Source organism: Vicugna pacos, chromosome 8 (genome assembly GCF_048564905.1).
Source record: "Vicugna pacos chromosome 8, VicPac4, whole genome shotgun sequence".
NCBI classification, from domain to species: Eukaryota; Metazoa; Chordata; class Mammalia; order Artiodactyla; family Camelidae; genus Vicugna; species Vicugna pacos.
In genome coordinates, this window is record NC_132994.1 from 26,918,114 (window position 1) to 26,989,270 (window position 71,157).

The 71,157-nt window shown below is 44.1% G+C and overlaps 1 protein-coding gene and 1 pseudogene across 3 annotated transcripts; one reads left to right on the plus strand and one right to left on the minus strand.

Annotated features, from left to right (window-relative positions):
• Window positions 1-1,493: 1,493 nt before the first annotated feature.
• On the minus strand, window positions 1,494-59,860 carry FAXC (failed axon connections homolog, metaxin like GST domain containing). 3 transcript variants are annotated; one of them, XM_072965646.1, is made up of 7 exons: window positions 59,680-59,860; window positions 59,059-59,180; window positions 53,677-53,812; window positions 44,530-44,726; window positions 35,353-35,576; window positions 15,631-15,747; window positions 1,494-7,690 (listed from the first exon to the last, which is right to left on the minus strand). In XM_072965646.1, the coding sequence occupies exons 2-7, from the start codon at window positions 59,163-59,165 to the stop codon at window positions 7,401-7,403; spliced, it is 1,071 nt and encodes a 356-aa protein (XP_072821747.1). In that variant the 5' UTR covers window positions 59,166-59,180; window positions 59,680-59,860; the 3' UTR covers window positions 1,494-7,400. The 3 variants fall into 3 exon arrangements, with proteins under 3 accessions (XP_072821747.1, XP_072821746.1, XP_006200324.1); XM_072965645.1 differs by lacking the exon at window positions 59,059-59,180; XM_006200262.4 differs by lacking the exon at window positions 59,680-59,860 and having other exon boundaries at window positions 59,059-59,671.
• On the plus strand, window positions 19,473-23,828 carry LOC102545781 (small ribosomal subunit protein eS12-like; annotated as a pseudogene).
• Window positions 59,861-71,157: the final 11,297 nt, after the last annotated feature.

Consider the following 71,157-nt stretch of genomic DNA (forward strand, 5'->3'; position numbering starts at 1 on the left):
TGGATGAGTGAATAAATGAATAACCTTGGCCTAGAATCATGCATCTGTGCCTATCATACACCCACTTCCCCACCAGTGTTACATACACATTCCTTAAGCAGCTGCAGCTTTCTAGGTGCTCCCCTAAAGTCTTTCTTACCCCACTCCCTAAACTCTATTGAGTAGAGAAGAATGTTCTTTGTAAATGTCTATGTTTGTTATGGTTTTAATGTACATAGTATATCAGTAGAACAGGGTGTATGAGTTTATAAATAAATATGCTGAGGGGCATGCTCAGAAAGCTTTACTAATGAGGTCAAAGAGCACAAAGGTTTGGAGACCACTGCCTAAGTACGGATGATCTGGGGTGTCTCCAAACATGTAAAGGACTTTTATTTTTAAAAAAACACAAATATACTCTGTACATTTGATACTATAAAATGGAAATGATATTCCACAAACACTTTCAAGAGACGAGAAGGAAGTTACAGAACCAAAGGAGTGAACACACTGGGGCCACACCCTCAGTTCCCAGGCCCAGCCTCAGGTGGCACAACCCTGGAGAATAAGCCAGAAGCGAGGACAAAGGTCAACATGACTTCAGTGCCTCCTGCACCAGCCACTAGGATGTCCACAGACCATCTTACCCCACAGATTTCATTTGTTCTGGGTTCAAACCTGCAGCCCTTTGGATTGTTTTAGTAAGGTGCCACCACCCAGAAAACTTGCAGTGTGCTTGACGCATCTCTAACACAGCCATCCCACATGGCTGCCCGAAGCGCCAGCGTCTGTTCATCTTTCCTTCTCTCCTCCCACTCAGTGAAATTCAAATGCCTCCAGATGAAGGGCTCGGATCCTCATCTTTTCAGCCACCACCACCAAGGAACCATCACCCTCATCAAAGGTGGAGGTGTCAGACACTCAACACGACGCAGATCCCTGGGAAAAACATCCGTGTACAGTGAGCACGACCCCGCGAGACGCATTACTTGAGGTAAAACCATTCTGTGACAGAAGTAACGCAACATGCTGCCCCTACAAAGCAGAGATCCCTTGAAAATTTGAGCATTAGCTTTAGTCTTATTGCTGCAAAAAATCTCAGATATAATTCATTAAAGATAAAAATACAATCATTTGGACATAGTCCATGTTGTAATAAGCCAAACGTGCTCCCCTGTGGGAGGACAGAAGCCAATATGAGAGAACACTTCCAGTTCTGAGCAACTGTTAAAAAGAAAAGTCCACAGATTATTTTTTTGAAAGAGGAGGGAGGTAGCAGACATCCAAAGCATTGCTCTTTTCTAGCCCTCCAATTATATTACATTCCCTCTGCTGTCTGTTTAGCCACTGCTGATTTACTTGGCAATTCAGGAGCTGAATCCTATTGTTTTTAAAGCTATGGGGTAACTTTTTTAATACTAAAGAAGGAAAAAGGTTTAAATTTTACTGATTAATCCAAGTTACTCTATTCTAGAGCCAAAGGTCGGGGGCGGGGGGGAGATGCTTGTCAATGGGGGGGTTAATTAGTCACATTTAGTAATACTACTTTTCATAAAATGAAATATCATCATAAATATATATTGCTCTACAGTTAGTGAATTGTTTCAAAATAATTAAAGCTGTAATTAGGGAAAATAGCAATTGAGAAATATTCAAGGCTACCAAGTTCATTGCTGAAAATACTTCGTTGTGCTCAGAACACCAACGCACCGTACCAGCCTTTTGCTCTAGAGGACTTGTTTCCCTACCGAGATGATCAGGCGTGTTGGTGCTGGCTGGATCACATCGATAAGTTATTTGTTTCTTTATTGCAATGGTCCTCTTTATTTGCCTACAAATTTGAACTTTAGGGGCAGTAATCCTCTTGAAATTTGAGCATTCTAATTTGTCACGGTCTAGCCAGCAGCAGAGGCTTCAGAGAGCTTTGGTCTGGGGACAGGTTCCTGGCTTTGGCAAAAGCCAGAATGATTGAGGAGGTCACAACTTCAGCCCCGAAACAGTGAGATGCTTTCTTTCTGGGTATTTTTCAGTATTCTCGTAACCTTCCCTAAGGTGCAAGGCCAATGTGTTGCTGGTTCCAGTTAACATATCTTAAAGATTAAAGGACTAAATACCTTTAAGATACTCTTTAAAGTTAGGGACTAAAACCTAAGTTTCTGGTAAGAGATGTAGTGAGGAAAACCCCACGCGTGTTTGCATTTGCTCCTGGCACTAGCAAGAGATCTGCAGGCAAGAGAAGCCTCCTGCCCCCACCACCACCACCAAGGGGGTCCTTTTGAACTTGGCCAGTTTCAGCCAGGCCACTGGAAGCAAATGAGTAAGGGTCAAGCACTCCACAGCCACAGGTAACGGACCCCCTAACCTGTGACAGATGGGTTGCCAGGGTTCAGCATTTTGACTCAAGAAGCATTTGTTATTGAATGTACTTTCATCAGTCCTTGTCATTTTAGACAGCATAGCATTTAAAGGAAAACAAAGGACCCTGGGTCATAGCCAGGAGCAAAGAAAGTAGGTTCACCGAATTAAAAAAAAAAAAAAAAAGAAGGTGGTGGGAAGGAAGGAGGAGAGGAAGAACCTGAGTTGTACAATATCAACAAAGGGCACCATCCTTTTATTGCAAATATGCTCAACAATTGTTCTATTAATTAATCAATTAATAATTTAATTAATTAATTAATGCAGAAGAACCTGATTGTGCAGAACTTTTTCCTCTAAGGAAAAATCCAGTCTCTTCTCTGCCCCTTAAGCCCCAGGCTGGTCAGCCTACCCAAGCAGAAGCTCCCCTGGCCCTTGAACTGATTTTGAGAAATCAACCTTTTGGATGATTAGAAGACAGAAGACAACAATGATGGCAACAAAACCTTGCCACTTTCAAAATGCCAAATTTATGCAAATAAAGTTATTTTTCTCAGTTAACGTGAGATACCGCTTCTTCCTCCCCTGTCACTCAACACACTCTCCTCGTGGATAACGAGAGAGATTCTTTTGCCTGCACCTCTCGTTGCAATTTGTCTCCTCTCTAGCCACGTTTAAAGGCGAGAAAGAACAAACACTAACAACGGTAAATTTTAAAGACTCTTTAGAAGGTTTCTTCAACTGTGGTCTATGAACCCTCTAAGGAATCCACCGATAATTTCCAGATGTCTTTAAATCTCCTGAACTTCTATGTAAAATCTCATATATTCGCATCTATGTACTTTTCTGGGACGAGGGCATAGGACCTTCATTAGGTTATTGATGGAGGCACAAAAAATTAAAAGCCACTATTTTCTAGCGTATGGCCATCTTTTTGGGCACAGCTTTCCCCTGCAGCCTTCAAGGAAGGAAATGACGGGTGCCATGTTTCTAGAGGAAGGGGAGATTATAATGAGCTGAGACCTCGTCTTGCAGAACAGACGAAGCTGGGCCTTGAGAGGTGTGTGTGACCTGGGCAGATGGAGAGGAAGGGCAGGCACTGCAGAGAGGGGCTGGCGTGAGCAGAGGCACAGAGTAGGACACATGAGGCATGTTTGGGCAAAGGCAAATGGACCAACCTGGATGCACTGGATGGCTCACATGGAGGAGTCCCAGGACACCAGATGAATAAAGAGAGAATGGCAGGCCTGAAGGAATATCTTATCCTGAAGCAATACGGTGCCCTATGAGAGCTTTGCAGAAATATTAATGTGGTGATGGGTGGAATGGATCAGGGAAGTGGCCAAGCATGTAAGAGAGGCTATGGAAGAAGTTTAGGCAAAAAGAGAATACCCTCAAATCAGGGTGCCATGTCTGTTCTGTCCACACTCCATATCCAGCGTGGATCCAGGGTCAGGCACAGGGTAAGTGGCTGTCACTTATCAGTGAGTAACTAAATAGCCAATGGGAGGGCATATGGACATGGATTCCTTAAGAGATATAATTCAAGAATGAGGAGTCTTGGTGACTTGGATGCCCATCTTGGCATCACTCACAGAGCCTGGCAGTGCCTTGCACAGAGCAGATTCTGAAGAAAGATCCCTTGAAGTAGCCTGGACCAGGCTGAACAGATACAGGGGACAAGAGCGGAGGATTCCAAGTACTCTCTCTCTGAGAGAGGCCAGGGATGTGCTGGTTCTAGGAAATGGAATGACCTCTCAGGGAGGTGGGTTTTAAAAAGAAACCAAGCCAAGCTCATGTAGTGGCAAGACCACGTAAGGCAAGATGAAAGATCTCCATTTTGGGTCTGCCCTCCAAATAAATATGACTTTCTAGAGCTAATCCATGGCCCAGCTATCCATTTCTATGAGTCTACACTTTCTCTCAAAGTGAGCGAGAACCTGGAGGCTACAATCCTTAACGCTTCCTTTCCTTGAACACTAGCTGTTTCAACAACACCTTTCCTCAGACCTCGGGACACACAGGCAGGGCTCACTTGGGGACCAGACTGCAGTTGTGACTCAAGTCCAGTTGTTCTAAGTCTATGATCAGTCAGCTGGGGAGCCCGTGGCCTTGGTAGTGTCGCTATTCACAAGTCATTATGTTACAACAATAAATGAGGACCTCTGACAATACAGTTCACCTATGCATAAATTTAAATCACCCTCATATCTACTCTGACAAAGCAAATGCTGAGCAGAATGCTGCTGCTCCTTCATCCTGATGAATGCAGACAGGGATTGGGTGGAGCGAAGGGAAGGATAAGGGGCAGAATTTACTTCTACAATGAGAGGTGAAAAAGAACAGGTGGCCTGTGGGTCTTCCGTCCACCCAAAAGCAACTGTTAGCATTAAAGATCACATTTCCTTAAGTTACTTTCCAGTAAAACAGAAATACAGAACTTGAACAAGTGAGCCAGAGGTCAAAAATATCCCCTAATTTCTGGTTATTTCTCTCAGAAGTAGCACCTGTGAACACTTCAAATCTGGGTAGCTTAAGAATGAAGCACATAAAATTAAAGCCCTCCCAATCAAGACTGTGTAAGTCACCCACACCACAGTGGGTTTTTATCTTGGTCATTTTGTTTCTATAACCCAGTTTGGGAAAGTAAAACCTGTGTATATTCTAGGGTTCCAAATCAAGTTACACCAACAAAGTGCCGGGTACCCAGTCATGAGCGGTCAGGCAGTATCCAGGACCCCAGGTGGCAATTCAGGCCTCTGTGGGAGGTACATGGAGAGGTTTTACAACTTCACTTTTAATGTTGATGGACTTGCCCTCCAAGGAACACACAGTAAAAAATATATGTGGCTCTACATACTCATAACTTAATTATCCTTGGCATAAAGATACATCACTCTTGGTGCTATACAGGAAGAATAAATTATGGACAAAATTTCAAACACAACTCTATCCAGCTGATGGAGGGGAAAGGGCAACTCAGTCTTCGTGGAGATAGGTCCACAGTCTACCTGTCCATCACATTCACATTTTCAGGCTAGGAGTTGCCCTAGTCTTCACAGAACGACCACCAGCTGGCCTTGGAACACACTTGCTGGAGAGAGAAGAGGTGAACAGTCCCAAATGATGCTGGAAACAGAACAGGCTTATCCATTCTCGCCAACACATTCTCATGAGGCATCAAACAGTCCTCTCAAAAATGAAGGGTGTCAAGAAGATAAACCACTGAGTCTTCTGTGGAATAACAATGTCTAGCTTGGGGTATTTCAGTATTTCTTCCCAGTTACAGATGCCCTTCCCAGTTACTTAACAGTAACTAGCCTCAAAAATGCTCCCCCTTTATCTCTTTGTGAATCCACAGAATTTTAGGATTGTTTTTGCCAAAATTAAATTCAAAGAGAGTCTTTTCCAAGTAAAGTACATGAACTTCTCAGAAGAAGTTGCTGTCTTTTAAGGAGTTCCTCTTTAACCCCACAAGGAATAACCCTTACCCAGTCAGCTGGGGTCAGAAGCCCAAATCCACAGCCATCACCCCAGGGTCTTCGCCCCATATTTCACTGGAAGATCTTCAAAGTCAACCAAAACTGTATCTTCAGAGATAGAGTGCCTTCGTCCATAAGGCACCCCAAAAGTTCAGGGGTACTACAGGGAGGCAGAAGAGGTCCAGGGAGGGGAGGGGAAGGGAATCCTTAAGAAACGTTAAGATTTTCCTCAGCGTTGCCTTCCCCTCGCTGGACAATGGCTGAGAACACCAGAAAAGTTGCATTCATAAAACTGCATAGAGGCTACACCGCCCGAAGTGCTCTGATACCAAACACATGATCCTCTTCCTACTTCACCTTGTCAATACACCTTGCAAGGTTTGTTTTCAAAAAAGACATTACAAGTTGGCGAGCTTCTGCTGGCAAAAGTCAGTCAAAACACTTTCCCTGTCACCTCTGTTAAACCCATCCTATTCCTGAGCTTTATTTCCTTCAAGTAAATAAAACATAGTCAACTTAACACTCCGGGGCCAACAGAGGACAAGGTCCCAGTGTGCATTCAGGCAACGAAAGAAAGAAAGACTTCTCTGCAAATATACAGGAGAACTGAAGACCGTTTGCAGCTGTTGATGATCCATAAAAATATTTCCAGGGTTCTTTCAACAAAAGATTTCTATTCAAGCAAGACCGCAAAGAGGCTGGAGACAGAGTCCTCACTGTGCCTCGGTGTGTGTTTCATCCGCTCGGCCGTGGCTGCTGTTGCCTGCACATGGAATTCCTCGGCCCTCCAATCCTCACACGCGTGAAGCACATTAAAGAATAAAATGTGTTTATGTCACACCTCTTCCGAGAGGTTCAAAGCGCCAAATGTTACCACATGAATCCTCACAACACCCCTGTGAGGTAGGTAGGTGGAGACTATTGTCACCCCCACTTTACAGGTGGGGGAAATGAGGCACACAAGAATTAAGGGACTTGCCCAAAATCACACAGCTCGTCACTGGCAGGGCTTAGAATAAAACTGATACTGATTAGCACCTAGCAAGTGCTTTTGCACATAGTAGGTGTTCACTGAATATCTATGGATTTTATTTGACTTATATATCAGCATACAATATGCACACGTGAAATACAAGCAGCCCCCAGAGAACATCCATCTCCTCCATTTCTTCTGACGGCATCTCTCATGACTTCGAACCCTGCTGGATGAAAGATGTTCAAGAATCCACCTCGCAACTGAGGCCTCGGGCTGAAGAGGATCAGCGTACACACGATCTGTGGACAACCTCTCCTTGCACCTGCTCCACCACACAATGCTAGTTTTCTAATGAAAACAAAAATGGATTTCAGGAACCATGCTGACTTTTTTTTTTTTTTGCCTGTTTGTTTTAAATGGAGCCATCGAAATGGTTCTGTGTTCTGTTTGTACAAAAAAAGAAATAAGGCTGCTCTAGTCCAGTTAGCTTGTGAGAACCGTGCCAAGCACAGAGATCTCCTCCCAGCTCGGATGGATTTCTACCTGGGAAACGGGACCGACCCCAGAGAGTGGCAGCTCCAACAGAAGAGGGTCAGTGAGGCTGAACGTCACTTGCACTGTTCATGGTCCGTGTAGTCATCCATGTCCACGTCAGAATCAAAGAGCGAGTGTCCCGTGAAATCTGTGTCTGGGGTTCTGGAAAAACTGTTCTCTGCTCCCTCATCTTCAAAGGTCTCTGTCCTTGAGTAAAAGCTGAAATCCAGCAGGGGCGTGTGCGTTTTGCTGCCTTCGCTGCTCTCCTCTGACTCATAGATGGTGTTGTCATCATCGTGATGCCACTCAGGCCAGAATTTCCTCCTTATCCGCTCGCAGTACATGGCAAGATTGATCAGCTCACCTGCAGGGTGGTAGGGAAAGTGAGGGTTAGTTCCCCAAGGCAACAATCTACCAGCCACCTGGCTTTCTGGGAAGTTTAGAAGAATGGGGTAAGGTACACATTAACCATGTTTTTCCACAGAGGCACTGTCAAAACGTTTAGATTTTCATACCCAGAAGAAGAAAGGTGAGTGGGAAAAGTTAAATTCAGTGAGTGGGCTGAATGAAGTTTAGGAGCGAGTCCTACAGTGACAAGAAATGGCAGCTAAACCACCATCATTTCACTTTGTGAAGCATTTTATTATTTTATGTTTGCATATCAAGAGAATTAGTGCTTCAGTGGGTTCACATTTAAATATATTTATAGTCCATGAAAATATACCAACTGTTAGTTGGATTAAGTCAGCCAGAAGTGATCATTCATTCCACAAATATTTGTGGCATCATTATGGGCTGGTTACTATGCCAAGTAGTTGGAAAAAATTAGGTTAGGATGGAAATTTTCCCCTGAATAATCCATAAAGTGGATAAATCATAATTGTCTTTATGGAAGCGTCTGCCTGCAAACACACTTAGTAAAACATATATTTTTTCATTTTTTTAAATAAAATTAAACAGCTGCACCCACGATTGGGTTCTCACTTGGTCACTGGGCTACTTCTTTTTCCTACAAATCAAAGGAACACTTTCGTTCGGTTGCTAAAACTGTCCAGGCATTCGTCTGAAACATAACACAGTATTTAGCTTTCATTTCCTAATTCCAAACGAAAGATGAAGAAAGAGGGTGAGTTTTTGCTTTTGATCCACTAGATGGCAACACTGCTCATAAGTATAGAATTTGTCACTATCTCTTAAAGGACTATTGCCCTAAGAATAGTCTTTGGAATTTTTAAAGTTATATAAACAGTCACTTATTATGTAGGTAACCCATGTTTTATTGCAGAGAATTAAAAAACACAGATAAGCAAAAAATTAAAGAATTATCAATAATCCCATTTGCCATAATAATTTTCACTTACATTCTTCCAGAAATGTATATATTTATACATACATTTACATATTCTTACATTTGCTGCATTGCACTTACTATATACTCTGTTTCCTATACTGCTTTTTCCACTTAATAACATATAGTGAAAACCTTCAAACTTCACTCTATGACCACCTTGATAATTGTAGGGTATTTCATTACACAGATGTGCCACAGTTTCATTTGGTTTTTACAATCCCCTATCACAGCCATTTAGGCTGCTTCTATAGTAATAGCTCTATTGGTAATAGTCTGTAACTACTTTATTTTACCTTCTGTCAAGGAAAGTAATATATACTCATTTTGGAAAATTACAAGTCTGTATATAGAAATGGTATAAACATACATACACGCAGAAAAAAACAATGGCAGCTACACTATAATCTCCCCAAGCCAAGGAAACAAAATTAACATCTCGGTGTAATTTCTTTCAGTATTTTTTTCTATTTACTTATTGTTATTATCATCATTACCTACTACCTCCTGGCACATTATAAACATTTTCCCACTAAAATTTTTCAAAACTTGATGGCTGTTATGCTTACATAAACACATTCCCTACAAAACATAATAAGGCAAATCCCCCTGCTTCACGGGTCCTGTAAGCCAGTGGACTTGTCTTGGTTCCAAGTCACCGTTCTCAGTCTTCTCAGAGCAAAACAGTTCAACTCACACGATGTAAGAGTCCATTCTGACTGCCCTCAACACGAAGATTTTCTGTCCACACTCAGGAGCCACAAGCTGAGAAGCCAGTGTCATTGCTCCTTTTGGGCAGATGCACACAGAGGCATGCAAAACTACCACTTAGTCTCTCCCTCAGGGAAGCAGTTACGAGGTACCTCACCAGGTATTGCTGGTAACCAAGAATTAGATAAAGATGTGGAAGCAGCAGCAAGGGGCCACTGGGGGCAGGAAACATCAAAGATGAATTATGGTCACTTCACAGCAGGCCCTGGGACAACCCTGTTTGCCTCAGATCAAGTTCAATCCCAGAAGGTCAGAATCTATTCACGACATCCATGGATCTACACGATATATGACTGTATCCACTTCTTTTGTGGTCATCCTCTCTACACGCTATTTCTTCACCTTTCTTCCAGGAGAGCTGCCGCCTTCATGTCTGTGTGATTAGTAACCATTCAGTGTGTGATAATAAAAATTAATAATAATAGCAAACATGTATATTGGCCTTACTGTATACCAGACACTATTTGAAGTGCTTTATTTATTGATGAATTCATATTAACTCTCACTCCTTAGTCCTGGCAACACTCCTATGAGGCAGGAAGTATTATTGTATTATTTCCTATCTGTAATAGGAAAACTGAAGCAACAGAGAGGTTAATTAACTTGCCTAAGGTCACAAAGCCAGATAGGGGCAGAGCCAGGATTCAAACACAAGCTGTCTCCAGACTCCATGCCCTTCACCATGGCTCTCTTCTGCCTCTCGACTGATGCATTGACAGCCTGGCCTAGGAATTAATATCTTCACACTACCTGTCACAGAGTATTTTTCTGGAATTCATTCTGGAGTCTCAAGAATTATGACGGGACAGGTAAAGATAATGGGTTGTCATGAAGAAGTGATCGCTCTATAATGCAGTCAAGAAAAGGTTTGCTTTGATAAGCAAGGGCTAGGAACTCACACACCCATCCTCATATCTTGCCCCTGATAAAAAGAGTAAAACAAAGAGTGAAAATTTATGGTTGAGTTCTACCTCTATCTGGCTTTGCCAGTCCCTTCCTATGTCTAGATTCTCCATCAGCTGACCCATTTAACATGCTACCAGCCAAAAGGAATGAAAACATTTGGCAGTAGAAACAAGTTGTGTGTAGTGTGTGTGTGTGTGAGACATGCCACGTTAACACAAATGCCTATACTGAAGATGTAAACTTTGTAAAATAATTTTTTAAAACTGCATTTTTTCCAAAGTGTACTCAACAATCAAATAATGTCATCAGACTGGTAAGAATTAAAGGCTGATACCATCCATTGTGGAGGGTCAGGCATTGTACTACAGAGATAGTGGAAGTAGAAATTGCTATAAGCTTTTTAGGAAAGTAATCTGATGTTGTGTATTGAAATTTTAAATGCACATATCTGTTGGCTCAGGACTCCACTTTCAGAATTCTATTCTACTAAAATAAAAGCAGTAATATGTAAAGATCTATGCATATGGATGTCAAATGCAGCACTGTGCCAATAAAAAGAAAAGAAAGATAGAAACAGTTCATCAAAAGGGACTGACTGAATCAATTCTGGTATATCAATTCTATAGAATATTATGCAGCTGTTAAAAAGATAATATTCTATTAAGTGGGGGAAAAAACAACATATATGGAAATGTATATAATGTAACTCCACTGTTTAGTTTTTTAAAAAACAAACTAAAACAGCTATATACATGTATGTAAATTCGTATATGAAAAAAAAAAAAGGCACAGATGGGTCCACGCCAAATCCTTAATACTGGTTTTCCATGGGAGTGATATGGGACACAGATGAGGAGAAAATAATAAATCTTTTAAAATATACCTGTTTAATTCAACTTATTGTGACAATCATGTATTACTTTTTTAATTTAAAAATCCAATAAGATAAATTAGTAAAATAATTAATGAGTGATTAGTGATATTCTTGGACAACTTGAGGGGATATTTATCAGAAAGTCAAATGGCCCACTACCCCAAGGACACTCCCAGACAGAATAAAGAGCTTTTCTCTTGGAGTTTCTCAAATGGAATTACTCCCCACTGCTCTCTGAAAAAAGTGACTCATTTTATTTTCCTGTATCACTCCAGCTCCGCTAATAGTCAAAAGCATCCTGTACAATTTGACATTGAAAACATAGTCAACCAGACCTGGAACCCGGGACTCAGGATCTCCCAGCTGCCAGTCATGGCACAAATCAGAGTGAGGCAAGAGCTTGCCAGCATCTCCCCATACGACTGCCAGCCCTGGGTCCTCCACCAGCCAGTGTCTGGGAAGCAGGGGGCAGGCACCCCCAGACACTTATTTGATCTCCAGGGACTTACTTGGTACCTTCCTGTTCCAGACATGTTCTAGGTGCTTGCTATGCCCTTGGTTGCTCCCGTTAACACTGTGTCACAAAGGCAGTGAGGGCGCCGAACATTTCCTCTTCAGAAAAGTTCTTAGCAAACCTGAATGCCGTAATGAGGACACCCCCACTCCCTCGTCTCCTTGAAGCTCATTCACGGATCTCAAACTACAGAGGCCAGCAAGGTCTTTCGAGCCAGCCCTTCTCTGAGATTCGAATTACTCCAACCTCTTCCTAAACATTTCCGGATGGAGAACAGTCAAAGTAAGGAGGTGGGGGTATACTTGCATGTTTTTCAAGGACAGCCAGCACTTTTTTTCCACCTCTTAATCTATCAAATAATAAACAAAAAAGACATCAAGTACAATAAGTAACTGTTGGTAGAAAGAGTCGCTGAACAGGGTTTGTCTTAAAACACAGAAGGTTGTGTTTCTTACAAATTTAGAAAAATAGGTCAGGTTCTGGTTAGATATGGCTCTCCAGCGAGAGCAGCTGTGAGGCAGAAGCTTTTCCCTTTTGTTGCTTTATTTTCACTTTTCTAGGCTTTCCAGTTCTCCACGTCTGTTTGGAAGAGCGCCCAAACCCACATGCCACTCTCTAATAAGGATACTCTGATCAAAATATCAAATGTGGCTCCACACGAACAGGGCTGCTGGGAAAGACAGGAAATAAATGTTGGTGGAGATGTGGAGGAAAGGGAACCCTCGTGCACTGTTGGTGAGAGTGTAAGCTGGTGCAGCCACTATGGAAAACAGTATGGAGGTTCCTCAAGAAATTAAAAATAAAACTACCATAAGATTCAGCAGGTCCACTTCGTGAAGTGAAGTCCACTCCTTACTGAAGAAGAGGAAAACACTAATTCAAGAAGATACCCACACCCCTCTGTCCACTGCAGCATAACAGCCAGGACACAGAAGCCTCCTAAGTGTCCACTGATAGACGAATAAAGAAGATGTGGCACTTACAATACTATGGAACATTGGTCGTTCATGAAAAAGAATGAAATCTTGCCATTTGTAGCCACATGGATGGCCCTTGAGGGTATTAGCTAAGTGAAATAAGTCAGACAGAGAAAGACAAATATTGTAAGATTTCACTTATATGCAGAACCTAAAAACAAATAAACAAAACAAGACTCACAGATACAGAGAACAGACTGGTGGTTGCTGGGGGGCGGGGGGGCTGGGGAGTAGACAAAATGGATGTGGGGGTCAAGAGGTACAAATCTCCAGTTATAAAGTGACTAAGTCACGGGGATGTAATGTGCCCCATGGGGAATACAGTCAGTGATGTTGTAGTAACTTCGTATGATGACAGATGGTAACTGGACTTACTGTGCTCATTTCAAAATGCACACAGACATCAAATCACTATGTTGTACACCTGAAATGAATATAAAACTGTATGTCAATTATCCATCAATTAAAAAAACTGTTGATGATAATAAAACTGAGATGCTTTTTTACTGTAAAAATGGGGAAATTTTCAAAAGGAATAATATCCAATCCTAATTGAGGAACAAAATTTGAGGTGTTTTCACACGCTGCTCACGAGACTTTCTAGAAAGCAATTTAGCTACAGACCAAGGCTTATACCCTTTGAGACAGTAATTCCCCAACTAGAAAGTTAGCTGAAGGAAATAACCAGAGATAAGCAGAAATATATATTCATACACTACTCACTATAGAATATTAGTAAACATTATTTGAAATAACCCATAAGTCCAGAGAAAGATTAATCATACAAATTGCAATGTAGCCACAGGATAGGATATTATACAACTACTAAATACATTGCTTTGAAGAATATTTAATGACAAGGGAAATGGCCATAATGCATAGCTAATTAAAAACTGCAGATTGTAACTGTATTAGCATCATGATAGCAATTTTTAAAAATGCATACATACATGTACTTGATGAAAGACGAGGAAATATTCCACCACATTAACAGAAGTTCTCTGCGGGTGAGGGGGTCACAAGTTAATTTTTTCAACTTTTCTAATTTTTCTCTAATAAGGAAATAATATTTTACCTCGTATACAAACACATACTATGTATATGTTAAGAACTGCTGAATATCCAAAGTCCACCCTCCTACTCATCTAAATCAAGGAAAATTCTTCACTGTTCTGGATGGTTCCTGGAGTAGCCCGTGTGACTAGATATCTAGGAACAAAAAGCCAATATTCATGCACGCACACTCACGCACTCACACAGGCGTAAGGACAACAGTGCCCTGGCTGTTCCAAAGCTAGGGCGGAAAACTGCCAGATCCAAGCCACTCGCACTCCGGCTGCGAGCCAGTCCTAAGCTATCCAAGCTCTTGTTTGTTTCCGCATCTCCTGCCTCCTGCTACTTCTTGGGAAAGGCTCCACCACAGAAAGAGCACTGGCAGAGGAAGAAGTCGAGTCCGAATTAGCAGTCTGTCTGCATTAGCAGCTCCGATCAAAAGGTCTGGACGTGAGCTTTAGAGACTCTCTGTGGCCTTGAATGGTTCACGCTCCTCCAGTCCCCACGGGGAAGCTGCCAGTTTGTTTTAAGAATCAAAGCACACGCAACAACGTGCCAAAAGCCCCCTGCAGGTGATGGTGTCAGATTCCCGCTAATGCGTGTGTCTCCGGGTGGGACTCAAAATCAGTCCTCCAAAAAGACTGATCATTTCTCTAAAAAGAACACTAAATGCCTCAAGTCCCTCCAGGAAGTGATAGAGGGAAGGGCCAAGTCATAAATAAATTGACCCAAAGATGCTTCATTTCTGCGAGAAGAGATTCTGTAGAATCTGAGATTTCTTCTGACAGTGGATACCTAAATCCTTCTGGCTAAATCCCAGATGACCTCAATACAGTTAACCCTCGAACAACGTGGGAGTTAATTCGCATGTAACTTAGAGTTGGCCCCCTGTATCCACGGTTCCTCCACATTCATGGATTCCACCAACCACGGACCGTGTAGCAATAGAGTAATTACTACTGGAAAATATACAAGTGTAAGTGACCCGTGCAGTTCACACCCATGTTGTTCAAGGGTCCACTGCAGCGTGTCTGCGTGTGGGTGTGCGCTTGGGTGGAGGTGGAAGTGTATGTGTACCAGTGAGTGTATACAGAGCATCTACGTACAGAAGTGAGTGCAGGTGAGTGTGTGTGCACTCACAGGTGTGCAAGGTGGTGTGGTAGGAACATGGAAGGAGAGAGCAGGGAGTGACAGCAAGTGAGCGTAAACACAAAACAGCCCTAATGAGCTGAAAGGAATCAATGTCTTTTAGACCAACATGGAAAATCTGATTTAAAATACAGCAAAACTATTTTCAGTGCTACAAACATCACCAATATGATAACATATTCCATTAGATAACTTCCAACACATCACAAGACAAGGAACATCTCCATGTTGATCATTTAGGAAATTAAACGTAAGCCCATCCTCGCCCTCGCCCTACTTAGCGCTAGTTCTAGAAGACCTTCTTCAATCAGTACTCGATGCATTCCAACCAAGTCTCACCACTGCCCAAAGGAAATTCAGGAAGGCCAACAAAACAAGGGACGAGAAGGAATTCAAGCCTCATTTCAGCGACAAGTCCGCTACGTAAGGAGCTGGAAGAAAATCCCTCGTGTGGAACGCGGCAGGGTTCATGTCAGCTTTGCTAAGAACACAGTCTGAGCAAGGTGGCTGGTGAGAGGCCAGTCTGTCCTCCACTTCTCCATGTCCTGAGCACAGAAACCAACCCTGGCCCCGGACACACAGCCTGGCGTCTCCAGAAAGCACAGCCAAGCTCACAGGCACTGGCCTAGAATTCTCCATTGCGCTGCTCCTACCCTCAGCCCCCCGCCCCACCCTGCAACTCCCCAAACCTGAAGAGCTTCGTACGGCTTGCCTTTTATCAGCCGCTCAGGTCTGGTCCCAGGTAAGGTCCACATTGCCTGTGCCAAGTGTCCAAAGACAGTTGCGTCAAGAGTGGAAAGCTTGGGCCCCATCATGTACTTCTTATCACCTGCAGCGGAGAGAGCAGAGAGGTCACTGGGCTGGCCCTTGCTGCCCCACAAGGTCACAGCAGCATTCGAAACACCCCTATTATATGCTTACTTAACTGTGCATCAGAAGCTTTGCAAAACCAAAATGCATGCACCCTCTTATACTTAAGAAAAATAAACAAGAAACAAAAGTAAAACAAATTAAACAATTCTGTGATATATCAACCCATGCAACAGGAAAGCGAAGAAGTAACTGGGAACATACCAAGATATGCAGACGGGGGGAGGGGATTCATGGAAAAAAGGGAGACTGGATCACCCACTGACCTCCAGAGACACCTTTCCAGCTCTAGTAATTACGGCTTGAAATGCGCAAAAACACCCGGAAGTTTGCTTAAACCATCCCGATAGTAACCCAAGCCAAGCACACCCGGCCTCAGCATTTTCTTTATTAAATTAATACATTTCCTCAGGAAAAACAAGAAGCCTAAGCCACTAGGAAGTTTGGAGGCAAGGTCTTCCGTGATGTCGCCATGGTCTTGGCAAGGCTCTCCCCACTGAGCACCAGCTTCCGCCGGAAACAAACGTGAAGCTTTAAAATTGCAGGCCCAGCCCTGGAGTCAGGCTCCCACAGGAGCCTGTTTCACAGTGCCACTCGCATCGCCCTGTTTCACCACAGCTGACCTAAAGCAGGCCCCGTCACCTGGACGTACCACATCTGACCTACTGACGTGCACCAGGCTGTCCCCGGGCTACTGTCAGGCACTGTAGGATAGAGGCAGCGCGGGCGGAACTGGACCCACCCTGCCTCACGTCCTGGCACCACTGTTACTCACTATGGAAGCCTGGTCATTACCCAACCTCTCAAAGCCTCAGTTTTCCCATCCAGAAAGTGGGGATGACATTAAGTGTATTTCTTAGGGCTACTGTGAGGATGAAATGACAACACACAGAAAGCCGTGTCTGGGTAAGTCATCAAACACCAGCGGCTGTGATGAGAGCCTCTCTGTTTCTCCAGTCCATATCCCACCTGAACTTCAATCTCTTGGGAGCTGTTTTCATCATGGCACTCCCTCCCCCAAAGACCTTCAGTGGGTTATGAAGTGGGCTAGGAAATATAGTCCAAACTCAATCTGGAATCCAAGGCTCCTCACCCTCTGCGCCTGCCCCTGTTTCAGCTTTCTCCCTCGTCCTTCCTTACCCCAGCAGATCTGGAACACCCCTCTCCCTAGCACACTTCATGCTTCCCCTGCTATACCTCTGCTCATGCTGTGCCCCACCCCTTTCCCTGCCCCCAAACCGACATATGCTCCCTTGGCCCCATCTGGTATATTCTATCCATCTTTCCAGCACTGCAACGGAAGCTTCCAGTTCAGACAGCCCTGTGTTCAAATTTCACTTTTCCACATAGGACCCAGTTTCAGAGAGAAGAAAACAAGATAAAAGGGAGCTACAGTGGCTTCCTGGCCCCACCCCACCAGAATCTTGATTTCCTTAAATTGCTAAAAGGAAAGAGTCTAAGGGAGATGCCAGACTACACTGTCAAGTCTACTGTAGAATCCAAGGACTTTAGGGGACAGAAGGAAAAAATGTACATGAATTTTTTAAAAACTTAGGAAACCTAATAATAGAGCAGCACATAAGATTCTGACAAAAAGAAAAAAGTATTAATAATAAAGACAATTATTTCAATCAATACATCAACAAATACATATAGCATTCAGCCCAAATTTGCCATTTGGCCCAGAATGTTAAAACTGGAAGGACACTGAGTTAGTTATTAACAGAATCAGTCTAAAAATGCTGGCACCCAGGTCTCCCGCGTCCCAGCTGGATGCCCTCTGCTCTGCACAATATGCTACAAGGATCATCATCTCAGAGGTAAGACCCCATGGAACAGCAGAAGAGTTGAGCTGTGAACATTTACAAAAAGATGCTTCAGTCAGGAAGGAATACAGAGTATAGAAGAAGAAAAAAAAGTCTAAAGGTTTTTAAAGGTACCTGCAAAAAAAAAATAGATGGAATTTAGCATTTGTGGGAAATGTTGACTGGTAAATACAAAATTATATGTGTATTTACATACATGACAGCTATAAATTTAAAGAATATAAAAAAAATCTTCTGTTACTAAGAAGTCCTCAGAGTACCCGATGGCAGGAAACATTTTCAACTTTTTTAATTAAATTAATTTTAGACTTATAGAAAAGTTATAAAAATAGCAGAGTTTCTGTTTTGTTTTGGAGGTAATTAGGGTTTTTTTTTAATTTAACAGATGTACTGGGGATCGAATCCATGACCTCGTGCATGCTAGGCGTGCACTCTACCACTGAGCTATACCCTTCCCACCAGCAGTTTCTGGATACCCTTCAACCAGCTTCTGCTAATGTGAAATCTTATGTAACCACAGTACACTTACTACAACTAAGAAATTAACATTAATATAAGTAACTGCACTGTTGGCGTCATTCAAATTTTAGTAGTTTTTCAACTTATGTCCTTTCCTGTTCCAGAATCACAGCCAGGATCCCACAATGCATGTCATTGTCATGTCTTCTGAGTCTCCCCAGTCTTTCCTTGTCTTTCATAACTTTGACACTTTTAAAGAATACTGGTCAGTTATTTTGTAAAATGTCCATCAACTTGGGTTTGCCGAAGGTTTTTAATAAGTAGCCATGCATGTTTGGGACCCCTCTGTGATGGTTAATTTTACGTGTCCACCTGACTGGGCCACAGGGAGCTAAGTTCTTTGGTCAAACATTATTCTGGGGGTTTCTGTGAGGGTGTTTTGGATGAGATTAACATTGAAGCAGTCGACTGAGTAACACAGATTGCTCTCCTCAATGTGGGTGGCCTCATCCAGTTAGTTGACGGCCTTAGTAGGACAAAACGGCTGATTCTCCTTGGAGTAAGAAAGAATTCCTCCTGCCTGACTGCCTTAGAACATGGGCTTTCTCCTGCCTTCAGACTTAAATGGAAACAGCTCTTCTTGGGTCTTGAGCCTTGGGACGGGAATGGCACCACCAGCCCTCCAGGGTCTCCAGCTTGCCGACTCACCCTGCAGACCTGGGGACTCGTCAGCCTCCGAACTGTCAGAGACAATATAAATACATTATATACGAGAAATGGATATAGACAACTGTATCTACATCTCCTATTGGTCTGTTTCTCTGGAGAACCCTGACTAACACCCCTTCTCGGAGCATCATACCAGGGGGTCCGCACTGTCCATCAGGCTTCTCACTGGTGGTGTTAACCTTGACCACGCGGTAAAGGTCGCGTCTGTGAGGTTTCTTCACTGTAACGTTACTATTTTTCCTTTTGCAGTTAATAGTCTTAGGAGAGAAACTCTGAGACTGTATAAATATCCTATTCCTCCTCACACTCTGGCCTACTGATTTTCGCATCCATTAGTAGACGTTACCTGAGACAGTTATTACTGTGGTGTCTGCCTCATCAGGACTTTCTATTTCTCTCATTCCTTCTACATGTATTGATTCAAATACGACCATTCCTTCATCCCCCACTTACTGATGCCCTCAATTATTTATTTATGTGAGTACGCACTTGTCGATATTTATTGTATTCTGTGGCCTATAATCCAGTATGCTCATTATTTCTTTTGTTGCTCAAATTGTTCCAGCTTTGGCCTTTTGAGCTTGGCAGGAAGTATTTCTAGGAGGGAGCCCGAATTCAGATTAGACTCTGCTTAGAGTTGAAGAGGCCAAGCCAAAGTCTCAAGTCGGCAATGCCCCCAGGTTTCACCAAGTGGGCCCAGATCTCACCGCCAGAGGGTTTTAGTGAAAATAAAACACTAAGGGCACTTTTGAAGGGCACTGAAGGATCGGGCTTGGGTGATGAGGCAACTCAAGCTTCATTTTCGGTAGGTGGACCACCCCACTGGCCTCTGCAGGGATGGACAGAAGCAGCTCAGGGATATCTGAGCACCTGTAACTCCCGGACTCCCAGGCTGGGCGTGTGGACCATGTTGCCATCAGTGAGAGTAAACAGAGACTGAAAATACCAGAAACGCTGGGAGGTGAAGGATCCGGGGTGCATCAGACTCCCTGAAGGCTGGTCCACCAGAGACCAGCTTCCAAAACCACGGAACACCTCCCTGAGGCTGCAGAGTCCTCCTGACTTGTGAGGGTGAGCCCGCACCCTGACAGTGGCAGGGTAACTCCCGGCGCCCGGGGTGACTTCACAGACCTCCATGGCTGGATCTTCAAGAGGCCATCAGGGAGCAGAGACCAGGGAGGAAATGCACCAGCAGTGAGCCGGCAGCCAGAGGGAGGAGCACGTGGATCTGGGAGGGAGAGCCCGCAGCAGGGGTGGGAGGTGGCCCCCAAGGGCTGGGGGATGACAGCTGGTCCTGGGGGTTTCTAGAATCTGATCCTACCTCTCCTGGGTGGTTCAAGCAGCTCTCTCTGTGAGGAAGATCATATTGCAGATGGAGGAACCATTGGGGCACCCAAAGATGACCGGAAATTGAGTGAGGAGTACTAAGTCATGAATAACAAAAATGTTCTAGGGCCCAGAAGGATATTTGCTCTTGTCCCCTAGACTTGGTCAGAACCTCAAGTGGTGGCCCCATGATCTCGAGGCTGATGATTCTAACCTCCAAGCCTGACCTCTGGCCCTTCCCACATTGCCTTTCACGTCTGTCATGGGCAGCCACACACGGGGCTGACCAGGAGGCACCAGGACGCAACAAAGGTGAAAGCATGTGGAAGACTAAGCACGTCAGCCAGGACCCTCACCCCCACTAGGACCGACCAAGGCGAAGGCTGGGAGATGGGGAGAGGGCAGACATGAGGGCAAAGCCGCACAGCTGTCCAGGGAGAACTCAGTCAGCACAGAGGCTGAGATGAATGGCCAGAATCCAATCCTGAAGATTCTAGCCAAATGGAGAGAACAAGAAAGCTAAATTTCCAACTGTTTTAAGTGGCAGAAGAGAAATGACTAATGGAAAAATGAGTGCTTGAAAAGTTTTTGACTATTCTCTTCACTTTCTCTCTAGAACTGTATTTTCTAGCACTTGTTTTCTGTTAGCCTATGAAATAAAGAGCAATTATGTGTTTCACCTACACAGAGTTCCCTATGAGCACTGATAGGATTCACAAGCAGATAATTCCTGTGAAATCCATGTGGATACCACTCATATTTCTAATTGTCCCTCTCTCACTTTTAATTAACTGAAACTTTAAGGAAAATTGAGAAACAGAGATTTTGAGTGCTCTCCCCAAGGACAGCACAGGTCACAGCGATCTTACCAGCCAACCTCCAAGGAACACGTCCTTTAAGCTCTTCTCTACATGTGACTCTCCCAGAGGACAAAGCTACAGGAAGTCGATGTTCTAGCCTCCCTGATACTCCTGATCAGAACTCTCTTTCGTCAGAAACAATATGACAGGCCACATCCTTTAAGGAGCTCCTGCTCGTATTCCCAGCATACTCTAAAATCACTGAATATGTGATTCCTTCAACTGTGGGGGGAGGGGTGCTACCTAATACATGGTCAGTCCTTATAGTAAATACCAGAATTAAAATCGTTAACTTCAACAACTTTCTGATGTCTACGAGTTGCACCAATCAGCTCACATTCTGGGAAAAAACAAAGGTGGGTGGGGGGAACCCCAGAAGAAGCCTCTAAGTTTAATCTCTCCTCAGTTTCATTCTGGAAAGCAACAAGATACTCCTGCAATTTTCTATAAGATTCTCTGGAAGAACACACAAGAAAGAACTTTTTTTTAGCTTGACCCTTCCTGCAATGACCACCAGTACCAATCATCCCAGTCACTTTGCCTCTTCCTCCCAAACTTCTCTATGCTGATGTCTCAGCTCTTAAAGTTCCCTGTGGAGGACATGAGGATACGCAGACATTCCCCACTCCAAGGATGGGACTGCCCTTGCTCCTCTGCACTCCTGTCCTCTGATTAATGTTTCTGAGCACCTTCTGAACTCCATACACTCAGAGGATTCTTGGGTATATACTGTAATTTTAGGAAATTTGGATGAAGGATTTGCACCAGTTATAGAAAAATTTCACACACAGGAAATCTGGATTTGGAAAGTATTTCTCACAAGGAGGCAAGTGCCTGCTCTGACTCACTTGTTATTATAATTTAATATAATTAAACAAGAGCTCCCGGAAGTCTTCAAGAACTACAACTACCATGTCTAACGACAATGCAGCATCACTGATTCTCTGAGGATTGGCTGTCTTACCTCTCTTCTTGGAGTTTCTGCGATAATGTTGCTTCTGAGTCTAACTAGACATTCAGTTGAAACAGTGAGTTTGAGGAGCATAAAAGTTGCATGGGTCTCCTGAGTTTCACTTTCCCAAGTACATCTTCTCAGGGTAAAGATTATAGAGCTCAACTCAACTCAAACTACATCCCAAAAGGCTTTCCCCTTAGTTTCAATTCTGTCCTGGCTGCCCTGTATTGGGCAATCAGCTGTCCTGTCTATTCAGTGAAGACTATCTGGTAGCCCCCAAATATGGTTTTGTTAATGAAACAAGATATCAGACCAAACACAATGTTATGTTCAAATTTAAATTAAATCCTGGGGGAGGCTATAGCTCAGTGGTAGACTGCCTGCTTAGCATGCATGAGGTCCTGGGTTCAATCCCCAGTACTTCCATTAAAAAGAAAAAAATAGATAATAATAATAAATTCAAATCTGTCTATAAGAAACCTATCCTTCTTTTAAGAAAGCTGAATAGCAGTAGATTCTAATGTCAAGTTTTGTGTTTGGCCACCAGGGTCAGGCAAGCAAACGCTACATTCCTGGAGGACTTCTCTTCGTTATGGACCCCAGGTTTCACCTTAGTGAGAATCCAGGATCTTCCATCACTTTCAAACATGTGAGCAATCACCAAAAACTGATGGAGATCTTACACCACCAGAACTATTTAGCACCTGGCCAGAGTGGTAGACCTCACTCAGATTCACTCAGCAGGCACGGGTCCTTTGGGATGATACAAACTGCTAGTGACTTCATCTTTAAAAATGGGAATCCGATACCTTCTCCAGTGATACACCCACGCGTTTGCTGGGTAGCACCTCAGAATTCTGTGTGATGCTTCTTTTCAGGTGCAGGACTGAGTCTCTGGCTCCTGGTCTGCGGGAGGCCTTATCACTCCCCTACTGAACACTCTTGCCCGTGGACCCTGACCACTCAACTGTTAAGCATGTCCCACGTAACTCTCTCCCCAGTGCACACTACTTCCTCAAAGATCACTGAATCCAGAGACAGAAACCGCCTGTGTGCCAAGCTCTTTAATCTTGGAATAGACCCAGGTTTCTTCACAGCCAAGACAAGAGCACTGCTTAAATCAGAGTGGGTAGTAATAATAGTCTCTCAAGGGACTAAAAGATAAGATTCTACTCCTAAAAGATGTAAAACCCTTTATCTACATAACTTGAGGTAACTGGAATTTGGTGCCTGCCGCCCACCAGAGCAGAATAAGCACTCTTTCCTCTTGACAGCCTGGCTGTACTCTTCTCAGCTCAGCAGCTGCTAAAAGAGGCTCCAACCAGGACTGATAGGATTGGAGATCCGTAGGTGTGTTTGTGAGTCAAGAATCTGGCAGCCTTAGCTGGGTGCCTCTGGCCCAGGGGCTCTCACAGGCTGCGGTAATCTCAAGGCTTGGCGGGTGCACTCAAGACTCGGCTCCACCTGTGACCCACTGCCACGGCCAAGGAAGGCATGGACCTGGAGCTGGAGGGGTCATGGACATTATCACTGCTTCCTGGGAGGGACTGAGGACCACCCTCACCCACTGCTGGCCCAGCACGTGGAACTCACACAGCTGCCCGAGCCTTAGGGCATCACCACGCTCACCTTTGTGTGCCTGCATCCAACTGCCATGGGCCTCTGTATGTCCAGTTGGGGGAGGCCCTTTGTGCTGACACCAAATCAACCTAATTAAAGTCGATGACAAGGAGAAACTCGGGGAATGGGTAGGCCTCGTGTAATATCGACAGAGAGGGAAAACCAGGTAAAGCGGTGGTTGTAGTTGTGTGCTGGTCGAGGACTCTGGCAGAGTCTCAGTCAGGCCAAGGGTGTCGTCAAGGACGACTTCAAATGCAAGAAATGAATACATTAGAACTTGGCTCTTGAAAAAATAAATGAAAGGCCAAAATTAAAACAAGGCTTTTTTTTTATGAAGTAGTCAGTTTACAATGATATGTTAATTTCTGGCATACAGCATGGTGACTCAGTTATATATATATTTCTTTTCATATTCTTTTCATTATAGGCTATTACAAGGTACTGAATATAGTTCCCTGTGCTGTACGGGAGGATCTTGTTGTTTATCTATTAAAAATAAGGCTTTTAAATGGATCTGCTGATAAGGCAGGGTGTTATTTACCCTTTTAAGAACAATTTGGGGGCAGGGCGGGATGGGGACCAGGTGTCAGGATGCAGTGGCTCATGACTTAAATGGGAGAGAAGTGAACAGAACTGCTCACTGCAAATAAGCTCCTTTGTGGAGGGAAAGCAAGAGAGAAGACAGAACTGGAGTGCTATTTTTTAAGACAGGAAAGACTTATATGGCAAGTAGAAGAAGGCTGTAAAGAAATAAGGGGGGAGGGGATAGCTATAGCTCAAGCTCAAGCGGTAGAACGTAGGCTTAGCATGCACGAGGTCCTGGGTTCAATCCCCAGTACCTCCTCTAAAAACAAACAAAACTAATTACCTCCCCTGCCAAAATGAATAAATGAAATAAATGAGAAGGCGCGCTCCCTGCATCCAGGGGCAGAAGGACACCCTCATCACCAGAGACGGGGAATTGGGGCCAAGAAGCCTGTATAAACAAACCTGTTACTTTAAGTTACTACCCCAAGCCCAAACTCTGTTTCCATTCTTCACTGATTGAGCACCCAAAGCCTATGTTTCCTTGTCCTGTCAATTCCTCAGAAATGTACTCTTTGTTTTAAAATATATATATATTTACGAAACAGAAACAGACTCACAGACATAGAAAACAAACTTATGTTTAAAGGGGGAGGAAGGGAGTGGGAAGGGATAAATTGGGAGTTCGATATTTGCAGATACTAACTACTATACATAAAATAGATAAACAACAAATTCATACTGTATAGCACAGGGAACTATATTCAATATCGTGTAGTAACTTATGGTGAAAAAGAATATAAAAATGAATATACGTATGCTCATGTATGACTGAAGCATTATTCTGTACACCAGAAATTGACACACTGTAAACTAACTATATACTTCAATAATAACATGTATACAAAATATGTATACAAAAAAAAATGGAAAGGAAAAATACACATAAAAGCTCCCTGCTTTGGCCACTTCTTAGACTACCATTACTGAGACCTCCACTTCACAAATTAAAATTTGTTTCTTTTCCTCTTGTTACTCTGTCCTGTGTACAGTCCAGCCACAAGAACTCAAGAGGGGTAGAGGGGAAATTTCCCCGTCCTGATGACATAGATGGGGAGAACTCCCACACCGGGCGACACCAGGAGAGCCTGGCGCCTTCTCGTTACGTGCATATCCCTAACACACACTCCCAGGTAAGATGTAAACATCTGCTGTCTGCATGCCACTATCCTGTGAATACTTTTATTTTTTATTCTTTTATTATAATCATTCAGGAATTGGAACCCTGGAAATTTAAACTTTTCTCAGGGAAGAAACAGCTAGACTGCCCCCAGGATAAAGCAGAGACCAGACTGCTTCTGTCAGAATTATATCAACCAATTTGTGTTACTAAATAAGCTACAAAGATTTCGAAGAACTCAGCACGGATTAGCATTGAATTTTAATCTGCTAAAACTAATTTTTTTTGTTTTTATGAATAATCAACATATTTTTACCAATCAAGATAGCAACAATGAAACTGGAAAAGAAATGAACCACAAGTCTTGGCTGCAACTGCCTAGTCCCCATAAGGATGCAAACACTTTTTTTTGGATTTTTTTTTAACTGAAGTATAGTTGATTTACAGTGTTCTGTTTCTGGTGGACAGCATAATGATTCAGTTATACATATGTATATATTCCTTTTCATATTCTTTTTCATTATAGTCTACTACAAGGTACTGAATATAGTTCCCTGTGCTCTACAGTAGGAACACTTGGTGTTTATCTATTTTTTATATAGTAGTTTGTATCTGCAAATCCCCAACTCTTGATTTATCCCTTCCTGCTTCCTTTAACCCTGGTAACCATAAGTTTCTTTTTTTATGTCTGTGAGGCTGTCTCTGTTTTGTAAATAAGTTCATTTGTGTCTTTTTTTTTTTAAGATTCCATTTGTAAGTGATATCATATGGTATTTTTCTTTCTCTTTCTGGCTTACTTTAGTATGACAATCTCCGGGTCCATTCATTATTTGACATTATTTTATTCTCTTTATGGCTGAGTAGTATTCCATTGTATAAATATACTATAACTTCTTTATCCAGTCATCTATGGATGGATAGTTAGGTTGCTTCCATGTCTTGGCTATTGTCAACAGTGCTGCTGTGAACATTAGGGTGCGTGTATCTTTTCGAATTGGAGCCTCATCCGGATATATACCCAGGAATGGGATTGCAAACACTGTAATATGAGCAGGGCGTAGCCTCACCAATTCCTGGCTATTTAAGATAGCCAAGTCCCCAGGCCCTCCATGGCTCCCTCTTCCCTCTGTAAGTCTGGAATGGATAAGATGCATGAAGAAAAGAGTTTCTGCTCTCTAAGTATCTGATCTAATGGTCCTCTCCATTAGCAGCTGCAAGCAATTTAGATTTATTGAATAATATGTAAAAATCTTTCCGAGTATATCACTTCCATTTCAGTTAGTAAATATTGGACTCCAGTGTGAGCTTGTGAAAAGATTACACTCTCATGGGAACTCAATCAATACAGGTAAAAAATAAAATCCATGGTTTCCAGGTCAAATTATTAACATCCTTACAGATGATTTTAATAAAGCACCCGCTTCCCGAGCTTCTCTGGCCCTCACTTGGCTTTTTCATCTGTGAAATAACCAGCCCTCAGGGGTGTTGTAAGACTACAGCATCTTCAAGATGCTGTTAAAAATAACATCTAAAATTTACCCACCCAAAAACGCCTGCAGTCTGCATAATAGGTTTGCATCATGGAAAGAAGGCAGGGCTGGGTTAAAGGCCATGCAGACAGGCCCAACCAGGGTCACCCAACCCAAGGCACAGTCCCCTCACGCTGCCCCTTCCACGGCTCTTTACCCTCCTGGTCCCCCTTCCAGCACCACCCCAGCTCTTCCGTCTGCCCTATGTTAGATGACAAACATATCCGAACCACCCCCTGAGTTTTAAAAACATCTCTCCCAGCCCTGGGCCTAATGAGCACACCCAGGGCGGAGAACCACTGTTCTAGACAAGCCCCTGAAACTGTTAAGGGCTTAGAACCTGCATTAGGAAATGCCGCTCTGAGGTTCCAGATCATTCCTTTTACTGTCTATTATTTTCTTATTTATCTGTGGGTTTTATCTTTCTAGCTAGACTAACAGGTATAATTACATCCACATCTTTATTCTCCTCCTCTGCCCTCTGTTCAGTCACTCAGCGTATCCTAAACATGCTAACATGTACGCAGACACAACCTACTATTTCTCATCCTTCTCTCCTGCCTAGTTCTAAAGACCTTCCCCCACCACCTTCACCGCGAGGCCTGGTGTGTGGCCGCCGGGTTCCGGGAGGCTCCCAGCCTAGGCCTCAGGCCTCATGTGAATGCAGTGCTCTGTCTGCATGATGTAATTCAACAGGGTAAGAAGTGTGGCTATTAAACTAGCCCATTTCCAAGCTCTCTTAAAAGCAAAAACAATTTTGCTACAGTTCAAAAGCTTTTGTGTAAAAATCACTTTAAAAGAAGTGGAAAATTAGAAGAGAGGTTTATTGGAAATCAATCACTTGTTTAAAAAAGTAGCTTTAATAACAGAAGACGTTGAGTGAACGCAGGTCATTTAAAGCACCGTGCCTTCTGAAGTCATGAGCGGCAGCCCAAACATAAATCACGGACCAAGAGATCCACCAGAACTCAAGGAAGCCAATCTCCACCTTGGCCTCTGCCTTATTTTGTAACTTGGAAAACCGTCTCCACTCTTTGGAGAATGAATATAAAATCATAAAACCATCAGAACTGTAAGGACCCCTAGGGACCACTTCTGGTTAAACAGTGTACTGCCTGTAAAAAGACTCCTTAGCTGTCCTGATGGTGGTCACCACCCTCACCTTGGGGTGATTCCAAAGAGCGGCAGCTCCGACCACCAGACAAGCCCTCTCAACACTAGACGGGTCTGCTTTAAAGTGCTGTCTCCCCTGACCTGCCATCTGTTGTCATTTTGCCACACACCCCCAGCCCCGCTCTGTCCTCCTCTCCTCTGCCCCAATGTGCCCATCACCTTCAGCAACACCTAACTCACTATCCACTTTCAATACCTGAAAAAAGCCCGTATGACCCTTACAGCTTCACTTGTCCAGACTATCCAAGCCCAGGTTCCTCAAACTCCTCACATGAAATCAATTGGAGATGAACCACCTTCCTAACCACCCTTCTCTGGATAACCTCTGGTTTGGCCATGTTCTTTTTTTTTTTTTTTTCAGTTTTCAGTTTATTAAGCAGAATTATTACAACTTGACTGCACATATACAATGTATTGCATGTAACTACATATATGCGATATACTGCACGTATTTTTTAAATTTACGTATATGTATTGGTCATTGTTCTAAGAGTGTTTAGAGCTTTAGCTTTTCAAACTTACATAGTTATCAAAAGAATAAAGCCAACCACAAAATAAGAATTAATTCAAAAAAGATCCATACATTCTGCTACTAACAGCAACCAGCCATCTTGCACATGCATATCATGAGACTGTCTCCAACAGTTTGAAGAAATCAAGAGACCGTCCATCCAATTAGCAAGTCCAGCAAGTCAAGAAAACACAGTACAGTTGACCCTTGAACAATACAGGTTTGAACTGCCATGGGTCCACTTATACATGGGGTTTTTTTTCCAACAAATACACTGTATACATACATCTGCAGTCCACTGAATACAATGATGTGAAACCGGCAGATACGAAGGGCCAACTATTAAGATTTCAATGTTTCAGTATTATAAGCCTCTTTACAGACAAAAATATTTGTCATATTTTTCTTGGGAAAAAATTCAAAAGGCTTAATTATTTAGTAAATACAGTCATCCCTCAGGATATCAGTTCCAGGATACCAAAATCCATGCATGCTCAAGCCCCTGAGTCGGCCCACCATATCCGCTAGTTCTGCATCCACAGATTCAACCAACCACAGATCCACTGAGCCACGGATCCTAAATGTAGTAAGTACACAGACCCCTGCTCGTTGAATTGCAGATGTGGAACCCGTGGGAATACAGAGGGCCGACTGTAAATATGTAAAATTTTATTACTTTGAAACTGTGAAGCTCAACTTCAGAAATCATTCATTCGTTTTTATTCCTACCAACAGAGGTCAGTGCCTCCTCCACATCCCTGCCAATACTTCACATTGTATTTTTAAAAGAAAAACTTTGCCAATTTGATTGACAGAGTAGTGCCTCATTTTCTAACTTTGATTACCAAGGGAGATGAACATTTTTCATGCATTATTTATTATTTGTATTATATTTGCAAATTACCTTTTTGTGTCTCTTGCCCAATTTTCTCCTTCGGGTACTCACTTTTCTCACTGATTTGTAGTAGTTCTTCTTCATAAATTTAGTAACATTAATTGTATTGTCACATGTCACAGACATTTTCCAACTTACCATTTCAATTTTAACACTATTTATGGTGGTTTTTGACTTACAGGAGGTTTGTCTCCTTTTTCTCATGTAATCTACTGACTCATCTTTTCTTTTTATAGTTTCTCCCTTTGGTGCCAGGATTAGAAAAATATTCCCAAGCTAAGATTATATAAAAGTTTCCCATATTTTATCCTGGCCCCTTCATGGTTTTACGTTTTACACTAAAGTGCTTAGTCTATTCAGAATTTATTCAGGTATATGACATAAAGTCAGGATTGTACTTATTTTGTTCCAGATGGCTAGCCAGCTGTCCCAACACCATTTTACTGAATTAACTTGTCTTTTCTGAACTGATTCAAAACGCTGCCTTTTTCATATGCTTCCTCTCCACTCAGGCATCTGTCTCACGGGCTCTCAGACTCGGCACATCCACAGCTGAAGTTCACGATCCCCCCACCCCTTCTCTCCAGCTCCGGGAATGGCTACTTGGCTGACTAAATTTTCATGTCCAAAACGTGGTTATTCCTCACCCCTGCCCTCTCCACCACCACCCCTTCCCCCCACCACACACATATAAAATCGCTAAGTTTTATGCCCAACTCCATGGCCATGGCCATAGTCCAAAACACCATCTTATCTTTCCCAGATTTCAGCAGCCTCCTCATTGGACCCCCAAGTGCCCCCTTGGCCCCCCCAGCACACTGATTTCAATAAGGTCCCACCACCTCCCCTCCAATGACTTCCACTACTCTTAGAACCACGCCCCAGCTACTGGGTGACAGGGAAGGCCTGTGTGATCCTGCCGACCTCCACTTCATGCCACATCTCTTACGCCCACACGATTTCCAGACCCACTGGCCATCTTTCCGCTCCTTGGAGGCTCCCAGCTGCTCTTCTGCTCAGAGCCTTCGCGTGTCATGTTCCTTCTCCGTTCCACGCTCATCTCCTCCCTGCTGCGCCCGGCTCCTCTTCCCCACACACGCGCATGCCTGACTCCAGCTCATCTTCAGAGCCCAGCTGAGGTGTCATCCCCTCAAAGAAGCCTTCCATAGCCCGCTCCACCACGTCAGTCTCCCTTGCAAAAATGCGCTCCTTGCACCTGGTCTGTCTCCAGTGGGGCACGTCTCAGAAGTGTTGCTATTATAAATGTTATGACAATAACTCTCTCAGGTGGCAGTTCTAGCCGACTTGCTCCCAGCCCCTCACAAAGAGCTGAATGCGTGTGTGCTCGCCGGTGCAGTCAGACTCACACAGTCCTCAGTCAAAGGTATTAGCTTTCCGTCCACATTCTGGTTATTACAAGTACACTCTCCCTCCCTCTTTGATAGGAAATTGCAGTTTTCCACCTAGAGATCCCATCATTACCTCTGATCCTACCTCTTAAAAGCATTCACAAACTTCAATTTTTTGCTCAGAAAGTACTCTCAGATGCACAGATCCTGGAGTGCCGCACTGGCTGTCTGCTAAACGTGTCCTGACATTCATCCCTTCCTTCCTTCCTTCATCCAGCAGGTATTTATTGCCCACCAGCAGTGCCCAACTGAGCCTCAGCGCTGAAACTGTATTTATGTTACTCTCGCCCCGTATGATTCTCTCTCCCAAACCAACTCCATCTGCCAATTATTCATCTGCTTTTCCCATGAAATAACTGCTGTGTCACCTGGGTCTACAAAAGTACAACCCAAAGTAAACGAATATTAGACTTCAGTGGTCCGTGTGCTTCATCACAATCAGATAAATGCAGATCTTCCCTGAGACTCCTCTGTCACAGTCTGAACCACCACCAACACCCCCAGCCTGCGGCCCGTACCCACAGCCGGAGCCCTAGGGTCAGGCAGAGACAAGAGAAGCAGCTCAGGCCCCGCTCGGCCCACCCCCGACACCACACACCAGGAGCCGCCACCAGACCTTCCTTGATACCCCTCAGCACTGGCTGACCTGACAAAAGCTGCTTTGCAAAAGCACCGGATTGCAGTCTTGCGTTGTGCGTGGGAGAAGCTTGAGAACCACAAGACACGGAGCGTGAAACTGCAGAAAGGGCCTGGCAACAACCTAAGTAAGGCGCGATCCCCCAGGAGGGCAGCTCCCGTGCTGTGGCCACGACACCCCACCCCTCATCTAGTTCTTTTTTCCCCTCGTTTTTTTTTTATTTATTTTTATTTAAGTGTAGTCAGTTTACAGTGTTGTGTTAATTTCTGCTGTACAGCCTGGTTACACATACATATTATTTTTCATATTCTTTTTCATTACAGGCTATTACAAGGTATTGAATACAGTTTCCTGTGCTACAGTAGGACCCTGCTTATCTATTTTATATAAAGTAATGAGTTCAGGGTCTACAAACCCTGAACTCCCAACTCCTAATCTACTTCTTACTGAGTCCAGCTCTAGAGTCCCTGCTTTGGAGTTGCAGCTCGCTGGGACCAGCTGCCTCTTCTCCCAGCGCCAGAGCTGTAAGGGGTCCTGCAGAGTGGCACTCGCCTTACAGGCTTCTGGCCTGTGACTTCAAGGCGTATTTTCCTTCCCTTGTTCTCAACACCTGCCCCTCCTTCCCTGAGTCCCCTGACCCTGCCTCAGTCCCTCTGCTTCCTGAATGGCGGTACCACTTCTGCTCCACAGCAAGGCATTCCAGTCTGGAGGGATGGAACCCCAAAGGCCTTCCTGGTTAGGAAGGAGCTAGAGATTTTCTATTACTAATCACCAAAGCCTATTTTAATCCTCTACATATTATTTAACTACAAACTAAGTGATCAGCCAAATATCTATGTCTTAAAAAAATTATTTACAAACTGAAAAATAAATATAAATGAAAAACAAAATGATTTTATTTTTTAGTTCCACAACAAAATACAGTCAATTCTGAAAAACCACACCACGCTGTAACTCTCCATGCTGGTCAGGTGACGTGAGGCACACCAGGCAAGTGACTCACTTTGCTGCCGCTGAAAGGAAGCCCTACTTTGCATCCCTTTCTGTTTCCTTAAATCGCCAAGATCGCACACCGGTGTTTACTGAAACAGCCAACAGATTTGGTTCTTTGACATGTGCCAGCCCAATGGCAACAAGAACTCTGAAAAATAAAGACTCTCCAAACCATTTTTATGACTCAGCGGAAAGCTTCAGACTGGGAGGGAAAAGCACATTTCACTTTGTGCTGGTCAAGTATAGTTGGCTGGAATCAGTTTGTTTCTCTCACTTTCATTTACGAATTCCACAGTATTACTTCCTTCTCCGTGCTTTTCTGAACCTTCCCAAATTTCTACATTAACTAATAAATTTAAAAATGAAAAAAAACATTTATCACAGACATTTTTTCCCAGAAAATAATGTTCTTTTTTTTTTAATTGTAGTATAGTTGATTTACAATGTTGTGTTAGTTTCAGGTGTACAACATAGTGATTCAGTTATACATGTATACATTCTTTTTCATATTCTCTTTCATTATAGGTTACTACAAGCTATTGAATATAGCTTCCTGTGCCATACAGCAGATCCTTGTTGTTTATCTATTTTATACATACTAATATATCTGTTAATCCCAAACTCCTAATTTATCCCTCCCCCCTTTCCCCTTTGGTAACCTTAAGTTTGCTCAGAAAACAGTATCTTCATGAAGTTGTATTACATGCAAAATCTGTAAAACTGATCATGGTAACAGCTAATACTTCTTTGGCACTTATTATGTGCCAGACACTACAGTATTCTTAGGCCATTAAAAACAAAAACAAAAAGCAGGCCACCAGCTATGGGCTGCAATTCTCCTGCTCCTGGTTCAGAGCTGCATCTCTCACACTGGATGACAGGATACCTGAGAGCAGGGACCATCTCTAACTCATCTTTGCATCCCCAGCTCCAGGCACATAGAAGGTGTCAAATTACTGAAGTTAACTGAACTGAAGCAACAATAACTCATTTATCCTGATGAGTCAAAGACATTCCTGGATAACTTCCCCAAATCTTGAACTGTCTCAGTAAAAAGCCATTCTGCATTTTGAGTCTCTCAGACAGCTGGACATTCAAACTAAACCAGATCCCTGGGTGAAGGGGGAAGTACATGCTTTCAGCCTCACTTAATAAGGAAAACTATGATGTTCAGCCCCAGAGCCTCTCCCTCCCCAAATGTAAAAAACCAAGAAAGTCCTTCTCGCTTAGATAGAGTCCAAAGCTAGACTGCTCCCTGGGCCCCCACATAGAATACAACTCCAGCGACTCCAGCTTTCCAAGTAACCCGCTCAGTCTCTCATCCTAGAAAATCACTGAGACTTGTGATGCTATTTACCAGGTAGCCAGCCCAGCTAAAGGTGATTCATTTACTTCCCATCTCGCCATCACTGGGGAGAAAGCATTTTTCTAAGTCATTAAACACCAGAGAAACACTGGCATTATCATCATTATTGCTGTCACCCTCTTCCTGGGTCCTCTCAACCACAAACGCTCCAGAAGGGAAAGGATCACCCGTCTCTGGTTAAGGAAACAGCACTGTTAAGCTGTTAGAGACGAGCTGTCATCACTTCAGGGGCCCAGTTCCTGGCTTGCCGGGGCTCTCAACAGCATGAGCTGGGAGGAAGAGGAGGAAACCAGGGGCGGACAGAGCCGTTGCTAAGGAGGAAATGGCCCTCTGTGCACCTGCTCTGTGAAACCAGGGCTCCAGTTTCCAAAGGAACGAGGCAAACTGGAGGCAAATTTCATGCATACCTCCATCAGGCAGGCACACCTGGGCCCAGGGAGGCATGCCCAGGAGGTCCAGACAGCATCAACCTCCAAGCCAGGCAGGGCTTTGCATGTTTGTTTAGAGCAGGAGTTCAGCCAGCATCAACCCCCTACATAACGAAGCAGGCCAAGAGCTGGCTGTGCTGCTGGGATCTCCCCCTGCCGGCCAGGTGCAGGCGAGGACGCCAGCCCTGTAAGCATCTGGAGTGAGGAACCAGAAGGAGCCAGTCAGAGTGGGCAGGTTAATGTTCCTGGGCAGCCCCCGTTCCTGGGCACCAGGTAGGTTTCAACCAAATCCCAAACCCCACTTTCTGGAGGAGGTGAGGTACCTAATGTGCTCCAGAACAGAGATGAGGGTACCAAGAGGGGCCAGTGAAAACCCACCATCCCCAGATAAAGTCAGCAGCCCCTAAGTAGTAGGTCCTATGACCTTAGCTCCCTATACATTAGTTGTCCCCAGGAGAGGCCACTGTTTCACACACTGCAGCTCCTGAATTCAAACTATCCGTTTGTGAACTGTCAGAGCTGACTCACGCTCTGCCCAGTACGAAGTCACACCAGCCCAGTCACTTCCAGCCCGTCAAGCCGCTCAGCATCCTCACCCGCCCCCAGACACACGCAGCCCTGTGCTTCTCTTTGAGAGGCTTCCCAGGCGCAGTTAAGAAGAGGACCGAGATTACCAAGGGTCACCAAAGGGTGAGAAAAAACCAAACACTGCGCGTGCCCACGGGCTGGGTCAGCGCCAATACTGTCAGCATCTCTCTTAGCTTGAAGTTGATAGGTATACAGTCGAATCTTCTGAGCAGATGTGTTTATAAGGAGCCTTTCACTCTGACCTATTCATAAATAGAAGAGCTTCCTTGCTCACAACACGTTCAGAAACGCCAGCATCACTTACAGCCAGTTAGTGACACTGTACCATGTCCTAGGTTCTCCTCACACTAAAAACAGTGGCGCACTAGTGATTAAGAAGAGAGACGCATGCTCCTGACAATTAGGCGATCTGGTTAAATGGTGGGTCTGCAACCCACACGTGGGAGCAAAAAAAACCAACCAAAACAAAATGTTAAATCAGTAAACCAACAGTGCTTTACTAAACATGCACAACGTGAGGACAGGAAACATAGAATAGAAGGCGTGGTACGTTACCCAGAAGCCCTGCTAACGACCGCATGTCCTTCTCCATCAGCATGTAAATCTCCTCCTCTGAGAAGCGGCCAATGCCATGGCCGTGCATCTCGCGCTTCACAATTCCTTTCGTTATGTGGCACACGAGCCACCTCAGCAGGTTACTGAAGGGACCGCCACCACTAAGAGAGAGCATCTTCCGGGTCTCATTGAGATTGTCCACCCACTGGCAATAAGCTAACGTCCTGGAATTGCGTAGAAACAAGTTACTGCTGTGCGTTAGGTACATATCAGCTCTAGAGTCCATTTCTAGTGAGGGGTTCGGAATTTAGCAAACTCTGGAGGAACAGAACCATTGCCACTTCTACAAGGAGCTGTCTGCAAGGCAGACAGGACAGCAGGCTCAAGTTCATGCCCAGGCTTAGGGCCTGTGAGAGGGATGGTGACAAATCCAGATAGTGCGTCCATGCCACCGTTCCCCCAAACCTCTCCTGCACCTGCCCTCAGACATCCACCCCTCCCTGCCCCACCGCAAGGCCATGCTTCTGCTTTCTCTTAAGCAACCCCACAGAAAACAAGTAGAAATCCACTTTAAAAGGCTTTTAGGTGTACCTACAGGGGCTGGGGCGGGGCGGAGGGGAGTGGTATCGGGAAAGAGGTGGCAGTCACTGGGGTGTTAGCTTCATTCATGCTTTCTTTTCTTTCTTTTTTTTTTTTTACTTTTAATGGAGGTACTGGGGATTGAACCCAGGACCTCGTGCATGCTAAGCATGCACTCTACCACTGAGCTGTGCCCTCGCCTTTTCCCAGCTTCATTCCTTCTTGATCAAAGTCATGGTTACACAGGTATATGCTCTGTGTTCATTAATTAAGCTGCACATTTTTGTTTTGTATGCTGTGTGCATGCATTTTATATTTCCTGATGTAAAAGGATTTTTTTAACAAGGCACCTTTTTGCCTTTTTGACAGGATTAGGGAGAAGGTATAGCTGTCCATGTTTACTATGAACTATATAAATTATAAGGGGGGAGGATAGCTCAGTGGCAGAGCACAGGCTTAGCATGCACAAGATCCTGGGTTCAATCCCCAGTACCTCCATCAAAAAAATAAGTAAACCTAATTACCACACCCTGCAAAAAAATAAGAATAATAATTTCTTAAGGGTGAGGGTATAGTCAAGCAGTAAAGCACATGCTTAGCATGCACGAGGTTATGGGTTCAATCCTCAGTACCTCTTTTAAAAATAAATAAACCTAATTACCTCCCCCTGCCAAAAAAAAATGTTTAACTATATAAATTATAAATGTTACATAAATGATTCACTCTCCAGAAAAGCAACTTTCGGCTTCAGTTGTTCGCCAGGACTCTAAAGTGAATACAGACACCAAAGGAACTGGGTTGGATCCTTATTCTCATCTGGGTGGTCCTTGTGGCAAACCCACCCGTGCAGGTGCTCGTACGTGAAACGTGTGGACAGGTCAGCTGGTCACCGCCCGTGTGCTATGCTGGCTGCAACCCCCAGGCCTCAGCTGATGTTGTTCCATGAACTGTGCAATCGCAGGACTGTTTTTATGGTTAATGGTGTTGGTGGAGAGAAATTAAAAGGGTTTCTTACTGAAGGCTGAGGAAAAGGTAGCTGTGGGCATACAGGCACAAGATATTTTCATTTCTCGTCACAAAGAGCAAGAGAAGCCGAATCGGCAGTCATCTCCACTCCTAGCGTTGGTGACAGAACCGTAACAGCCGCTTGGAAAACATCAGCAGAGCGAGAATATTTTTGACAGAGAGAACGCAAGGGGTGATAGCAAACTGTAGCTACTTTCCCCTCAAGAAAAAGCAACAAAGCTGAAAATAAGGCCCTCAAATGTTGATCATTTTATAATGTTTTATTCTTTTCAGTGCTCTGTCCTCTAAAATATGAAAATAAGAAAAACAGATTTCTCCAAAATTTTTTAAGGATTCCTGATTTTTACTGAAAAGTCCTGCAATCAACATACTGTGTACTGCAACCATCACTCTTCTTAATAAGCTTTTTAAGAGATGCCTACAAATCTGGTTAGAAAGCTTTGTGCACCTCTTTTTGTAGGTCTCTCAAAATAAACTATTGAGGGGTCAAGAAATTTTGAAATGAGGAAAAGTACATTGCAATGGTGACTAATCAATGTGTACAAAGTCAATAAAACTTTTGATATAAAAGATTTCACATTTATCCTAGCAGATTCTTTATAAACATGCAAACTAAATGCTTTTCTATTTGCTCTTCTTATACCTGCAGAAATTAGGGTGTCACTTTTCACATTCCATTAGAATAATCAGCACTTTGATTCTAATTGTACTAGATCTAAATTCACAATAAAAGGCCTAGACCATCCTTGACTACTTTGGGAATCAGTGACCTGAGAATAAAACCAAATTAAGTTAAACATGACCACGTAATAAAAGCATCCAGAAGTATCTAAAGTGTGAAAATGAGAAATATGGTGGCTCTAAACTGAAAGGTTGATGTGAAAAAGAATTCATTCTTTGTAAACAAATTGCACAGGTTTTCTCAAAAGCGTAACTGATCTTCAAGGATGAGCAGGAGAAGGCAACAGGTGAAGAGCCCTGACTGGTCAATGAGCTGCAGGACCTTCAGGACAGGCAGCCGGGGTCCGGGATGCCTGAGGGAGCTGGTAAGAGCTGAAGTCAGGAGGGTGGACAAGATGGGGTCAGGATGAGTCTGATGCAGAGGGTGCTGAGATTAATTTTTAAAGCAAAGTTTAACCACTGAAGAGATGAGAAACATAATCAAACGTGGGGCAATGTGAGGAAAGGACCGGAGACACTGACCAAGGAAGCCATCTCTCAGGCTGATGGTGAGTGGATGGTAATGTCATTAATCAGTACGGGCACACACAGGGTGGGACAGATTGCGGGGATGAAAGACAAGTTAGCCTAGTCCATCTGAAGGTCCCCTGGAACCTCCAAGAGAGGATGTCCAGAAGGTGGAAAATTCAGAAGATAGGTTTAGACTCAAGATAAAGAATGTATAAACAACCAGGTCCTACTAGATAGCACAAGGAACTATATTCAACATCCTGTAATAAACCATAATGGAAAAGAAACAAAAAGAACTGACACAACACTGTAAAATGACTACACTTCAATAAAAACTATACATATATACAAAAAAAAATTGTTGGGCAGGGTCATGGCAGTGGCAGTTTTAAAGAGGAGAGGAGATGAGGTCACCTGAGAAAGTTTCTAGGGTAAGAAGTGATTTGGAAGAAACTTAGTTCAAGGGCAAGTGAGAAGGCAAGAAGGTCAGGCTGGAAGGGCCAGCCTGGAGAGAAGTAGGGACACCATTTTCTGTGAGATGGAGAGGTGAGGGGCTGCAGAGAGGTTCCAAGTCTCCTCTAAGAGCGGGAAGTGTGGGCACGTGCAGAAGAAGAGGACGCAGCAGTGGGAAGAGTTTTTGAGAAGACTGGTGGGTTAGAGGTGGGATGGAGGAGGCAGCTGTCTGGGCCGCACAGCAGTGAGGAGACTCCCCACCACCAATGCAATGGTGTTAGGTTCTCCATCTGCATTAGCAAGCTGAATGCAGGGCACAGAAGAAACACTGGGTTGATTCGGAATTTTGCTGCTAAAAGTAACCTCAGAAACTGTCTGGCTTTCCTCCCTTCTCTTTCCCACACTGCTCCTGATTTCCCTCCTCTCTTCCACTCCCTGTGCCCAATATTGTAGACCAGTGTCGGGGAAGAGAGCAGATCAGGGCCCAGCAGGCTCTCCCAGGGTTGAACCCCAGGAAGTGTGTGTAAACTACAATGCAAAGAACACCGGTGCTTCATGGCTCCTACATCAACTGCTATAGGTCCAAGACATCACTTACACATGCCATCATATCATAGCAACCACAAATCTCCGTCCTCCCACCCCGGCTTCCTGAAAACTCTCCACGTGCCAGGGGCTTCTGCCCCCACCACTCCACCCCTCTCGTCCAAGTCAGCAATCCTTCCCTGCTGCAAAATCCAAATAAATCTTCTTTCCATATTTATCTTTCTGGAACTCTCTGCAGCATCCAACACTATCTGCCACTTTCTTTGAATTCTCCCTTAGCTGACGCCTCTACCGCCTTTCCTCTCATCTCTCCCACGTTCAAGACTTTTATCTTGGGTCCTTCTGCCTTGTTACACCTCATTTGCGGGGTGATCTGTTTCACACTCACAATTTCAAACTGAGGACTCCCAGCTCCACATCCATCCCTGAGACCTCAGTCCCGAGATCCCCGCACCGAGGTGAGGAAGCCTCGGAACTGCAGACCAACATTTCCAAGCTTGGGCTCATCACCTTCCTCCTCTTCTGCCACTCTTCACCCAAACTAGAAAGAATCCCAAGAGTTATTCTCCACTGCTCCCTCCCCCTCCCTCCTGTCAGCCTGTGGATTTGCCCTTTTCTCCAATCCAATTCGCACTGTAGTGCAGGCTTCACCACTTCTTAACCCTGAGGACAGTAGGTCTCCTGATGTCCCCTCAAGGCCCTCCAGAAACCCATTTTCGCCAAGGCAGCCACAAAAGGTTTCCTAAAACACAAATCTAATGGTATCACGCTGCTTCTCAGCCTCTTTCATCAACTCCCCACAGCTCCTTAGCTGGCCCGCCGGCCACCACCGCCGCCCCCCGGCACCGCCGCCCTTCCCACAGTCTGACCCCATCACCGGCATTGCCTCCAGGGCACCCACCACACAGAATGAAATGTACCTCCCAGATGCCTTTCTTGCCTCTAAACTTTTGCAGATGCTACCCCCTCTGCCTCAATACCCTAATCTTCCCCTACCACCCAGCCCCTCCACCTGCCACTCTGACTGTCCCTAGATTCTGCTGTGACACCACCTCCTCTGGGAGGCTGTCCTCTCATCACTCCAGCAGGCACTGGCTGCCTGGCCTCAGCTCTTCAAACTCTCCCCCAGCGCCGGCCATTATGCAGGCTGGGTGTCTCCCTCCCTGGGAGCCGCCTGAGGACAGAGACAGCATCTAGTCACCTTGCTTCCCCCACATCCAGCCCAGTGCCAAGCCACTGGTGGTCACTCACTCACCAAGTTTGCTGAAAGAGTGAATTACTGATTGAATGAAAAGTCTTCACTTCTGAGCTGGCTACTGCTAAGCAGCGTCTCTAAGGGAGGACAATATTTACACAGAAAAGTGGAGAGACACCCTTGAAAAACGGTGTCCCGTTCTGGGATCTGCCTCTTCACCCTCCACGGGAAGAGGCGCACTGCACAAGGAATCATGAATTATTAACTAGAGAGGATGGCAGGGTCAGTTTGGAAACCAGACCAGGCTGAGCAATTAAAATATTTTATCATTCTGAGAGCCTCTTCCAGGAAGTTGATACTCATTTTATCACAACTGATGTATCTGATCTCTCCTGCAAAATGAGGTCAAAGGTTTTTATCAAAAATGATTATCTTAGAATACAAGAGTAAACTTTGCTCAAACATTTTTGAAGAAGACTGAGAAAGCAGGAAAGAAAAGCAGCGCCCTGCTGTTTTAATGCAGATACCTCTCATGGTAACCTGAGGTCTGGCTTGCAGCAGAAATGAGTATTAGTATACATGTGAGAAGCTGCAACCTCTGGCAAACTACTGTTTGATGAATGAGTCTTAGCATTCATGGCCTCCTGACCATGAGAACGCCCTTCTCCACATCACGCCACATCCTTGCCACCTTTGCTTGTAATCTAAATACTCAAGGGTGCGGAAGCATCTGATCTGCCTCTGTAATTACACCACATTTCACAGGCATTAGATTAGCCTCTCCAAACAGGGGCCTCCACACGTCTAAAACCGTGGAGGGGCAGACAAAAAAGGAAGGAGAGGGGACCACATCAACCAAGTTATCAGGGAGAGTCTCCTGGCTGTTAGGGAAGGTCTTGGGGTAAGTCATTTTACTGGAGCATCCCATCTCTCTCATTCACCAAAAGCCAAACTGAAAAGTTAAAAATTATGGCCAACCCAGAAGTAAATTTGAGTTTCCTGTTTTAACACTTGTATTTTTATTATGACTAGATCGTTTGACAACAGTGCCCTGCACACTTTCCCAAGGGGTTGGAAGGCGCTTAAGACACTCACTAGTGTCCACAAGGGGGCAGTATGTCACACGGAAGAAGCTATAGTGCCTGTTACCAAAACTCAGTTTCATTCCAGTAATTTGACCCCGTGTCTCTTAGACTTCATTTTATACCGGCTTCCCTGCATTAGATCTAACTTGAGCATTCAATGGAACAAAGGGGATAAAAACTCGCCTCCTTCATCTTCAATAACAGCTTTATAATGCAAGTGGGACATAACTGTATGGATTTCAAGTGTAAGAAAAACCGCTTTGTAGCTGAGTGTGCTTATTTGAACAGACCTAAATCAGAGCTCCAGAATTACGTGATGTTATATAATGACAGCTTTACAATGTCTTTGCTTTTCAAAAAATCATACCAGAAGTGGAGTGTTTTTAAAGTTTCAGACCAAAATAAACATACCTGAAAACTCCAGATAGTTGAATCAATTGACTTAAACTACTGATTCCAGCTCTTCCAATTCTGTAAGTATATAAACACAACCTCAGAGCTCACTGATGGTCAGGATTTAACAGGCTCTCTTGTAAAGCTCACTTATAATATTTTCCTACCAATTGTGGTCAGTTCCCTATGCTGGCCCCCAGTCTCCACCAGGGTACACATTTTCTTACCATGGCTTGTGGCAGCCAGAGGGTGGAGATGGGAACGTCTTTTCTCCCCTGGGGTTTACAGCTCTCAGGAAAGCCTGTTCAGGATCTCCCAAAGCAAGAAGCTGGCTAAAGGTCTGGAAACCTTATGAAACAGAGACAGTTTGTTTTTCCTTCTGCTAAGACAGTTTGTTTTTCCTTCTGCTACTAGGGACTAAAGGAAATTGGAGGAATTAGGTTTTTTTTTAAGTTTACTGGACATTGTGTCTCAATCTCTGACTTCTCACCTTCACTATTTCTTCCTCAAATTAATCCTTGAGGATTCACAAACAAGAAATAGTAGCTAACTCAAAAAACCATTCTTTTAATTAAAAAGAGAGAAGACTCCATGCATGACCTAAGCCACTTCCCAAGCACTTAGGGGTTTGTGGTGTATAAAATTAAGATGCCTCCTCGTCAGGGGACCACCTCCCAACTCTCCCTCCCACCCAGTCCCACTATATGCCGCCCCCCTCACGCCGCCCCTATCACGTATTAGCAGGGGGCCTTCTCATTAGGAAGAGAAGGGGAGAGAAGAGCAGAAGATGAATTTCTACAAAGGAGTAAACACATATTAAACATCACTCACAGTGAGAGCAAGAAGCAGTGGCTGGGTCACACTTGGGAATCTTGCTGGATCAAAGACTTTATAACTGGAATATGAATTTTATGAGCAACTACAGAAATCAAAGAGTTCTAACAAAAGTACCAACTAAAATGCAAGGCTTTCGGCTTTTCGGGCAGCTGACAAAGTGCTAGCTCTCCACATTAATAGGCCTATCAATCAAATGAATTAACACTTTGGAAAGTCTCAGCAAGGGAAGGCACTGAGGGTCTGAGTGGCCCTGTGCTGATTCTTTGTTTCCCTCTAATGCTGCAAAACTGGGACTGGAACCTGGCAAGCAGGTGAGACAACTCTGTCCCCCAAGGGTTCTTCCCTGATGATAAGCACGTCACATGCAGTCATGCATTTTGGTCCACACTGCCACCCCTGCACTCTGAGATGGGAGGGCCAGCAGTTCTCTGTAGGTATTGTAAGAAACAGATCCAGGTTCATCCCAGGAACACTGAATCTGTGATCACTCCCACACTGATCTATACCCCTGTCTCCACTCTCTGCCTGATTCCCTCCTTCTTCCCACCCCCTTCACTTCTGTAGTGAGAAGGGGAAGGAAGTGGTGCTTCAGGTCAGCCCTGGAATAAAGAGGGCAAGAAGGGACATTAGAAAGAGAAAAAGAAAAAGAAAAAGAGGGTCACAAAATCCAAGAGACAAGCTTTCTATTTAGAAACAGAGCTGAATGGATGAAACAGGAAAGTGATGGGAAAGAATCTTCTACAACTGACCCCAGACTGAGTGTATCTCTTGGTGGAAGGAGTAAAAGCTACTGGGTGAGCAATGACCCAGGAGTAACAATTAATGCCAAGAAAAAGTGGGCTCAGCAATTCATAATTAAATCTTTCAAACGAGATAAAGTTTGCAGAAATCAGGGAGAAAACGTCTCTTATCTACTGGAGTGTACAGAAAGGTGCTAAAGCTCCAGAAGACGGATGAAAGAAAAAGAAAAAGAAAATCCACATTTTAATGAGTTTGTAAAGCAAGAAGAGTTGAGGCTGCTTAACTAACGTGATGTTACAGCCAGCACGCCACACGCAGAACAGGGGCACGTCACCCACACAGTGTGTGAAATGCTTCAGACTCAGAAAAATGCAGCCTAGGAGTCATCCAATCAGGGCAAAGAATAGGCTAGGAGTCAGCCAATCAGGGCAAAGAAGAGGCTAAGAGTCAGCCAATCAGGGCAAAGATGCTCAGAAAGCAGTAAAATGCATTACTTCTGGATCATAGAGAAGCACTCGTCATCCGAGGAAAACTGACAATACTCTGACAAAGCCTGCGAATTTATTTCACCTGAGACTTCTACCCTCACTTAGTCCTCTGTTCCTTCCTCTGGATAGCTGATGTAATACTACTTTAATTTAGCAGTTTGTGTCGGTAAAAAGTCCAGAGAAAAATCTCCCTCAGTGACCCAGATCCGGGCTCAGCTAATAACAGCCCATGGGGTAAGCCGTTTTCACATCTGTAAATGGTTGAGGAAAAGAAACCAGAAGAATAGTATTTTGTATTAAATGAAATTCAAATTTCAGTGCTTTTATTGTTTTACTGAAACACAGCCATGCTCATTCATGTGTCTATCAGCGATGGCTACTCTTGCACCAGAACAGCAGAGTAAAGTAGCTGCCAGAGACACGTGGCTCACACAGCCTAAAACACGTACTAGCTGGGCCTCGGCAGAAAATGCAGACCCCGCTCTAGGTACCCAGAAACTTAGCAGTCGTAACTCTGACCCCAAAGGCAGAGCGTAGAAAACTCTGGGGAAGGTGGCGGGAGTGTCTGAAAAGTGAAACAGGACTTGGTGTCAAACGATGGGGACAGACCCTGGCAGCCGCCCAGGCAGCTGGGGGGACTCACCAGTAGAAATGCTCCTCCACCATCTTGGTCACCGCCCTGGAGATGGCTCTTTCATGAGGGCCGAGGTTTTTGTTTAAATTCACTCCAAGTTTCTCTTCCAGAAAGTCAATTATGAATTCTGTCCCAGAAACTTTTTCATGATTATATTCAATCCAAGGCATTTTCCCTTGAGCAGAGAGTTTTCCACCAAAATAGTTCTAAGCAGAGCAAATTTTAAAAAGAGAAAAGCAATGTTTTATTTAAACCTCACTGTGTGATTAAAAGAAACAAACATTCCAATGGTATTAATTGACAGTGCTGTACTCTTCCAGTGAATGAGCTCAGCAGATAAACTCTTAAGGGAATAAATGGTTACTCTTGGGATTTAAAAAAAGATTTATCTCACAAGAAGATAGATTTTATCGTGGGTTCGGGCCTCCTGCTTTAAAAAAGAGAGAGAGAGAGAGAGCAGGGAAGAAGGGGAGTGCTAAAATGATCCTGGTAAGAGTCAGTCAGGTTATAATGCATGAACAATCCAAAAATGCAAAAAGTGAAAATAAACCATGAGGAGGTTTGTACTGACCAGGCTACTGATCAAAAACCTCACTTGAAACCCAGAAGCTTACAGCTAAATGATGCTTAACACCACTACACTGCAAACAAGTGGTCCCAGAAATTGTAACTTAGTTGTGTCCAACTGACTCAACACCAGTGCCTGTCAAAATGCAGATTCCTGAGTCCCCTGCCCAGACCTCCCAGTCAGAATCTGGGCAATGGGGCTCAGAAATCTGTGTTTTTGACAAGTTCCCCTTTGGTTCATACCCATGCTGGAAGCTTACAGCGTCTCAGAGGACCCTGATCCCAGAATAGGGCGGGGTGGCGGGGGTGGAGTCACACACTTAATGAACACTGAGAATTACAAAGTAACATCTGCAGCTCACTGTATAAAAAGCCAAGATCTCAACCACACTGATGGAGGAGATTCTGTAGTAATAATTGCACGTATGCAACCACTTTTCTCAGTAAATCTGGATCATGCAGATTCCAAAGTTGAGTTTTAAATCTGAATCCATTTTTTGATGGTTTATACAGCCTAAATGAATCAGATTATTACAACTTTGTACTTTATATAAATCAATAGTTCTGATACCGTGGGTAATAACCGTGGCTCTACGGAAGAAACGGAACTCTCAAACACTATGGGTGGGAATGTGAAATGACACAACCACTCTGAGACCATCTGACAGTGCCCACCGCACTGGGCTGTGCTTGAGGGTCCTGGGCTCCTCAGACCTTTGAAGTAATATCACCTTTCTTATGGCTGAAAAGGAGAGCAGGTACTAGCTAACCGTTGCTTACTGCTTTCTTTGGTCAAGAAAAATGGGGGCTTTAATTGGACTCCGTCTCTTGGTGTCTTAGTACTGGTCTCACTGCATATTCTAAAGAAATTCATTCTGGGCCAAGCCTGGAAAAGGGAGTTACTGGGGCCACTATTAGCCATATCATGTCTGTACAATTTGGAAAACAGGACCTCCTCTGAGTGGACACAATCCATGTCTGGGTTCACAGCTTGGCAAGTAGAAGTGGATCCAGATTTTGCTCCTTGACCAGGCTGCTGTGCAGTGAACAACTTGCACAACCATACATGGCAGCCCTAGACATTAATCCTGATGTTGAGAAATGTCAAATCCCTTAGAAGTTGCTAGTACATCTGACATTCTTGTAATTTGTACTGTAAAGATGTCAATTTACCACAGAATCTGTTTCAGATTGCTCTTGATACCATCCATATCCTCCCACCACATCCCCTTCTAGACTCTTGTCATTCACAGATGGATTCTATCCTCCACCCTGACATCAGAGAGAACGGTTTACAATGCAAATGAGATGCAAGACCTCTTCTGCTCAAAATTACCAACAGCTTTAATGGGTCCAGTCTTATCCCCTTCACATAGCAGTCTAGATCTGTACCATCTAGCCACCGCCCACCTGCCCAGCCTCCCTGCTCCCAGTCCTTCTGGTCTCCTAAATTCCAACTGCCCGCTCCTAGCCAAGTCAAAGTCTTGCCATCTCTCTGACTTTGTACACTCTTAACCTTGTTCAAGAGTCCCTTTCCCCCTCATCTGCAAAGTCCTATCCATTCTAAAAAATTCAGTTCAAATTTCACCTTGTTGGTGAATTATTTCCTCGACATGCAACCATTATCTGCCTTTCCTCTGCTTCCACTGCACAGTGCATATTCCCCTCTGCTTATAGAATTACTATTTGTACATTTCCCTTTCCCTCTAGACCACCTATTCCCTGGGTATATATTTATCTAGACTATCTTTTTAACTTGGAATAATAAAAATTTGTGATGAACTCTTATGGAAATGAAAGCTCTAGTAGGCTTTCATCATCAAAATTTTATTTTTCTTACTAGATAAATGAGTAGGAGACAACACTTTAGAGACACTGTGATTACATCTAAAAATTAGCTGAATTCAAAAAGTATTTTTAAAAAGAAAAATGTCCAAAGGAACTGGCAAGACTATGTGTGAGATGTAGGTGACCTTCTTCCATGAATTTCAGTTTTTCAGAATGTGGTTATGTTACTTTAAAAATAAATACATATATATATATTTTAAAAGAAAACTTCATCTTCCTTAACTCCCTCAAACATATTAAAGAATCTATTTTTAGTCTATTATTATTTAAGCATCTGGAGTCTGACTGGACCACCAAGGGCAGTTTCTGAAAGTAATTTTCAGAAGAAAGATGAAGAGGTAATCCCTTTTATCTTTTCCAAGCTGTTTCCCTGTGCAGGTCTGTCCTAGGTGAGATTAATGCATCCACACATACACATTATTAGCACAGCAGCAAAAGCCGTAGGCTTTGGGTTTAAAAATCTGGCTCCATCATTTAGTCACTGTGTGACCATGGAGCTCCCTGGTCTTCCTCAATCCTACCTGGGCTCAGCAATAGTATGGGGATTATAACAGTTGTGAGGATTAAATGAGAAAATGCACATGAAGTATTTGACGGAGTGCCTTCATCAGAAGTATTAACATCACCCTCACCATTTTGAGATGAAGAACTTGAGACCTTAAAGGGAATCCTAGAGTCCTGGGACTCCGACTTGCTACACTGGCCATGGCGTCCTCAGCTTTTCATCTAAATTTATACCTATTATACTCACCGCACCTCTGGAGCTGTCTTATTTTTATTTATTTACTTTTTTTTTTTTTAGCAGGGGTGCTGGGGATTGAACCCAGGACCTAGTGCATGCTAAGCACATGCCCTACCACAGAGCTATACCCGCTACCTTTTGTTGGGGGTTGGTAATTGGGTTTACTTATTTTTATTTCAGAGCCATCTTGAAAGGACACCCACTGACTAAATTTGAGATAATTTGAGCAACTTTTGTAGATTATAACATGTTGGGAAAAAAATCCATGCATCCAATATTGTGACTAAAATGTACACGTATTAGTCTCTGCCCCTGGTTCCCAGCATCGAGCTCCTAAACCCCTTATAAATTCCTAAGTGATAAGAGCACTAGGAGCAGCTTTTGTTCTGTTGATGCCTCTGGTGGCTCCTGCAGGAACTGGTCACCAGAAAGACCAAGTCACAATTAGAAGCTTAGAATTGTCTGCCCCACCCCCATCCTCCAGAGAGGAGAGAAGGGTTGGACATGGGAGTTTTCAACTGATCATCCCTACGTGAGGAAGCCTCCATAAAATCCCAGAAGTACAAGGTTTTGCGAGCTTCCACTTATATGAACACATCCACACCAGGGCGGTAGGGGGAGGAAGGGACATTAATCCATGGGAACAGAAGCTCCCATACTCAGGACCCTCCCAAACCTGATTGTGTATCTCTTCATCTGGCTGCTCATTCGTATCTTTTATCATATCCTTTAATAAACTGGCAAATGTAAGTGTTTCCTGAGTTCTGTGAGCTGCCCTAGCAAGTTAATTAAACCTAAGGAGGGGTCGTTAGCACCTCCAATCTACAGCCAGTTGGTCAGAAGCACAGGTGACAACCTGGGCTTGCTACTGGCATCTGAAATGGGGCTGAGGGAGGGCAGTCTTGTGGGACTGAGCCCTTCACCTGTGGGGTCTGATGCTCTCTCTGGGTAGACAGTGTCAGAATTGAATTAAATTGTAGGCCACCCAGCTGGCGTCAGAATTGCTTGGTGTAGGGGAAAGCCTTCCCACATTTGACTAGAAGTGTCAGAAATGAAGTGTTTAGTGTGAGGAGTAAAGGAGAATCCCGGGGAGAAACGCACAGTAGGGAGGAACTGGGTTTCCCCTAGAGAGGAAGGAGAATCTGAGCATTCTTCTTTACAACTACGCATTGTCATCTTGTAGAAGAATGTCCTTATTTTTTGGAGATGCACACTGAAGTATTGAGGGGTGAAGTGTCATGATTTCTATAGCTTACATTCAAGTGTTTCATCAAAAAGATTGTTCATATAAAGAGAAATAGAGGGAAGAAGGCAACATGTTAACAACTGGTGCCTCGAGGTGAAGGACATAGGGATGTTCACTGTGCTATTCTTTTAACCCATCTGTCGCTTAGACAAATTCCAAAACAAAAAGATGGTGAGGATGGGGTGTACAGACAAGATCAGCAAATAAACAGATCAGAAGTTAGGGCTACAAGCCAAAGCAGAGAGTTTCAGTGGAGCCATTTTCTTTCCCATATTTAAAAAGAATGATTGTGTGAACTACATGCATCTTATACAACCAGTTATGGCAAACGAGGTAGGCATCTTTATGTATGTCTACAGGCAAGTGTGGAAAGACGGTCAGAAGTGGTGATGATAATCTGTAGCTAGGAGGATATCAATGATTTTTATTTTCACTTACACTTTTTTGTATTGTCTGAAATTCTTATAAGAACCATATGTCATCTATATGTACTCAAAATAAACAATAAAGCTATTTTCATCCTGAAAAAAATTAGCCATATCTGTAGGATCTTATACATTTTTGCAACTTCCTATGAACCTAAAATTATTGCAAAATGAAGTTTTCAAAATTGATCTTCCAATATTTATATCTTAATTTTAGAAAGATACTAACTGTGACCAATACATCAGACTTTTTTTAAAAAGCCTTGTGAGTTCCTACTAAGGGTCATCAAATATTTATTCCAGTCTCATTTAGGTTAAAAAATAAAAAAGCTTCAAATATAAAGTCGTGTTCTTAGGAACACGGCATTTTAAACTTTTTTTTTTTTTAAGTCACAGGGCAGGGAAGGGGCAGAGGGGAGAGCTCCCTGGGTCTATGACAAGCTTCCTCTCCACTGATCCTCCGAGCACTGAGCACTTAGCCCCACCAGCGCTGCCCAGGCACCGCCTGCATCAACAGAAACCTCACTGACCACACACGGTCTCAAGGCACCTCCTGCAGGCACAGAGCATCCCTCTCTAAACCACAGAAATGGTTTCCTTTTACCTAAGTCCCTGCACCCTCCACTGAACACCTGCTTCACAGAGACCTCACAGAAGGAAAAAGACCCCTATATCATTCCTTTTATATATATATAAAAGAAATAATCATTTGGGAAGGGATAAGCCTCCACAGGCTTCACAGGGAGGCATGTGTCCAGTTGCTCTAGTTATAGGATCTAAAATCTGAAACTTGAACCAAAGTGGTTGGGCATCGGGGAGAGATGGGCTGGGCAATCAGCGCTCGATGGCTTGAAGGCAGGAAAGGAAAGGGCAGCTCAGCCTGGCAGCTGACGCAGCCCGGCCAAGGGCGGGACTACTTCATCAGGGGTGGAGGGTGTGAAAGATCTAGAAGGCCGCCAGAGGCTTTGCGCAGAGAGTGAACTTGGTCTTGGGGCCCTAACTGCCCCAGAGCTGTCATGACTAAAGGCGGCAATTTGGTGGGGAGAGGACGGAAGCTGTCTCTTCCTTCAGCGTGCATCCCTCAGTGACACACATCTTCAAGTGCTGACTGCCACCACCCAGCTGAACAAGGATCTTTCAAATCCGATCCAATGCATTTGGATGATTCAAGCCTTCTCTGGTCTTTTGCTATTTTCTCCTTCATTGCCGGCTTCAAAAGTCCTGAATAATCTCCCTGCTTCCCTCTGCAGACTCAGCCCTTGCATTCTAGGTCCCAGTCATAAAGACCCTCTTTCTGTTCCCCAGACACCCCATGCCCTCTCAGATCCCCCAACCCCAAGCCCAGGTCCAGTGCTGCTCCACCATATTCCCTGAGAACCCCTTACCAAGCTGAGCATTCATTCAGCTGTCCCAGCACTGCCTCAGGAGGGTCACTGCCACCCCCATGCCCTCCTCTGCAGAGAAACCGGCTCAGAAAGCCCGTGGGGAGGCAGGAGTTGCAGGGCTAATGCCATTATCAGGGTGGCCAGAAGCCTGGCGGGGTGAGGAGCCCTCCCCCTATCAACCACGGTGGTGTGGGGATGCCTGGGGATCACCTCCTTGCTTTCCTGAGACGCCTTCAGGGGCACGCAGGCTGTGGTCTAAGCTTTAGCCCTTACCCAGTGCAAATTCCCAGGCAGGGAAGCTGACATCCCTAGCAAAAGGAGACTTCAGACCAAAACAACTAGACACCTGAGGAGTACAATTACTGTAAGAGATCGGCAACAGGTTGAACACATGTAACATGAGGCAGAATGACTGGGGCAGACCCAAAAAATTGTAAGAAAAAAGTATAAGAAATATCCTCCAAGGGATAAAGAAAGAGATTCTAACATCAACCAAGGGGAAATATGACTGGACATAATGGATGGGATACTAAACAGCGGATTCAGGAGAGGAGAGAGGGATGCAATGGAAGCTCAGAGAGACGAATTCTTCCAGAAGGGAGAAGACAAGAAGGAAGGGGTAGGTTCAGAGATACAGAAAATGAAAGCAGAGAGTCCAGGAGCCAGGTAATCGGGAACACGAAAGCAGGGAGAAACAAACAAATAAAAAAGGAAATATTTGAAGAACATTGGTAATTCCTCGGAATTAAAAAGAGACTGAAGATTTCAGATTGAAAAGAGTTTGTAAAGGACCAAACAAGATACACGAAGACTCACACCAAGCCACAATATGATATTTTGGAATGTTGAGATTTAATGCAAATTCTAAATGCTTCCAGAGAGAAAGAAAAAGAATGAGATTAACGTCAGACTTTTCAATAGCAACACTGATGCCAAAAGACAACAGAGCAACATTTTTAAAGTGCTGAAGGAAAAGAACTTTGAACACAGAAGTAGGAAATGTGCAGGCATATTAAAGGTGTTTCAGGCATGCAAAGGCACCGAAGGTTTGCCCATAAAGGCTCACTCAGAAAATATGCATCAGAGAAGTACTCAAATAAAAAGACAAATAAATCCTGCAGTGTAAGATATATGGGAAATTAGCCTAGTCAAATAAGATAGTAAGGTTTCTTGCCTAAAAAAGGACAAGAAAGAAAAAGGAAGGAAGGAAGGAAGGAAGGAAAAGAAAAAAGAAAAGAAAAGAAAAGAAAAGAAAAGAAAAGAAAAGAAAAGAAAAGAAATTAATTCCAAAATTCCTGAATTAAAACACATGATAACAGCAACACACCTGGAATGAGTCCTAGGAAGAAAGAGACCCAAATTCATTTGAACCTACTAACAGACTTGTATTACCAGAGGTAAATATAGATTCTGATACATATAAAAAATGAGTGGGGATAAATAAAGACAAATTTGGATCTTAAGAGCAACCACCATAACAACAAAAATAAAATGGTTTTAAATAACAAGAAAAAAATTCTTATTGATCTGTTAGAAAGCAGGAAATGAGAAAAAAATCTAAAAAAAAAAAACAACGAAGTATAGTAAGGAGGAAAAATATTAAATAAGATGTTAGAAAATATACCAATAAAATAATCCTTACAGGTGTGAATGGATTAAACTCACCAATTTTAAGGACTCTTAGATTGGCAATAAGTGATACATCACCTACAAGAGACGAATACCAAAAAAAAGAGGAAGAGGATAGAGAAAGATACTCCCAAATAAATATGAGCCAAAAGAAAGCTGGAGAATCAATCCGAATATCTGATAAGACAGAATTCAAGGTTAAAAAAAAAAAAAGGAGCAGAGATGGGAGCTACGTACCAGAAAAAGAAACAAAACAGTAAAAGATACATGATCTTTCCTATTATATGGACCTAACAAATCACCTCGAATATACACACACTCTTACCTAAAGCAAGAACTAACAGAATGGCAGGAAAAGAGACAAGTCAACAAATACACTTGAATATTTTAACCCACTCCTCTCAGAAACCGCTAGAACAAGCAGACAAAAAATAAGCAGAGATATAACAGGTCTAAATAATACATTAACATGCTCGAACAAGGAGATACAGAGAGAACTCTACTCCCAAATAAAGAATACACATTTACTTTCAACTTTTATAACAAGTAGCCACACGCTAGACTAAAGTGTCAGTATAGTCCAAGGAATTAGTATCACAAGACTTCCTGCTTTGATCATAAAATTAACAAACAGTAACAAAATCAAAGTTTCTTCTTAATGCCTATGGCTAGAACTTAGGTGGAAAAGAATTTTTAAAAAATAGAACTGAATGACAATGAAAACACAACCTGTCAAATTTATGAGATACAGCTCAAGCATTACTCAGAGAAAAATGTATATTTTAAATGCATTCTTCTCTGCTCACTCTCTGAGGCTGAAATGAGCAAGTGTTTCCTTGAGAGTCACCCAAACAGAATACGAAGCACTGGGGGAAAACTCTCACAAAGTCTACAAGTATCTCTCTGGGGGCCTGATGGGTGCTCTGAGCCCAGGGCTCATGAGAGATAAACATAATGCTTCCAGTAGAAAGAAACCTAAAGGTACACCCACCTTTACTCACAGCTGGGTCAGTAGGTCTAGCCAAACTATTAACCACAGACGACTGTATGTCAGGAAAAAATAACATGGCCCTGAAAGCTACAAAAGTCCAGACTCTTCCAACTACCCATTAAATTGGATGTAAAAATCAACAGAGCCTGGAATCAAGTCTCCTAAGTGTCTACTAAGGACCTGGCTCCGCTGCTGTCATACCCACCCCCTGGGGAACCCAGAGCGAGCCCCCCCACGCTGTGAGATTGAGCACTCCCCGCGCCCCCCGGCCCTGCCGCCCAGTATCGCTGCCATGAGGATAAAACACACGTGCACAGAAGTACCTGATAGGGTAAGTCAGCCATCCTTAAATAAGTTTCCATCTTCAAACAGAAAGGAGATAAACTCGGGACACCATTGTTAGGTCTTGCAAACTGATGCAAAATAATAGCATCTTTGGAGTCAATCTCTTGCTGTTTCCTGTCAAAACCAAAACAGAGAAAAAGAACAATCCACACGTTATACACTCAGTTCCCTTAGTTCCTCGGAGGTCCCTGCTGGGCTGGAGCTCCTCAGCGAGTGAGCAGATCTGCTTGTCACAGGGGTTTACCTCGCCCAAGAGCACTCAGAGAGTGGAAGCTTGGTCAGAACACAAGAGGACCTCACAAACTCGGACGTTACCACGGCTGCGAGAGCTCAGGGGAGTCACTACACGTCAGCCTCCTCCCGGTCCCTGCGGCCTGTGGGCAGGAAGCGCACCTCCAGGTCAGGTCCACCTCTTCTCTAGCTGGCTGCCTACCCGCCAGGGACTAGCTGGATGGATAAACAATACGTCCTGTGCTTCCCGTGTGTCAGGCATCGTGCTGAGGGCTTCACGGGCATTACCTCATTTCATCTTCACAGTAGCCTTATGAGGTAGGTACGACTGTTTCCCACATTTTGTAGATGAGGAAACGGAGGCACAGAGGATAAACCTGCCTGAAGTCTCGTTACGAGTAAACGGCAGAACCCGGACTAAACCAGGCAGTCAGACTCGACGTTCTTGACCACTAGACTGCACCATGACAGTCTCCTCATCCACAGGGCCCTGGAAGAACAGTGCAGACCTACTCGGCCTCGACTCAGGCCTGCAGGCAACCTGAGACTGAATATCCGGTCCCTCTTCCAAAGCCTCACCTGGCCTGTCACTGTGGTGCCGAGGAACCCGGCTCCTGGGCACTCTCTCTCCCTCCTAACTTCGCAGGGGCCCCATGTTCACCACACAGCATATCCCCTATGCCTTCTCCCTTTCTTCTGTCTCAGCCACACATCTGTCTTTTCCTTTGGCTACTTTTTTGGGTGGGGAGGACTTCCCTGGTACAGTTTTTTCAGTAGCCACCATGTAGTAGAGCAAATGCTGGACTCCACGTCTGGACACCTGGGGTCGAGTGCAGGCCCTGCTTCCTATGGCTGCATCACCCTAGACCTCTCCTCCTCTCTCGTACAGAAAGTGAGAAGTCTGCCTCTATTATCGTGGGAATTAAATAATATAGCATCTGTAACCATTTGGTGAGCTATCAAGCATAAAGTGGTAGACTTAATTCTCAAAGAGATACGGGCTTGTACCCTCAAGCCGCAAAGTCTCATTCCACACAGCGCCACTCAGACAGACATCACATCCAGGGACCTTCCACATTCTCCATCGTTCACTCTACCCAACCGTTCCCCAGTCAGATAAGCCTCACTCTTCCCCTTGGCCTTCCCTGAGCTTCTGGTTCCCTCACATTGTTCCTAGTTTAATCCCACAAGTACTTCTACCCAAGTAGACAAGGGCAAGTTCTTCGTGTCATCATCACACGACGCTCACTTACTGCGGAAGCTCCGCTCAGTAAGACAAACTCTTTTGGAGAAGTTTACCACGAGAGTGCCCTTTCCACTTAAAGAGTTAAGAACGACTCATTTCAAAAAACAGTTGGTCAAAAGAATAAAAATATTTGCTGCCTTTGGACAAGACTTGCTATAAAACAAAAGTTTTCACTTAGATGAAGTGTTTGAGAGGTCAGATATTAAAAGTAAAGGAGCCATTTAGACTATGTTCCTAGAAAGTGCAAACTGTAGATTTGACAATTAACAGATTTTGTCCAGTCAAGTAATTCACGTCAGAGTGGTATTTTCATGTAAATGAGCCAGGCAAAAATTTAAGAACTGAAAGGAGAGGAGATAAATGCAAAATCCCTTTCTCCATTGGCCAGAGCAATCTAATTCTGAAGGTGAACTTGGGCCCTGACATAAGAATGGATGTGACCAGCATATGCCAATGACTCTGTGTACACCATACATATTAAATCATTTCATACTGACAGTAGCTCTACAGAGTGGATATTGTTATAGTTTAAAATTCGCATATTATACCCTACTTATATTTTACAATAGACAAGGAAACTGAAGCTCGGAGAGGTTAAGTAACTTGCCCAAAGAATATCAATTGAAGACCAAGTTATTCTCTTGTAAAATGATTATTAATCAATAAAAAATGTTAAAAAAAAATAAAAATAAAAAGACCAAGTTATTCTTAACTCCAGTTCCCAAGCTCTTAAGCACTTCAGCTACACCAAAATGGGCAAATCTTCAGTTACTTTTATTAAGGCAGCCAGTTGGGCTCAGACCACTCAAACCTGGAACTTTCTGATGAAAGTCTATAATAGCTAATGATAGCCAACTTTTATTGCCTGCTCACTATAATGTCAAACTCTGTGCTAAGCATCTCACATGTGTTAACTCACACAATCCGTCTCTGAGGAAGCCTACTATTATTATCCCCATTTCACAGATGAGAAAACTGAGTAGCCAGGCTTACTCTTAGGTCCAAGGTTACATGGTTGGTTAACAGCAGAGTAAATCTGAACCCAATCTAGCCCCAGAGCTCTCCCCACATGTCAGGAAACTCTAACGAAGGATCAGCAGAGCAGGTGATCTGTTTCCTGAACAGCTATACTTTATATAAAGTGTTGTTATAATGAAGTGTGTGTAAGAACACCTGTGGAGCAGCAGACTGGCCCCTATTCCCACAGTGAAGGATCTCACAGATGACCACGTCTCTGTAGATAGCTGCGGGGCTATTAGTTCATAGAGATCACATGACCCACGGGCTGCTCTGATTCCCTAAGTTTTCTAGGACAGGCTGAGCCGGTGTGCCAAACAAGCTATGCATAACAAGTCATTCCTGGGTCATTCAACTTACAAATACTATATTTCTGAATGCTAGACAGAATTTAAGAGTGCTGCAAGGCTCTCTCCTCTTGGGAAGAATAAAGTAGAGGTTTGGGATTATATTTCTTTAAAAATACTGTGAAGGGAAAAATATGGATAAAATCCAAAAGACTTACTTTGGTTATACTCATTAATCAAACTTCTTAAATAATTCTCACGTGTCAACTTTCCTTCCACTCTGGAGATGTACCCATAGATTAAGGTTAAGTCTATGCAGCAGAAAATCCAAGCACAGTGCTGAAGCCCACGATCGCCAGTGAACTCAGACAATGTAGCCATTTCAAGGGGCATCTTCCATCCCATATAGTTCAGATCGTTTCGTGTTTTTGCCTAAACCACACAGGCAACTGAAACTTGGCTTTCACTCAAGTGCAGGCCACTATCCTGTAACCTCTGAATCTCAGTACCCGACCTCCCTGGGTCTCCTTCCCCTATTCCTCTGTGCCCCTGGAGGCTGTCAAAAACTCAGGTCCCTGCCACAGGTCTGTCTTCCCTGAGCGGTGCCCCAGCTCTCCACACTCCGCTTCTTCTCCTCCATCAAAACTTATTCCGGAATCAGGAAGAAGGGATAAGAAATGCGGGCTCCACAGACACACGCTCCCAGATTTGATCCTACTACTCTTCCTGTGTGATCTTGGGCTACGAAAACTTCCTCATTTAAGACATGAGATCAAGCATCCCACCAGGAATAATGCAATTGCGTTGGTAAGGCACTTCTACGCTGAGCCCCAACTAAAGGCTCAAAAGTGGACAGGCATTTTTTTTATTTGCATTACAATAGGGTTTCCCAACTCAACTTAAACACCTGTCAAGAAATATAGGTGGATAAACTGTAATCCAAATAAGTATCCAAGTGGGCAGAGGACTCTTCTCTGTGCAGGGTCCACACCTACTAGGGCGTGGCCTCTTCCCAGGGTAGGCCCTGAGCTGCCCCCTCCCCATTTCCTCAAGGTCGTTTAAGCAAGGTTTAGACTCAGTCCTGTGAAGCTGTGCCTTCACTCCCTCCACCAAGTGGAAGAACTGGTGAGAAGCCACATGGTTCCAGATCTTCAAAAGGCTTTGGACTGGAATATAACTGGGAACAACTGCACAAATGTCTTTGTTTTTCATATAGCTTGAAACCTTACTTGAAATAGAGTTCTAAACCTAACAAAACTATAAAATAATCTAGAGAAATAATTCACTTGAATTTTAAAAATCTGTTTCAGCTAGACTCAAGGCACTACTAAGTAAGAGAATTCAGTGGTAAGCTTAAAATAAAACTTCTCAATTTCGGCTCTGTAATAGGAAAGCCAATACATTTGCCCAGACCTAAATGAGTCCCACCCTCTCAGAGACTAGGAATATTCAAAATACCTGTTAGGCTGTCACAATGTCCTCCTGGAATCCCTGCAAGCCTGCTAAAGGTCACCTATCACTGTCTTTGCTTATAAACCTATTGTGTAGGATTCCCCCACTGGAAAAATGCAGTGTAGATACATTTTTTCACTCTTCAGAAAATACTGGCCAAGAGGGTCATTCTGAGCTATTGAAATCTGCTCTTTCCTGGTCATCTCCCAGTGACAGGGCTCAAACGCATGTTAATTTTGACCATAAACTGACGTTTCAATTAGCCAAACCACCGGTCCCAGCAGCCTGTGGTACTATCCTGGTGAAACAAAGATCTCCTGTCCGGCTGGATGTACCAACAGCAGGGGCCTCCATTTTCTGGTATCTCCAAGTCAATCCTGTAAACATTTTGCGGCAGGCAGCAGATGCAACTGTTTACGGCACCAGCACTGGGCAACTCCCGTGCACGCCCATGTGCTAGTCGTGTCCTCGGATTTCCTACTGTTCACACAACAATGGCATTTAAGCCTGAAGATGGTGCTTAGCTTTAAGTACCACATTAGCAGATAACCAGGTTAAGGCTGCATCAAAACTGCACACCACTACACTCCGCCATGCACCCCGAACAGGGACCCAGGGGTCTCCGGAGCTTTTGCAATTTCAGCCTTTTGATGATGTTGACACTTGGGAAGGGATAGTGGAGAACTAACCTTTAAGTATAAGATAAGGTTAGTAGTTAATATTACAGCGTTATCATCTATAAACAAAGAGGGTATTTCATAAAAATGTAACTTAGTATTTCTACAAGGCCTAATTCTACGGTTGCAAATACACTGCATTTAGGATCTTCCTAAGGGCATTTCATAATAGACGATTATGCTCCATAACAATCCAGCGAATTTTGCTTTTAGCACCAAATGATTGGGAGACAAGTGTTCTTCCCTCCCAGTACCAGTAATTCTCCTGTCAACTCCAAACTGCCCCTCACGGCCAGGTAACCACGGACTGCCTCTGGCGAAAGGTAAGGACAAGACTCGGGCGTTTGGGCGGCATGACCGAGGGGCTGCCACGGGTCCCCCCTCGCGCCAGCCCTGCCCTGGCAGGTGCCCTTCTCTGCGCCCCTGCGCGGGGCCCTCTCTCCGGCTCACCTAATGACCAGGAGTTCGTGGAGCAGATACGCAGCTGCGGCCAGCAAAGCTCCCCCGGTCAAGTAAAGGGTTTTCTTCCACCAGGGATCGGAGCCCAGCCCTGCCATGATCCCACCGTAATCCTGCAAAGGGAAAGCGATGATGTCCCCATAAAAGGAGAAGGGCTCCTCGGACCCGGCCCACCAGCCGAAGAAGGAGACGCTCTGGTTCCAGCTCAGATCCACCACGCACGGCCTGGACGAGGCAAAGCCAACCCCCCAGTGCATGCTGCGCGGCTGGCTGCGGGCGCCCCTCCCAGGGCCCGCGCCGCCCGCATGGGAAGGGGCCGGCGCGGCCGGGCGCGGGCTCAGCGGCGCGCTGGGGGCGCGGGCGGCGCGGGCGGCGCGGGCGGCGGCGACCGAGGCGGCGGCGGCGAAGGCGGCGGCGGAGGAGGAGGGAGGACGCGGGCCGCGGGTGGCGGGCCGGGCCGGCGGGGCCCCGGGGCCCTGGGCGGCAGCGGCGGCCGCCGGCTCCCCCCGCAGCGGCCTCTCCGCGCCGCTCTTTGTGTCGGCGCCTGGAGAAGGCCGCGTGATGTCATTGCTCCCCGGGGCAGGGAAACAGAGGCGGGATAAAGTCACCTACCCCGCGCCCTGCCCCCGCCCCGCATCTCCGCGGTCCGGCGGCCTCCGCCCCGGCCGGAGCTGCGGGGCTGGGCGCGCCGGGCGGGCTCCGCGCCTCCAGGCGGCACGGCCAGGAACGGCTCGGCTGCGGAGGTGGCTGGAAATGCGGCTCCGCCCGGAGGAAGCTACAGTCGGGGCCCGGATCTTCGTCCCCCCACCCCCACCCCACCCCCCCCCCGGCCCGTCCTCCGCCTCCGCTCCAGCCCCTCCCGCCCGTGCGAGAGCGGGGCGCGCGCAGAACTCACCTGGGGCCGCGCGGAGCTCGGGCAGAAACGCCGCCCCTCGCGGGGGCTGGACACCCGGGCCCGGGCAAGGTCGGGAATTCCACTCCTCTCTCTAGCTGTCAGGAAAGCGCTGTGTCTCTGCATAACTTAAGAAAACACGTATTCCGTTGCAGTTACCTAGGGCTTGGCCATGTGCTCACGGAGAGAGTCTGGTCTGATAAATAACAACAAAAATGTACTCGAGAGAGAGATCCCCTTTGACAGACCGGCCCAAGTCCAGTCTTTCCCCTTGGAAACCATCACCAGGAACGCGTGGCTGCGCCGTATTGCTCTGGTTGTTTTCCCTTTCCTTTTCTGCGCAGGAAATGTGTGTGATCGATCTTTTTTTCGTTTTAACTTCATTTTTTAAAGTTGTACAAATATGTACAAAGAATAGGACCTTGTTTCACAGACGTGTAAGATGTACATACAAGTTTTAGCAAGAGCATGGACAGTTTAAAATTGTTCGAAGGAACTGAAAAAAATCAAGTAGGGCGTTTATCGCTCTTCAGGTGCAAGAGTGGCTATGGGAAACCTCCAAGCTTCTGAGTCAACGAGCTGAGAGATTGGAGTGAAGGGGGACTCCCCCTTTCTACTTCTCGGACTACACTAGCCCTTTAGACAGGCCGTGAGTGTGGTCATATGGTTAATAAAGTACGGGCGTATTGCCCCCCAGCAACGAGATACAGGGAGAGGCTAGTCACAAGAAGGGCCCAGACACTACTGTATACGTTTAAGGGACCTCTCAGGGAGAAGCAGAGTGTGCGGCTGGAAGTGAACCTTCCGTGAGCAAATTGCAGAGTGGAACCCAAGGGCCTGCTGGAGAGACAGAAGTGGTCACCAGACCGCCTTCTGGGGAGAGAGACCAGGAGGCTGCAAAGGAAGAAGGGTGGGCAGGTTCGGGATCAGGGCAGAAATGCTCTGGGTGGAGGGGGATTCTCCATTCGTCCTCTGTGTCCTTCCCACGCAGTGCTCAGCCTTTGCTCTCATTAAATGTTGAGCCAATATTTAAAGAATACTTCTGATTTTTGGTACCGAATTATTTGCCTGAGTGTCTAGGCCCAGCCACGAGGATGAGCATAAATTATTACCTTGAGTGGAGGAATGTGGAAGGCAAAAAGGAGAATCAACCCTGCAAACTCTGTGCCCAGAAAACAAGTTAGAAACCAGATGAAGTTTGATATTCTGATCCCAGAAAGTGCATTCCACTCCAAGGCAGACCTACTCCACCCACTCATGGAAGCCAGTGGCCACTGCTGCGTCCTGGGAGTATCAGATAATTGCTGAGCACTATCTGGCCTTTGGGTCAAGTATGGCTTGAGTGTTCAAAGGTATCTTGAACTGAACATCTTTAAGAAGCAGGTGTTGGTAAAATAAAACCCCATAGAGAAGCTAAAATATAATCTTAAATGATCTGTTGCAGATTAAACTCAAGCTTTTAGATCCATGGCATAGAAGAGAGAAGATTCTTAGAATTCAGTCTTGTATAAAGGTGAGAGGAGGCAGAGTAGTATCTAAAGAGTTAACAGACTCCTTGGGGAAAAGTTTGGTACGAAGATGTCAGAACAAAGCTCTGGGGAAACCAGGAAAGCAGCTATAGCTATGAAGGCCCAGCAGCAACGCACATCTCAGCCAGATCAGGTTGGGCCTTCCGTGGAGAAGCTGCACACAAAGGGCTGCAATCCAGCCCCAGAGAGAAGGGACCGTGGGGCAGGGCCTCAGCCCTCTAGGGGTGGCAGTGCTGTTACCGGGCAGAGAGCAAGTGAGCAGGCCTAGAGTAACTGAGGAGCAGAACTGGGGTAACCGAGGAGCAGACCTGGGGTAACCGAGGAGCTCAGCAGACTGCTTCTTCAGAGTGACTCCTCAGAAGCCCCTGTGTGGAGCCAGATGCCAGGTTCAACCCGCAGTGTCTGTCAGGCCTCCCGCCCCGCAGGGCGCAGATGTAGGGAGCTGAGCCTGTCGCAGGGCTCCTTCAGCTAGTGATGAGGTGTGAAGACCTTGGGAGCCAGAGCGGGCAACTTTACTCCACCCCTCCCACCACCACCACCAAATCTGATTGCCTTGGCATCATAACCATGGACCGTAGCTCCAAGCTAGAGGCGTCTTATTTTCCTCCTTCAAAATCTTTGTTTTACTAACAATTGAGGTATTTCAAGACAAAAATAGAAGGGACTAAGAGTTATTGAACAACTGTCGGTCTAAGGATATGTTTTTTCCAGTAACTCTTCAAAACAACCTGTATTAGACAATTATTGTCATTCCTATTTTACAAACGAGAAAACTGAGGCTCAGAGAGGTAAATTAACTGATTCAGTTCCCAGGGCTAAGTAATGATAGAGCCAGAATTCAAACCCTGGTGTCTCACACCAGCAGCCCTTTGGGTTGTCCATCACCTACAATGTCTTTCACCCCAAGGACCAGTGCTGAAGCACTGTCCATGATATTCCTTCTTTAGGTCATCAGTCTGTGGCTCAATTCTGAACTGCATCTAAATCCAATGGCTACAAAACCTCAAACGCTGCCAATTATGCTGTCACCTTTTGCGAAAGGTGGATTTAGACAATTTCTTACACAGATATTGCTATGCCTGCATCATGTGACTCTGCAGCCTGGCCGTGGTGATATGACAAGGGACAACTAAATCAGCACTTCCCAAACTTTGTATATGTATCATCTGGAAATCTGTCACAATGATCAAATAAGAGACAATGAGATCAGTACTTCTCAAATGTTACGTGAATCACTAGGGATCTTGTTAACATGTAAATTCTGACTCATGAGGTCTGAGATTTTGCATTTCTAAGAAGCATACAGGTGAAGCCAGACCACACTTGGATGAACAATAATTTAGACCACTAGTTTATGTGACGGATCAAAAACTCTGCCCAAAAGAAACACCTCATGTTGGATGGTTTCTAATCAACCCAATCAAATGACCATTTGTTGTTGAATTTGGACACCACATACACAGATAAAAGGGCTGGGGCAGGAGTAGAATCAGGAATGGAAAGAAAATGAATCAAGACTCAAGAAAACCCATTCGAACAGAGAGTAATGCATAATCCTTGTGAGAGGTTGATTTGATGTTCAAGTGCTAAGAGCTGAGAGAGGAAGCCACAGGGCAGGAGAGGAGGGGTGGGGTGCTGGGAAGAGAAGAGAGGGGAGGAGTACCCTGGGGGATTAGTGATACCATGGCACCTTTTCTCAGGAAGCAACACAAAGAGTATGAACAGATGAAGAAAATATTTTATAAGTTTCTTTTACCCTGGAAAATTTTTCACAAGAATGTTATACTTTGTGTTTCAAAATGTAGCTTAAGAGATTTAAAATCTAGCTGCTGTAGTTATAAGTGGATGTGATGCTGGCATTATTGCTGGTTTTATATAATTAAATTTAATATGCTATTTTATTAAAATATCTCTGTATTATTCACAAAATAAACAATTTACTTGATAACGTTACCCTGAATTTTATCATAAAACTTCTACTTTCTCAGCTTGATTTGTGGAGAAGAGATCTAATACTATCCTACCCAGGTATCCAACATTGTAGCTGGAAGCCAGCGTGTTACCATAAGGTGACTGTCCCTATCTACTTTCTGATGTACTGGACTTGGGCGTTTTATTAATCAGTATGCAACTCTCAGAAAACATTTTCTGCAAGGCTGACTTGATGCTGAGAAAAGATACGCAGATAATAACCAGGCTCAGATAAGTGAGGGGTGATTGAGAAAATGGGTCATGAGAAATTTGGAAGACTTTTAGCTTGGGTGGTGCGTTCATTTGCCAGGGCTGCTGTAAAGAGCACCACAGACTGGGTGCTCTTAAGCCACCCAGTCTGTGGTGGCCAGTTCTGGAGGCCAGCTGTCCAAGATCAAGGTCCTGTCAGGGTTAATTTCTTCTGAGGCCTCTCTCCTTGGCTTACAATGGCCATTTTCTGCCTGTGTCTACATGGTATTTCCTCTGTACATTTGTGTCCTAATCTCCTCTTCTTATAAGGACCTCAGTCATATTGGATTATGGCCACCCTAATGATCTCATTTTACCTTAATTACCCCTTTGAAGGCACTACCTCCAAACACAGTCACATTTTGAGGTCCCAAGGGTAAGGACTTAAACATATGGATTTTAGGGGACACAGTTCAGCCCATAACAGATAGCCTACCAAATGCCCAAGAGGAGATGCCCAATGGCAATTGAATGCGTGTGTTTAGAAGAGATTTGGCCTGGAGTTGCGATGGGTGGGGTCACTAAAGGCAAGGGGGTAGACCTGAGATTGTGAGGGTGACTGCTAAGCGAGAGGAGAGAGGGGCTGAGGACAGAGCCCTGAAAACATCGCAGTCAGAGGATGGCCAGAGGAAGAGAGGAACCATCCAGGAAACTGAGAGGGAAAGAGAGGCCAGGAGGGAAGATGGACAGGTGTGGGGCCGCAGAAGCCAAGGGAAGGGGGTGTCTCAAGACTGTGAGGTGGGATCAGTAGCATCCCATGCTCCCAACAAGTCAAGTCAAATGAATTTAGCCAGCAGCGCGGACATCACTGACCTGGGGGAGCAAGCACTTTCAAGTGTCAGGGGGTCAGAAGCCAGACTTCAAAAGTGAAGGCAGCAGAGTAAGTGCAGAAAACACCTGCAACGAATTTGGCTGTGAAAGGAGGAAGCAAAGGTTGGTTGTTGGAGAGGGGAATAAATATTTCTCCAGGCTTTTAAAAGGAGTTTATATATATTCTTTTTAATATTAATACATGAACACAGTACAATGTTCAAGAGCTACAGAGAAGAATGCAATGAAAAGTCAGTCTCTGCTCCGGTTATCCTCCCTTCTCCTCCGGATGTGCCTGGCCCCAGAGGCTGCCCCGTGTGAAAGACAGCGAGACTTCCTTTACTTGGGCTTCTGGTTGACCACACCCACGCTTCCCAGGGGGAGCTCGCCCACCATGGAGATCAGAGGACCGGAGGGGAGTGAGGAATGGAAGGGAGTGAGGAATGGATGATGACTAACCCTTAGTATCTTTTCCTACAGAGTTGCCCCAGGCTGTGTCTCTCTCCACAGGGCTCCTTCTGTGTGTTTCAGGAACTAAGTCTCCATGTTTCTCCTTCAGCGGAGGGCTGATAATGGCTTCCTGCTGTTGCTAGCCCTGGGGTTCTGCACTTTGGTAAATAGCCCTTTTATTATTTTTTTTTTATTGAGCTATAGTTGATTTACAATGTTGTGCTAGTTTCTGGTGTACAGCATAGTGATTCAGCTATACATATATCTATTTTTTTTTTCATATTCATTTTCACTTTAGGTTATTATAAGATACTGAATATAGTTCCCTGTGCTATACAGTAGGACTTTGTTTATCTACTTTACATATAGTAGTTTGTGTCTGCTAATTACAAACTCCTAATTTATCCCTTCGCCCCCTTCCCCTTTGGTAACCATAAGTTTGTTTTCTGTCTCTGAGTCTATCTCTGTTTGATAACTAAGTTCATTTATATCATTTTTTAGATCCCACATATAAGCTATATCATGTACTATTTCTCTCCCTGACTTGTTTCACTAAACATAATGCACTCCTAGTCCACTCATGTTGTTGCAAATGGCATTATTTTATTCTTTTTTATGGCCGAGTAGTATTCCACTGTATAAATATATCACAACTTCTTTATCCAGTCATCTGTCAATGGACACTTCGGTTTCTTCTCTGTCTTGGCTATTGTAAATAGTGCTGCTAGGAACATTGAGGTTATAGGGATCTTTCCAAATTAAGAGTTTCCTCTGGATATATGCCCAGGAATGGGATTGCTGGATCATACGGTAAATTTATTTTTAGTTTTTTAAGTAATCTCCATACTGTTGTCCATAGAGGCTGCACCAGTTGCATTCCCACCAACAAGTGTATGGTGTTCCCTCTCTCCACACCCTCTCCAGGATTTATTGTTTGTGGACTAGTCCTTTGATTAAATGCTTCTCAAAATATCCAGTTTGCCTGTGTCTTTAGTTTCCTGCTGGGACTCTAAGAGATACATTCTCCCTTTTAACACTGTTCCCCAAGTTCCTTCCCAGAAGCAAATACAGCCATCAGCTTCTGTGTTTATTCCCAGAGATGTTCGATGCATTAAAAATGCATTTTCTATATACGTGTTTGTATTTGTATATATGTATTGTTCTAAATTATTTTTATACAAATCATATCATTTAACTGCCTGTCTCCCAATTTATTTTCTTTCCTTTTGTATCTTCAACATAGAACTTCCAAGCTTCTTCCTTCCTTCCTTCCTTCCTCTCTTTATAGCTGCCTAGATACAGAAGCTATATCTATATATATTATATATATATTATATATATAGTTTATATGTACTTATTTATATTATTTTATATATATATATATATTTATAGAAGTGGGGTTTCTGGGTCAAAGGAGCCACGCATTATAACTGTCATAGATATTGCCATATTGCAGGCAATACACACTCTCAATATTTTTTAAAGTGTCTGTTTCCTCATACATACCTTAATCACACATATTCTTAAGTGTTTTGATCTTTCCTCTTTGTAAGTGAGAACACAGTGCTCATTGTAGTTTTAAACTTGTTGAGGTTGAGAGCAATTTTTTGAAAGATACATTTGTGTTGACTTTTCTGTGAATTGGTCATCTTTAACTGGCTTATTGGTATTTTTTATTGACTTACCTGAGGTCCTAATTGAGAAAAACAATTCTTTGCCTGTAAATTAATTGGCAGAAATTTTTCCAACCTTGCTTTTGTTCCATTTTTTCTTCTACAGCTTCATGGTTTTCTATCATAGTTTTAGAGAAAACTTCTCTGAGTGGAGTATTCCAATCTATCACTTCAGATGTTCTTCCTAGGTGACCTCAAATGCTGGCATGAAGGCAGAAGCCTCCAGAGACAAGGTCCTGTTGCTTTTGAGATAGGACACAAACCATCCACATAGACATCGGAGTTACTCAGGAAGATGGGAGGACTTAGGGATGGGAAGAAGAACAAAGACACCATGATTGAGGGGAGTGGCCAGAAGTGGGGTCTGGCAATAAAGGGAAAGCAGGGGACAGGAGAGCTAGACTTGAGGTTGGAGACATGAGAGCTTTTGCACAAGAGTAATGCAGTGTTGGGTGGGAGGGGCAAGGTATAGCTCAAGTGGTAGAGCGCCTGTTTGGCAAGCATGAGGTCCTGGGTTCGAGCCCTGATACCTCCTCTAAAAATAAATAAATAAATAGACCTAATTACTGCTCCCCGCAAAAAAATGGGTAATACAGTGAGCAAAGAGGACACAAATCCCATGTTTCAACTCCAGGTTCATAGAAAATGTGAAATCTCTCAAAATGGCTCCAGGTGAAACCACATCCTCAAAGGAAAGCTGGGTTTCAGCTAAAGAAGGAAGTAAAGGACACTGCGATGCAGACGGGGCTTATAGAGGCTGCAACAGGAGAGTGCAGAGATGGGTAGTGGGAGGAAGAGCCAGGGAAGATGATTCAGGAAACAGTCTCGGGGGAGGTCATAGAAAGGAGTCAGGGTGGGGTGTCTAAGTCTTGGGCAACGGCTAGGAATAGCAGGGATTCTTATCAGGCTTTAATGTCACTAACATTTGGCCCCAGCAGGCCCCTGGGGTGCCAGTCACCTAGGCCTGAACATTGACTGAGAAGAACATGTCATCTCAGGAGCACAGAGAGATTTGCCTTTAAAAGAGTTAAGTTTCAGCTGCCATTGATTGGTTCTCAGGGAAAGTTCTGGGTATAAAACTGCCAGGTCTGTGGGTGCCCAGGTAAATAAGCAGAGGCCTGAAGTAACAAAGCCCTGGCCTCTGCGTGGTGGGTGTGGGTGCCATCTGGTGGGATGTGCCAGCGTGGGGGTGGATGGGGCAGGAAGGTGGGCTGCTGGGATAGCCCACTGATAACATTGTGGTTGAGAACTTCTCATCCAGCCAACCATCCACCCAGCCATCTACCGAGGTGGCTAATCCAACTATTTATCTCTATTTAAAATCAATCTTCTTTTATGAGTTGAAATTCTTTAAACATCGCATAAATCTGATTGATAATTAATCCAGACTGGCCTTCCATCATAACCATCCTGACAAAACTGGGTCTAGAAACAGAATCCCAGAACGTCTCTGCAATTTAACATCAAAAGAATGACCAAAAAGAGGCAATTCAAATCGTGTGCCAGTTTTTGCCTTTCACGACTTTTGTCAGCCTTCATGTCCACTTTTACAAAAGATAGGCAGAAGACAGCATGACTGTATTTTTCTTTTCCTGACATACTCTGTCAAATAAAGACTGTATTTCCCCACTGCAGTATTTTAGTACAGTCATCTTTAACCTTTCTGGGGGGGGCACGAATCCTTTTGAGACTCGGATGAAAGCTATAGGACATTCTCGGCAGAGAAATACAAACACGTACACAATTTCGTTTCCTGTTTCGGGGGTTCCTGGAACCTCAGAAGCCCATCTGAAGACCCCAGATACAGAGCCTGTTTTAGAGTCAGAAAGACGAGTGGAGATCTTACGTGATGTCAGTGACATCTATGTCCATCAGTTCCGATCTGTCAACAGGAAACAAGGATTCTAATCTATCAAAAAGGAAACACCTCATGGCCATATTTACCTTGTAACTCTCCACAACCCCATTCTCAGCTCTGCTCACATCATCTTGAGAACATATTTTTTCCTTAGGTCCAACTGGTGCCTTTTAGCCCCTAGACAGTGGCTCTTTTATATGTGCTGCATCCTTTTCTTGTTGGGATACAAGAGGTTTATTGAACTCACAATAAATTCTTTTGCTTGATTTCATGCAAATCATCAGTGTCAGGATTTTTTTTTTGATACAATGAAGACTTGCATGTTATTTGCGTCTCATCAGTAATAGTCAAGTAAGAATCTCCCTTTTAATAGAGTCACATTGTAACTTAATAAAAGCAATTATGTATTGGCTGTGCTAACACTTTCTTTCCTTTGGTTTTCTTTCTATCTTTACTTTCCATTGACATTTTCTTAAGATTCTTGGATTTTTGGACCTACTTCTATAAGCCTGTAATGATGCAAATATTTCTTATGGAATTACAGGGACCTTACCAACTCAGGTGTAAGAAATATTTCTCACAATCATGACTCGCCACTGTGCCTGGTTACCGAGCAGTCTCTAAATCTTTGCTTGTGCCTCTCAATGTTGTGTATTCCAGATCTGCAGTAGCACAGAAGCCCTCGTGAGTGTCCCTAGCACACATCAGAGTCATTTCAAACAATGTGAGAATTTTTCACTTTTTTTGCTTGACTGAGATATTTTTATTGTGTGGTATTTTAATTCAATACTTTACTTCAATTTATCATTGATACAATAACAAAACCTGTAACTCTACTATGGAAAGTAAGGCTGGAATTTTATTCAGGGTCTTTAAAGCATTTTCATAAGTTATAGTTAGTAGCATGTAGTTGTTTTAGTCATAGAGAGGCAATGAAGGGAACTGAGGCACATTGCTCAAACTTTAGACATTGCGAAACTCTGATTGAAATGCTTCTGAAGATGCAACCTTGCATACAGACAATTCAAATATGTGATACTAATCCAGTTGTGTGTGGATGCTTCTGCTATGACCATACAATGGCACAGACACTGGGTACAAGTATAAAAGTGTAGTGCACAGGCTGCCTGGGTCTGCATCTTACTGGTTGTGTGAAGCTGAACACATTTAACATCTCCGTGAAAGGGAGTGGACGGTAGTTCCGACCTCGCAGGGCTGTTATGAAGGTTACATGGGATAATGCATGCCTAGCACTCAGCACAGGGCCTGGCGCTCCGTAAACACAAAAGATTATAGTAAGTGGCCCATATTGCTTAGGAATTCTTTTCTTATTGAAGTAGAGTTGGTTTACAATGTTGCGTTAGTTTCTGATGTATGGCATAGTGATTCAGTTATACACATTATGTATTCTTTTTCATATTCTTTTTCATTATAGGGTATTACAAAATATTGAGTAAAGTCCCCTGTCCTGTACAGTAGGACCTTGTTGCTTATCTGTTTTATGTATAGTAGTTAGTATTTGTAAATCCCAAACTCCCAAACTTATCCCTCTCCACCCCCTTTCCTCCCCGGTAACTGTAAGTTTCTTATCTATGTCTGTGAGTCTGTTTCTGTTTTGTAAATAAGTTCATTTGTGTCATTTTTGACACTTTAAAACAACCTGTAATAATCTCTTGGATGTCCAAATTACTTGACTTTATTGGAATTTTGTTGGCATATATTAGCAGCACCTCATTCATTCATTTTCTTATTCAACAGACATATATCCAGCTGGGTCAGGGGATGTAAGAGTGAATGAAACAGAACAATGGTCCCAGCCATATGGTGCTGACATGACACAGATTCTAATCAAATATTCACACAAATAAATCTAAACCTGTGATTGTGATAAGTGCTATAAATAAGAGAAATATGATATAATGTTAAAAGGAGGATTTGCCCTTGTCAAACTAGGGGTCAAAGAAATCTTCCCAGAGGAGGTGGGCTGAGGTCTGACTGGTGGTCAGAGGGTTTGAATGTTCTTGACTGGAGGGAGAACTGAGCAAGGGCCCCAACAGCAGAAAACGACAACATAAGACTTGAGACAAAGTGCAGAGCAGTACTTACAGTTCTCTAGCTTTCATGAAAGCAAGACAGGAAATAAGAAAATATGCTTATATTTGTTCATTTGTGCAAAACACACATGGACACACATACACGTTAAGCCAGAACAGTAATGAGATTGGTTACGACAGCGAGTAAGTGGGAATGGAGTGGAAGGACTGGAGGTTACCGGAACAGAGTAGAAGGCATATGGGGGAGTGACATGTGTCCGAATACAAACTTTTTATATAGTTCTGATTTTTAGAAACATGTTAGTGGCATGTCCTCCAAAAGTAAATCTTTTAAATCAGCCAGGATTTGGGGGAGAGGGAACCCAAAAAGGAATGTAACCTGTAACATATGAGCCTGAGGGTATTACAGACCGACAACATAACCAGGCTGATGTGGAAGGGGAGAACTAACCTAACTTTGGAAAATAGTATTTTTAATGATATATCCTAAGGCTAAATTAAATTTCTTTCTCACAGGGCACCCTTGCTTCCAAATCAAAACATGATCATCAAAAAATAGGAAGTTTCCTAACATCACGTTGCAGCAAACTTGACATTTTCATTT

Bases quoted from the DNA above. Each gene is read 5' to 3' on its own strand.
- FAXC (XM_006200262.4), bottom strand. From the start codon at position 59,324: ATGCACTGGGGGGTTGGCTTTGCCTCGTCCAGGCCGTGCGTGGTGGAT. The intron at 53,813-59,058 runs GTGAGCCGGAGA...TGGTTTTGACAG, and splicing joins CACGAACTCCTGGTCATTAG to GAAACAGCAAGAGATTGACT. The intron at 44,727-53,676 runs GTACTTCTGTGC...TGCTCTGCTTAG, and splicing joins TGGCTGACTTACCCTATCAG to AACTATTTTGGTGGAAAACT.